This window comes from Oncorhynchus kisutch, linkage group LG12 (assembly GCF_002021735.2).
Source record: "Oncorhynchus kisutch isolate 150728-3 linkage group LG12, Okis_V2, whole genome shotgun sequence".
Classification (NCBI taxonomy): domain Eukaryota; kingdom Metazoa; phylum Chordata; class Actinopteri; order Salmoniformes; family Salmonidae; genus Oncorhynchus; species Oncorhynchus kisutch.
The window spans coordinates 44,750,592-44,822,680 of record NC_034185.2 but is presented as its reverse complement, the minus strand read 5'-3'; the positions used below and the strand labels follow the sequence as shown (position 1 = coordinate 44,822,680).

Sequence of the window (72,089 nt, the reverse complement as noted above, 5' to 3'; positions counted from 1 at the left end):
TAATTCCATTCCCCACCCCCAAGAACCCCCAATGCACCGACAACCAAGAGAATGAACTAAAATAAGACATGGCAATCTGCACAAAGGCAAAATGCCATTTTTAAACAATGGATGAGCTTTTCTTAGTGATCTACTTGAAATCCATTTAGGGTTCAAGTACAACTTTTGAATAAGTGAAGCTTTTAGAGAAAGGTTTAGTTATTTTATATTTAATAATCTCAACCCACCAAATTCATTTTCATTTTATAGATAGGCTCATTTTATTTTGTCTGGTTTAGCGTCCCAGATAAAGCGAAATATTTTTTGCTCATATGATTTGAAAAACTAATCATCAGAAGTAGGCAGCGTCATAAGTAACTGAGTAAACTAAGATATGACTAAGGAGTTAATCAGGGCAATTTTTCCATAAAAACACATCCAAGATCCTCCATGGTTGCAGGATCTTGTCTATTTTTACAAGTTTTCTATTGAAATTCATTGTGGAGAGCTTATTTGTATATTTTGTGATATGAATACCGAGTACGTCTACTTCACCATCAGCCCATTTTATAAGTAAACTGCAGGGTAAACTAGAAGTTGTATTATTTAAAGCTCCAATACGTAATATTGTACATTTATCATAATTATGTTTTAGTTCAGAGAGTACAGAAAAGTTATCTAGATCTTCAATGAGACATTGCAGGGATCTAGCTTGCGTACATAATATAAAACTTGAGTCATTGGCATACATGCATTTCTAATCCTCTAATGTTGTTGGATCTGATTTTAATAGCAAGCATATCGATGGCCATAACGAATAGATATGGTGACAGTGGACACCCTGTTTAAGTCCTCTTGACAATTCAAAACTCTGAGAAGTAGCTGTTTTTTTACTATTTTACTCCTTGTACCCATTTCATAAGAGAATCCCCGAAATTAAAAGAATTCAGGCATTTATAAATAAAATCCAGTCTTACTTTATCAAATGCCTTTTCAAAATCCATTATAAATACCAGGTCTGGCTTCTTAGATGTTTGATGATGTTCTACTATTTCTAGTAGTTGTCGTATATTATCTCCAATGTATCGTCCATATAAAAAACCTGTCTGATCAGGATGAACAATACCTGGTAAAACCCTTTTAATTCTGAGTGCTATGCATTTCACTAGTATTTTTGCATCACAACATTGAAGTGTAAGGGGCCTCCAGTTTTTAGATAGACCGGGTCTCTATATTTGCCATCTGGGTCTTCTTTTAATAATTGAGAAATCAGACCTTCCTGTCAGATCATAACCAGTATCAGGGGCTTTTTCCATTGCAGGCAAAAAGGAAGAGAAAGAAATTATAGCATGAATTTTAAAAGCCCCAGACCCCTTACTGTGTCTCTGTTGGGGGTGAATCAGAAAGGATGGTGCTGCGTTTGAACAGATCAAAGTAGACCTACATTCACTGAGCATTTCCATATAGACTAAGTCATTTTCAAGGAGGGCAATTAGATACAGTGTCTCGGTTGATATAGAATAATGAACCCAGTAAATTTGCTCAAATGAGCAGGCTAAGCTTGATGTCATGAAATAAGTGAATTGTGTAAACATGTGTAAGGATGTGTATTTCTTTCAGAATTCTTTTCAAGGAAACCAGACACTTTGATAGAAAATCTGCCCCAAAATTTGAATTTGTCAACGCCACTGTTTTTGCTAAAAAATAATAATAATGAAATAAATAACATTAATCTGAATTTGTCTGACATTACCGTGCCTCAAAAGTAGTCTAATGTTGAACTGAGTCCATATTCCACCTTCATTTTTTTCTCCACAAGCATAAAAGCATAAAAAAACATAATGGAAAAGATTGGCAGCATGTAAATTATTATAATACCTGTGAACTATCCATTTAGCATACAGTATATTCATATTTTACAGTATGCAAATGATACTATGTTTGTTGAGGTCTGGCTCCATACCCCATGGCTCTTTTCTTCTTGTCTCTTCTCTCTCTGACACAGTCTCTTTCTTTCTGATGTAGTTTGGTGCGTAGGGCTATAATATGACAGTCACCCTCAGATCACATCATGAAAGGACCTGCAGCAGGAAGAGGCAACCATTAGTGTCATACACCCACATTGACACAATAACTGAATATGGTCACAAGCTTAAATGAGGGTTCCCTTTTCATAGGCATTCTCTTTGAGAGGGTGAGACAAGATGGCAGCTTGTCACCTATCTGAATTCAGACGGTTTACCTTTCAAGGGGGCATTTCGTTTACTATGCATACTATCTACCTGACAATTTTTACTACCACTTGTGTGTTTCCCCACCAATATTCACATTGGTGTTTTTATAGGTGTCTGTGATATTTTGTGTCACTGAATCCAAGGAGGCCAGGTATCAAAACATCAATGCAGTGTAATTAATGTGTAAGAAGTGTTTCAGCACACCAAATCTTATTTTCTACACTTGCTAAGACCACCAATGATCATTTAGTCATTCGTTTGTCAAAGACTTTAATAAGAGTGCGACTGAATGATGATGTGGCACCATATGCTAAGGGTTGACATCCTCATGGTGAGATAAAAACACCAACTGAAACACTAGATCATTTCAGGACTCTGTTGTATACAGTGTGTGTTGTGTCACTAATTGTAGCTACTGTCAATGCATTAGCCCTGTAGACTAAGGCATTAGAATCTAAGACAAGACTGAACATCTCATTGTTTGCAGGGTTGGGAAATAACAGTCCATTACATGTAATGGATTACAATAAAACTGTAATTGTTATTTGTTATATTACTAGCAAAAATATTGTAATCAGACTACAGATACTTTTGAAAAACTAGGATTGCGGAAAAAGATTTGACAACTTTCTGTTTTCTCAATGACATTTAAATCAGCAAAGGTGTGTTTAATGAATCATGGGAAAAGAACAGGAATAGGCTTTTGTATACTACAGTCCAAGCTGTCGTCCAATGGTGCGACTTCTGTCGGCATCCAAAGACTATCCAACTTGAAAAAAACGCTTGGACGTAATGACGACAGCAGTGGTGCAGGCTTGCAGCCTATGGGCGATATGGATAGCCTATTATTATTATTATTATTATTATTATAGCCTAACTTATTATTGATATACAGGCTACAAAGCGCATTGATGTGAATCCAACAGTTTTCTCATTTAGCTATTTGTGCCTGGATTGTGGTTGTTGTGGATGACTTTACAAATGTAGGCCTATACAGTATCTGTATTTTAACTCAATAATGGATGAATTTAAGAAGTTTAAGCTGACTATCAATCATTGTTTTTGTGACCAGTGGTGTATTCATTACGGAAACCGTTTACCGTTTAGCCTAACCAGACGGAAGCAAACAGCGAAAAATTTGAGTTTCTGTTGGACAAATTCAGGTAGGCTAAGTCCCTCCCAGTTTCGTTCCATTTGCTTCCGTTTAACAACTTTCTGCAACACAATCGGTATAATGAATATGCCTATGCCCCAGTGAACAGCCATCCAAAAACTTTTTGTACAGGTAACTGTCCCCCGTGGGAATCAAACCAACAACCCTGGCGTTGCAATTGCCATGCTTTATTGACTAAGCCACACGGGACCTGACTTGATTCCAACGTCCACAGATATTGATTTTTGGTTCAGATTTGGACCGGACCGGCCTTGATTTGGCCCAAACATAGATGTCTAATTTTGGTTCAGAATCTGAACCTATAATATACATCTATGCTTCACAAGTTTGAACAGCACAGTACAGCACACACAGTACAGCACATTAAAGTACATTACTGTTACGCCCTGATCTGTTTCAGCTGTCCTTGTGCCTGTCTCCACCCCCCTCCAGGTGTCGCCCATCTTCCCCATTATCCCATGGGTAGTTATACCTGTGTTCTCTGTTTGTCTGTTGCCAGTTCCTCTTGTTTGTTCAAGTCAACCAGCATTTTGTCTCAGCTCCTTCTTTTCCCCAGGCTCTCTTTTTCTTGCCCTTCTGGTTTGACCCTTGCCAGTCCTGACTCTGAGCCCGCCTGCCTGACCACTCTGCCTGACCCTAAGCCTGCCTACCGTCCTGAAACTTTGCCCCTACACTGGATTACCGGCCTCTGCCTGACCTGACCCTGAGCCTGCCTGCCATTCTGTACCTTTGCCCCACTACTCTAGATTATCGACCCCTGTACAGTCAGTAAAGACAAGTACAGTATAGTACAGTACAATACAGTAGAGCACAGTAGAGTACAGTAAAGTAAAGTCAATAAAAGTAAAGTATAGTTCAGTACAGCACAGCACAGTAGAGTATAGTATAATGTACTGTATTACACCTTAATTTACTCTAATGTACTCTACTTTAGTGAACTAAACTGTACTGTACTCTACTCTACTGTGCTTTACTGTGCTCTATTGTACTGAACTGTCGTACAGTACCGTTCAAACTTGTGAAACACAGCCTAGATGTCTACGATTGGTTCAGATTTGGTCTGGTCCGGACCGAACAAAAATTGGATCACACTTTATTTGAATAGTCTGGATAGTCATACTATCAACAAACTATCTGTTGATAAGCAACTGCTTGCTAAGGTTATGGTTAGGGTTAGGTTTGGAATAAGGGCGAGGGTAAGGGTTACGTTTAGGGGTAGGGTTAGTAGATAGTTAGTTGAAATGTTACATTTGGACTATCCAAATAAAGTATTACCCAAATGTGTACTTGTTTGGAGGCCGGAGCTCATTAGAATAATACCCAGAATATGTTGCAAGTGTTTGTTTTTACAATTATATTTTGGTCATTCATCAGATGCTCTTATCTAGAGTGACTTACAGTCAGGGATAACATAAGTGCATATGACAGATGGGAGCAATAATAAATATTATATGTTGCAATCTTCAATAATACAAATTGGTATTGTGATATAATTCTTACTTCATTGAGAATGTATGTGCAGTTCAAATTTGGCCATAGAATCAATGACCAAAAAATATCTTTTTTTAACATCTGTAAATTACATTGTTTCAACTTTCATTCAGACTGGAAAATGAACCTGATTTCAATGTCCGGAGAATCAGTATTTTGAACATCTGGAAAATACGTATTTTAAATGTCCGGAAAATGGTCTTTTCACCTTTCATTCAGAACCTAAAATGAGCCTAACTTCAACATCTAGAAAATACTCATTTGAGACGCCATTTTACATACTAAGACACACATATGAAAGCACACACACATTCACAATCTGTCACACAAATCTGTCACACACACTTTACACACGTTCAGTCATGCATGCGTGTCACTTTTTGTGTTTATGTTTCGCCGAGCAGCCCAAATCCCAAGTGACATGACATAAACATAGAGATTTACTCACAGGGAACTCTCTAATCCACCGGCTGCTAGAATAGGTCTCTATGGGCGTCACGCCCATGTGGAAAACGGTCAATGAAACATATAAGGATTATTATATGGGAATTGTGAATCATACATCATACACATCATACACAATCATTTGCTGTGTTTTCTTATAGAAAGTAGGCCATAATCATAATATGATTGACTTTAAAACAAGTGTATACATTTTTTAGATATGGATGGTGCCCATTGTGCGTGCTCCCCTGCAGGATCTCACCCAGGAAGTGAAGGTCACTGTGATCGGCCATGACAGGAGTTCCCTTTAGAGTGTTGACGTCATTTACGGTCACAACTTGCAGACTTGTTTTCGAGTTGCTGTGCATTTTGTTGCCAACCTATTTTGCTACCTGACAACTTTACTGTTTTTACTTTTTAATTACTGTTTATATATATATATATATTTTTTTTTTCCTCAACTTTTTCACTCCGGACGCTTTATCTGGACACGATTCGTCAGGACCTCCAACAGCCGAAGCTAAGTAGTAACATTAACAGGATGCCTTCTAATTGCAGTCGCTGTACTCGCCTTACGGCGAGGATAGCTGTGCTACAAGCCCAGCTTCAGATGCAATCGTTAGGCAAGGGTAATTTCAGTGTAGGAAAGGATGAAACAGCGTCTGTGCCACCAGTAATTACAGATAGTAGTATAAATCCCCTGGCACAGTCCCCGGAACGCTCAACCGGTGTCGCTCATTCAGCCGACAGAAACTTTCAACCGGTTTTCCCCATTAAGCAGCGAGTCAGAGTCAGAGGCCGAGTCTTCTCTGGTCTCTACTCCTCTCGTTACGGGGTCTGAGACGCCGAAGCTTCCCACCATTAGCTCTGACAAATTGAAAACTCTAGTCATTGGCGACTCCATTACCCGCAGTATTAGACTTAAAACGAATCATCCAGCGATCATACACTGTTTACCAGGGGGCAGGGCTACCGACGTTAAGGCTACCGACGTTAAGGCTAATCGCCAGCTAAAACTGGCGAGTGTAGAGAGTATAGAGATATTGTTATCCACGTCGGCACCAACGATGTTAGGATGAAACAGTCAGAGATCACCAAGCGCAACATAGCTTCTGCGTGTAAATCAGCTAGAAAGATGTGTCGGCATCGAGTAATTGTCTCTGGCCCCCTCCCAGTTAGGGGGAGTGATGAGCTCTACAGCAGAGTCTCACAACTCAATCGCTGGCTGAAAACTGTTTTCTGCTCCTCCCAAAAGATAGAATTTGTAGATAATTGGCCCTCTTTCTGGGACTCACCCACAAACAGGACCAAGCCTGACCTGCTGAGGAGTGACGGATTCCATCCTAGCTGGAGGGGTGCTCTCATCTTATCTACCAACATAGACAGGGCTCTAACTCCTCTAGCTCCACAATGAAATAGGGTGCAGGCCAGGCAGCAGGCTGTTAGCCAGCCTGCCAGCATAGTGGAGTCTGCCACTAGCACAGTCAGTGTAGTCAGCTCAGCTATCACCATTGAGACTGTGTCTGTGCCTCAACCTAGGTTGGGCAAAACTAAACAGGGCGGTGTTCGCCTTAGCAATCTCACTAGGATAAAGACCACCTCCATTCCTGTCATTATTGAAAGAGATCATGATACCTCACATCTCAAAATAGGGCTACTTAATGTTAGATCCCTTACTTCAAAGGCAATTATAGTCAATGAACTAATCACTGACCATAATCTTGATGTGATTGGCCTGACTGAAACATGGCTTAAGCCTGATGAATTTAATGTGTTAAATGAGGCCTCACCTCCTGGCTACACTAGTGAACATATAGGCGGAGGTGTTGCTAACATTTACGATAGCAAATTTCAATTTACAAAAAAAAATGACGTTTTCGTCTTTTGACCTTCTAGTCATGAAATCTATGCAGCCTACTCAATCACTTTTTATAGCTACTGTTTACAGGCCTCCTGGGCCATATACAGCGTTCCTCACTGAGTTCCCTGAATTCCTATCGGACCTTGTAGTCATAGCAGATAATATTCTAATCTTTGGTGACTTTAATATTCACATGGAAAAGTCCACAGACCCACTCCAAAAGGCTTTCGGAGCCATCATCGACTCAGTGGGTTTTGTCCAACATGTCTCTGGACCCACTCACTGTCACAGTCATACGCTGGACCTAGTTTTGTCCCATGGAATAAATGTTGTGGATCTTAATGTTTTTCCTCATAATCCTGGACTATCGGACCACTATTTTATTACGTTTGCAATTGCAACAAATAATCTGCTCAGACCCCAACCAAGGAACATCAAAAGTCGTGCTATAAATTCACAGACAACACAAAGATTCCTTGATGTCCTTCCAGATTCCCTCTGTCTACCCAAGGACGCCAGAGGACAAAAATCAGTTAACCACCTAACTGAGGAACTCAATTTAGCCTTGCGCAATACCCTAGATGCAGTTGCACCCCTAAAAACTAAAAACATTTCTCATAAGAAACTAGCTCCCTGGTACACAGAAAATACCCGAGCTCTGAAGCAAGCTTCCAGAAAATTGGAACGGAAATGGCGCCACACCAAACTGGAAGTCTTCCGACTAGCTTGGAAAGACAGTACCGTGCAGTACCGTAGAGCCCTTACTGCTGCTCGATCATCCTATTTTTCTAACTTAATTGAGGAAAATAAGAACAATCCGAAATTCCTTTTTGATACTGTCGCAAAGCTAACTAAAAAGCAGCATTCCCCAAGAGAGGATGACCTTCACTTTAGCAGTGATAAATTCATGAACTTCTTTGAGGAAAAGATTATGATTATTAGAAAGCAAATTACAGACTCCTCTTTAAATCTGCGTATTCCTTCAAAGCTCAGTTGTCCTGAGTCTGCACAACTCTCCCAGGACCTAGGATCAAGAGAGACGCTCAAGTGTTTTAGTACTATATCTCTTGACACAATGATGAAAATAATCATGGCCTCTAAACCTTCAAGCTGCATACTGGACCCTATTCCAACTAAACTACTGAAAGAGCTGCTTCCTGTGCTTGGCCCTCCTATGTTGAACATAATAAACGGCTCTCTATCCACCGGATGTGTACCAAACTCACTAAAAGTGGTAGTAATAAAGCCTCTCTTGAAAAATCCAAACCTTGACCCAGAAAATATAAAAAACTATCGGCCTATATCGAATCTTCCATTCCTCTCAAAATTTTTAGAAAAGGCTGTTGCGCAGCAACTTACTGCCTTCCTGAAGACAAACAATGTATACGAAATGCTTCAGTCTGGTTTTAGACCCCATCATAGCACTGAGACGGCACTTGTGAAGGTGGTAAATAACATTTTAATGGCATCGGACCGAGGCTCTGCATCTGTCCTTGTGCTCCTAGACCTTAGTGCTGCTTTTGATACCATCGATCACCACATTCTTTTGGAGAGATTGGAAACCCAAATTGGTCTACACGGACAAGTTCTGGCCTGGTTTAGATCTTATCTGTCAGAAAGATATCAGTTTGTCTCTGTGAATGGTTTGTCCTCTGACAAATCAACTGTAAATTTCGGTGTTCCTCGAGGTTCCGTTTTGGGACCACTAATTGTTTTCACTATATATTTTACCTCTTGGGGATGTTATTCGAAAACATAATGTTAACTTTCATTGCTATGCGGATGACACACAGCTGTACATTTCAATGAAACATGGTGAAGCCCCAAAATTGCCCTTGCTAGAAGCATGTGTTTCAGACATAAGGAAGTGGATGGCTGCAAACTTTCTACTTTTAAACTCAGACAAAACAGAGATGCTTGTTCTAGGTCCCAAGAAACAAAGAGATCTTCTGTTGAATCTGACAATTAATCTTAATGGTTGTACAGTCGTCTCAAATAAAACTGTGAAGGACCACGGCGTTACTCTGGACCCTGATCTCTCTTTTGAAGAACATATCAAGACCATTTCAAGGACAGCTTTTTTTCCATCTACGTAACATTGCAAAAATCAGAAACTTTCTGTCCAAAAATGATACAGAAAAATTAATCCATGCTTTTGTCACTTCTAGGTTAGACTACTGCAATGCTCTACATTCCGGCTACCCGGATAAAGCACTAAATAAACTTCAGTTGGTGCTAAATACGGCTGCTAGAATCCTGACTAGAACCACATTTTTTTATCATATTACTCCAGTGCTAGCCTCTCTACACTGGCTTCCTGTCAAAGCAAGGGCTGATTTCAAGGTTTTACTGCTAACCTACAAAGCATTACATGGGCTTGCTCCTACCTATCTCTCTGATTTGGTCCTGCCGTACATACCTACACGTACGCTACGGTCACAAGACGCAGGCCTCCTAATTGTCCCTAGAATTTCTAAGCAAACAACTGGAGGCAGGGCTTTCTCCTATAGAGCTCCATTTTTATGGAACGGTCTGCCTACCCATGTCAGAGACGCAAACTCGGTCTCAACCTTTAAGTCTTTACTGAAGACTCATCTCTTCAGTTGGTCATATGATTGAGTGTAGTCTGGCCCAGGAGTGGGAAGGTGAACGGAAAGGCTCTGGAGCAACGAACCGCCCTTGCTGTCTCTGCCTGGCCGGTTCCCCTCTTTCCACTGGGATTCTCTGCCTCTAACCCTATTACAGGGGCTGAGTCACTGGCTTACTGGGGCTCTCTCATGCCGTCCTTGGAAGGGGTGCGTCACCTGAGTGGGTTGATTCACTGATGTGGTCATCCTGTCTGGGTTGGCGCCCCCCCTTGGGTTGTGTCATGGCGGAGATCTTTGTGGGCTATACTCAGCCTTGTCTCAGGATGGTAAGTTGGTGGTTGAAGATATCCCTCTAGTGGTGTGGGGGCTGTGCTTTGGCAAAGTGGGTGGGGTTATATCCTTCCTGTTTGGCCCTGTCCGGGGGTGTCCTCGGATGGGGCCACAGTGTCTCCTGACCCCTCCTGTCTCAGCCTCCAGTATTTATGCTGCAGTAGTTTATGTGTCGGGGGGCTAGGGTCAGTTTGTTATATCTGGAGTACCTCTCCTGTCCTATTCGGTGTCCTGTGTGAATCTAAGTGTGCGTTCTCTAATTCTCTCTTTCTCTCTCGGAGGACCTGAGCCCTAGGACCATGCCCCAGGACTACCTGACATGATGACTCCTTGCTGTCCCCAGTCCACCTGGCCGTGCTGCTGCTCCAGTTTCAACTGTTCTGCCTTATTATTATTCGACCATGCTGGTCATTTATGAACATTTGAACATCTTGGCCATGTTCTGTTATAATCTCCACCCGGCACAGCCAGAAGAGGACTGGCCACCCCACATATGCTCTCTCTAATTCTCTCTTTCTTTCTCTCTCTCAGAGGACCTGAGCCCTAGGACCATGCCCCAGGACTACCTGACATGATGACTCCTTGCTGTCCCCAGTCCACCTGACCGTGCTGCTGCTCCAGTTTCAACTGACCTAAGCCCTAGGACCATGCCCCAGGACTACCTGACATGATGACTCCTTGCTGTCCCCAGTCCACCTGACCGTGCTGCTGCTCCAGTTTCAACTGTTCTGCCTTATTATTATACGACCATGCTGGTCATTTATGAACATTTGAACATCTTGGCCATGTTCTGTTATAATCTCCACCCGGCACAGCCAGAAGAGGACTGGCCACCCCATATAGCCTGGTTCCTCTCTAGGTTTCTTCCTAGGTTTTGGCCTTTCTAGGGAGTTTTTCCTAGCCACCGTGCTTCTACACCTGCATTGCTTGCTGTTTGGGGTTTTAGGTTTCTGTACAGCACTTTGAGATATCAGCTGACGTACGAAGGGCTATATAAATACATTTGATTTGATTTGATTTGGCATGTGAGAAAGGTCACCTGTGTTGTACCAGAGAGGATTAAAATCTTTGAATTATTGTTGAAAGGGTACCTGTTTTTTTGTGGAGCTGAACAGTGAACACTGGTTTGAACTAACTTTCATGCTGTGGCATTTTTAACATCAATGTTAATTTATGGTTTAGCATTGATCCATGACAATTACATTTTTAAAGGGGTAGCACCAAAATAAAAGTTTCACAAAGTGGTCTACTGTTGAGATCAATCCACATCCCATGCCATTTGTTACATAGATACAGCTTTATGATAGGGAAAGACAGGGAGCACCTAATTGTGGAATGTAATGAAGACAGAGACTGATTGATATGTACATTACATTGCAAAAAGTATGTGGACACCCCTTCAAATTAGTGGATTTGGCTATTTCAGCCAGACCCGTTGCTGACAAGTGTATAAAATCGAGAACACAGCCTTGCACTCTCCATAAACAAACATTGGCAGTAGAATGGCCCACACTAAAGATTTCAGTGAGTTTTAACGTGGCACCGCCAAAGGATGCCACCTTTCCAACAAGTCAGTTCGTTAAATTTCTGCCCTGCTAGAAATTTGTGTGCATATATAGAAATGGTTTGTCGAGATCTGTGTGGAAGAACTTGACTGGCCTGCACAGAGCCCTGACCTCACCCCCATTGAATACCTTTGGGATTAATTGGAATGAGGACTGCGAGCCAGGCCTAATCGCCCAACGTCAATGCCCGAACTCACTAATGCTCTTGTGGCTGAATGGAAGCAAGTCCCCGCAGCAATGTTCCAACATCTAGTGGAAAGCCTTTCCAGAAGAGTGGAGGCTGTTATAGCAGTAAAGGGGGGACCAACTCCATATTAATGCCCATGATGTTGGAATGAGATGTTCGACGAGCAGGTGTCCCCATAGGTTTGACCATTTAGTGAATGTCTAAACGTAACTGGTAAATTTAGTTTTTGTACTAGATGCTGCATTTATGTTTTGTTATTGTCTATTATGTTCTGTCTTTATGTCTAAAAATTGTAGCAAGGCAACTGTAAACATGCCTCACGAATGATTTGGCCGATCACCGTAATTTTTTTTATATATTTTTTTTTATTTGATTAATGATTTTATTTTATTTTATTGAATATCCAAAATATACAATATACTTGCAGTGAAGCCGCTCAACAACTACACCATACCAGTCATCCAACAGACTCTCATTCAGTGTGACACACAGAAGCATCCAGGGTCAATGCCCTGCTCACTGGCACGTTGACAGATCTCCCACCAGGACAAAAAACGTAAACCCGAACCCTCCAAGATCCCCTCACAGTTCCCCAATAGCTGTCACTCAACCATTCGAGACCCCTCCCACAGTCCCCTCCACAAGAAAAAATACAATTAATTCCATTCCCCACCCCCAAGAACCCCCAATGCACCGACAACCAAGAGAATGAACTAAAATAAGACATGGCAATCTGCACAAAGGCAAAATGCCATTTTTAAACAATGGATGAGCTTTTCTTAGTGATCTACTTGAAATCCATTTAGGGTTCAAGTACAACTTTTGAATAAGTGAAGCTTTTAGAGAAAGGTTTAGTTATTTTATATTTAATAATCTCAACCCACCAAATTCATTTTCATTTTATAGATAGGCTCATTTTATTTTGTCTGGTTTAGCGTCCCAGATAAAGCGAAATATTTTTTGCTCATATGATTTGAAAAACTAATCATCAGAAGTAGGCAGCGTCATAAGTAACTGAGTAAACTAAGATATGACTAAGGAGTTAATCAGGGCAATTTTTCCATAAAAACACATCCAAGATCCTCCATGGTTGCAGGATCTTGTCTATTTTTACAAGTTTTCTATTGAAATTCATTGTGGAGAGCTTATTTGTATATTTTGTGATATGAATACCGAGTACGTCTACTTCACCATCAGCCCATTTTATAAGTAAACTGCAGGGTAAACTAGAAGTTGTATTATTTAAAGCTCCAATACGTAATATTGTACATTTATCATAATTATGTTTTAGTTCAGAGAGTACAGAAAAGTTATCTAGATCTTCAATGAGACATTGCAGGGATCTAGCTTGCGTACATAATATAAAACTTGAGTCATTGGCATACATGCATTTCTAATCCTCTAATGTTGTTGGATCTGATTTTAATAGCAAGCATATCGATGGCCATAACGAATAGATATGGTGACAGTGGACACCCTGTTTAAGTCCTCTTGACAATTCAAAACTCTGAGAAGTAGCTGTTTTTTTACTATTTTACTCCTTGTACCCATTTCATAAGAGAATCCCCGAAATTAAAAGAATTCAGGCATTTATAAATAAAATCCAGTCTTACTTTATCAAATGCCTTTTCAAAATCCATTATAAATACCAGGTCTGGCTTCTTAGATGTTTGATGATGTTCTACTATTTCTAGTAGTTGTCGTATATTATCTCCAATGTATCGTCCATATAAAAAACCTGTCTGATCAGGATGAACAATACCTGGTAAAACCCTTTTAATTCTGAGTGCTATGCATTTCACTAGTATTTTTGCATCACAACATTGAAGTGTAAGGGGCCTCCAGTTTTTAGATAGACCGGGTCTCTATATTTGCCATCTGGGTCTTCTTTTAATAATTGAGAAATCAGACCTTCCTGCTGAGTACCTGACAGACTACCATTTCTGTAGGAGTAGTTAAAACAACCTAACAATGGAGCTTTTAGTATATCAAAAAAGGCTTGATATACGTCTACCAGTGTGCCATTAAGTCCTGGGGTTTTTCCAGAATGAAAGGATTTAATAGCCTCAAAACGTTATTCCTCTATAATTTGGCCTTTGCACTTATTTTTTGGTACATTTGTTAATTTTCCATGTTTTATATTATTTGGAAAGAATTCCTTACCGTATCCTTCATTCAGTGGGAGAGGATGAGACGGAAAAGAGAACATCTGCCTTAAATATTTAGCTTCCTCTTTTAAAATATCATTCGAAGTATCATAGATGACTCCGTCTTCAGTAACAAGTTTCTGCAAATTATTTTTGTTAGTGTTCCTGTTATTGGAGATTCAGGAAGAATGTTGTGCATTTTCCATCCAGTTTGCTTTATTTTTGTAATAAATTACATTAGATCGTTCTTGAACAAGTTCTCAAGTTCTTTTTGTTTTTCCTCTGATTTATTTTGTATCTCTGTAGTATCGTTTTTATTGCTATGGATTTCCCTCGTTAGTCTTGTCTCTTTAGCCAGAAACAGATTTTTTTAAATGATTGATGAATATTGACTTCTGAAGGTACATTTAAAGGTATCCCAAAATATAAGGGGATTTGCTGAACCTATATTACACTGGAAAAATTCAGTTATAAATTATTTAGTCTCATGTAAAAAATAAGTTGTCCTCCAGTAAACGTTGATTCAATTTCCAACATCCCCGTCCACGTGGAAATTCAGAGTTATTTGAATGCCAATTAGATGACGATCTGATCGCATTCTGTTTTCTATTAAAACTTTTTAAATCTTTGATGCAAGAGAAAGAGAGAAAGAGATAAGAAAGTAGTCAAGACGACTAGCTTGATTAAGTCTCCTCCATGTATATCTCACTAAGTCAGGTTTTTTTTAGTCTCCAAATATCCACTATTTCTAATGTGTCCATAATATTTGTGATTTCCTTAAGGGCACGGTGATGATAGTTTGTAGAGTGATTACCTTTATGGTCCATTGAGGTATTTAACACTGTGTTATAGTCTCCTACCATAATGATTTGATCATTTGTTGCCTGTAAATTCAATAAATTGGTATAAATGTTTTCGAAGAAGTATGGATCATCCTGATTTGGACCATATAGATTAATGAGCCAAATCTGTTTTCCGTCCACTTTCATATTCAAAAAGATCCACCTTCCTTGCGAATCATTCCTGACTATTTGCACATTCAGATCAAAATTTAATATCATCACATCTTATGAGTTCCTTTGTCCATGACAGAAAATTATTTCACCACCCCATTCCTTTTTGCATGCAACTTCATCTAAGGACATCGAGTGAGTTTCCTGTAAACAGTATATGTTATATTCCTTTTAGCCATGTAAAGTCTGATCTTCTTTTTTTATAATCTGCTAAACCGTTACAATTATAACTGGCGATACTTATTTCACCCCTTACCATAACTAGATACTATTCTCCATCTAAATGTACCATAATTTGTGCTTGTAAAGTTACTGCCATCAGAGTTATTATGATGGTCAAAATTAGAGCTTTCAAATGTCTGATATTTAGAATTGAAGAAAGTTCCAGCAATATTTGTTTTATTCCCTTGCCTGTATTCTGATATCTTCCCCTTGCTTGTTGTAAACATACAGTATATAAACTTGTAGACAAATACATAAAAAAGATAGACAAACAAGAAACATATTAAATTATAAAATAGTTCTCGACAATAGAGTGAGAGAAGAGAAGAGAAAAGAGAGAAAGAGAGAGTGAGAGAAGAGAGAAAGATCAGGAGTGTGTGTGTATGTATAAGTCCGTATGTGTAAGCGTTCATATCCACTTCATAGTGTTCAGATATTTTTACCGTTTCCATACTTAATTTTTTTCGGAACCTCAAGTCTCTGTAGAATTTAGTACAGGCATGTTGTTATGGAGCTGTCTCGGAATAGTCGTCCATCTATAAAGAGTTCACAATGAGAAAGGCACGCTTACCCTTCTCCCTCTTTTGCCTCTGTACCGGATATAGTCTCTTACGACATGCATTTACTTCCCTTGGAAATTGGTCATTGAGACTGAATTTGGTCCCTTTAAGCTCCATTACCCTGCTTTTGATCTGCTCCTTTCATTGGTAGTGTTCACATTTTGCGATGATTGGTCGGGGACCCTTGGTCTTGTCGCTCCAAGTCTGTGTACTCAGTGGAAAGCCACTTTGTTTACAGTCTCTATAGGAAGTTTCAAGGCGGATTGCATGAATTCTCTGATCGCGCCCTCTGGATAATTGGATGCATCCTCAGGAATCGCAGTAAAAAATAGATTTTCACGCATGCAATTACTTTGTATGTCTAGTAGTGACTCCTTCATCACCCTGTTTTCCTTGAGTAGACAATCCATGTTGGTATTGTGGATTTTTACTTTGGCTGGGAGTGCCTTGTTCTCTCCTTGGAGTGTGAGAATTTGACTCTGGCTGAATTCCAAACTCCCCCTCAGCCCTGCTATCTCCTCACACAGCTTTTCCAGTGTTGCATGGATTCCAGCCAGAGCACTAGCCTCTACTTTAACGGTAAGTAAATCGTCCGTGTCTGTAGATGAATCTGCTTTTCTTTTTTTGGCCGGTTTTGCGAGGTAGTTGGATCTTTCCATGATGGAGTATGTCATTCCTCCATGGTGCAAAGCTGTTGGTACTCATCGATTTCCCTCAGGATCTCTTTGGTATCCAGGTTGGCTCTTTACTGCAACCAGTTGATTTATGAAAAGATAACAATGAGTCTTTCCCACGACGACGACAGGTGTCTGTAGTACAGCCAGCTAGCACTCGCGGAATCCACGTTGAAAAAAGGATCCCAAACTTTAGTTTTGATTAAAATCGATTTAATAAAAAATATTTAATATAAACAAACCATGTGTAGACAGTACAATGTTCTGTTGCGCGCTCTGATGACGTATGTTGCGTGATGACATCACCTCGTGTTTCTTTGCTCAAGCCTTACTTGTGATTGTGTCTTAATTCAGAGTCAGGTTTTTGAGTCTAAGAACAATCACTGTTATTTCGTAAATGATGGATCTCTATGGCAAGACTTATCATTCACTCAAGTTTCATCAAAATCGGTCCAGTGGTGTCTGAGATATTGCGTGTGTTGGCTAGATTCAAATCCCTGAGCATGTGTGCCAAATTTCAGTGAAACAGATCAAGAGATATAAACATGTGCCTGTTATAGCGCCACCATGAGGTTGCTATGTTCTTGCATATGTTAAGTCTTGAAAGTATTTGCAACATGTGTACCAAATATTGTTACAATATATCCTCGACTGATTTATATGCATTTATGTTCCAGACCACGCCCACGTGAATGTTTATTGGTCAATAGCAGCCATGTAGTTTCGGTCCTATTCTGAAAAATATTGTGTTGAGACTACTTTGTCCATAGATGCCACATATCAAGTTCCATGCAGATTTGTCTTTCGGTACCTGAAGACTAGCGTTTTAAGACCACCGTAAAATTCCAAGTGGCAGAAAATCCATCATGACGGACCTTATGGGTTCCTGAGGCAAATGTGTTTATTTTGAGGAGCTGGACCTGTATACTTAATGCCATGACTTTAGGTTAAACGGGAAAATGGGCATGACTTTTCAAAGTTTGTATTTTCAATGGCTTGTTATATTTTGTAAATGTCATTACGTGTGACTAACGGACGGAGACAGATCCACAGACACCTCCCCGATTTCATCATGAGGGACAATAATAATAATGATGACAGAGGCAATACATAGGTTTTTGTCTGTTTCATCACAGGATATCTTGGAATTACGCAATCTCACTTTGAGTGCTAATCACTAATTCATATCACAGTGCATCCTCACAGAGTGTCTTAAATGCCACTGCCATGGTAATGAAGGCAATAACCTACCTAATATGACCAGACATCAGAGAGTAGCGGGCACCCCACCAAGTAGGCTACACAGCTGCATCCATTCTGAGAGGCCTTGACAGGATCCAAATGGAACTCACCTGCAGTTCGGCATTAGAGTTGGGTAAGTGCTCCGTCTGATAGGCATCCAGCTTTGCCGCCACCGTTGTGTTATGGCGTCATCTCTCTTTCGGACTAGGTTAAGAAACAACGTGCTATTTATAGCCCACTCACCATTGAAACAGTCTGACTCTTAGTCCAACTTTTCCTTCATTGTCTCATTTCAAAAGAACTCACAGGAGAGAATTGGAAAGAATGAATAATTTCATGAACTATTCTTGGTATTCTTGGTATTTACAACCGCGTCCCCACTTCATTTGTGAGGAGATAGTCCCTCGGCGACACAGAGTGAAAATAAAGACGTCACTCCGCAGGTGTGAGCCGGGGGATAAAGAGGGATTGGGACGGACTGGGAGGGAGGTAATCCTAAACGCGTGGGTTGATCTACAGATAAACGTGCCATGTCAACGGCCACGGGTGTCTGTCAAACTGGGGGCCCATCACTAAGAAAGTTGGTCTGTAACTGACTGGGATCGAATCTGGGCCTCTGAGCGCTGCAAGACTGCGTTAGCCTGCTGAGCTAAAGCCTTGGCATTAGCCGGTGGAGCTAATGCAACTCTTCAGATAATGTTACTGCCTTACATGTCACCTCTCCCGCCAGTGCCTCAGATTTAAGACCGGAGGAAACATGGAGAAAACTTGAGGATCACAGGGTGTTTAAGTCACTTTGCAGGTTAAAAACACATTTAGTGGGCCTCATAGGTAGTATAGATTGAGCTAAACTGGATGTTTTTCTAGTTATGTATCACTGACAGTTGGTTTGAGTGCTGGGGTAGCCTTATTCAGTTAAGTTCAATCAGTAAGGCTGATCTGAATGCATCTCCTCACATTAAACTTTGATTCAGTATCCTCTATCATGGGCACAGCTGGAATTTCTATCTGTGGGCTATACAAATGTTCTCAAGAGCACAGTGTCATGTCACTACTATCAATTAGCCATGTGCAGAATGTCAGTCACCTATTATCCTCTAGCTAATGAGCACAGCAGAATAATGTAACGTCACCATGCTTGCTAAATAATCTACGGACATACCTGTGCAATAATCCCCTTGCTCTCTTCTCACCAATAGGGGCATATATCTTGTGATGTATTTCAATGATTGCCTACCCCTTGTCACTTGCTGGCTTGCAGGGGTTGAAGTGTATTAGGTCCAAATGACTGGTCCAGACAATCGGGACCTAATGGCACAGGAGGCTGAGCACTTGCCCTGAAACCCCAGAGTTGCTGGTTCAAGCACTGCTCCAGCTATTCCCTCCTCAATTGCTACAACAACATTTAACCCAAGCAGAATTCATACACTCTTTATTTGAACTGCTTACAGATTAGCTCATATACCTTATGAATGACATGGAGTCAAAGTCACAAGAAATGGAAAAGCAGCTGACATTCAGCATTAAAACCCCATTGCCATCTGTTCTCAATAATGCACTCACTTCACAGTAGGATAAGAGAGAGTGAGTGAAGACCCCTAACTGGATTTTCCAGGTTGAAGGACTTGAGGTCAACCTTACAGACAATGTATTAACCTTGTGTTAGTTATCCCGCTGTATGCATTAGGAGAAATCTGCAGGCATTCATCTCCAACGAGAACCTCAAAGGATATATAGAAGGCCACAGTGCAAAGAAGCAATGGGCTTTTTTTTCTCATCCTCAATAATTGTACAAGTATACTGCTATTGTTTGTTACTCGTAACCAGAGTTTTTTCAACGAGGACCCAGAGTTGTCACATGCGTCACATGATGAGGGGAAAAACTCAGGGCCTAAACAGATGGCACAGCCTATAGTGAGGAGGTCAGAGACCTGGCTGTGTGGTGCCAGAATAGCACCCTCTCCCTCAACGTGATCAAGACAAAGGAGATGATTGTGGACTACAGGAAGAGGACGGCCGAGCACACCTCCATTCTCATCGACAGGGCTGTAGTGGAGCAGGTTGAGAGCTTCAAGTTCCTTGGTGTCCACCTCACCAACAAACTATCATGGTCCAAGACAGTCATGAAGAGGGCACGACAAAGCCTATTCCCCCTCGGGAGACTGAAAAGATTTGGCATGGGTCCTCAGATCCTCAAAAGGTTCTACAGCTGCACCATCGGAAGCATCCGGTGGTTGCATCACTGCCTGGTATGGCATCTGTTCAGCCTCTGACCGCAAGGCACTACAGAGGGTGGTACATCACTGGGGCCAAGATTCCCACTATCCAGGACCTCTATTCCAGGGAGTGTCAGAGGAAGGCACAAAAATTGTCAACGACTCCAGCCCCCCTAGTCATAGACTGTTCTCTCTTTTACCACACGGCAAGCGGTACCGGAGTGCCAAGTCTCGGTCCAAAAGGCTTCTTAAGCTTCTACCCCCAAGCCAGCCCTGCCCCCCCCCCACACTCTTTTACGCTGCTGCTACTCTCTGGTTATTATCTATGCATAGTCCTTTTATCTCTACCTACATGTACATATTACCTCAATTACCTCGACTAACCGGCACATTGACTCTGTACCGGTAACCCCTGTATATAGCCTCGCTACTGTTATTTTACTGCTGCTCTTTAACTATGTGTTATTTATTTATTTATTTTTTTACTTATCTATTTTTTACTTAACTGTTTGGGCTGGAACATAATTAGAAATAATTTGTAGACTGCAAATTGACCGCAAGAAGCCCAAACAGATATAATGTTTGACTAAAACATAATCATTTCAAACCTTTTTACATTTGTATAGAACCACGTGTCTCTCTATTATCCACGGCAATACTTGGAAACAAATCTATTCAATTAAAATCACTTGGAGCTGATTTCCTGGTGTTTTTACATCTAACAATCCCCAAAATAAATGTATAATTTTTTTGCTCAGAAAAATTGGAGCGCCAAATAAAACCACCCACACCAGTTGGGTACCCTGCACTATAGAAAGACAAACTACAGGGGCCTCCCGAGTGGTGCAGCGGTCTAAGGCACTGCATCAGAGTGTTGTGGCGTCACTACAGCCTGGGGTTTGATCCCAGGCTTTGTCATTACCGGCCGTGACCGGGAGTTCCATAAGGCAGCACACAATTGGCCCAAAGTCATCAGGGTTAAGGGAGGGTTTGGCCGGGGGGGCTTTACTTGGCCCATCGCGCTCTAGTGACTCCTTGTGGTGTGCCGGGCACCTGCAGGCTGACCTTGTTGTCAGTTGACCTGTGTTTCCTCCATTGGTGCTCCTGGCCTCTGGGTTAAGTGGGAGGGTGTTAAGGAGCGTGGTTTGGCAGGTCATGTTTCGGAGGATGCATGACTCGACCTTCGCCTCTCCCAAGCCCGTTGAGGAGTTACAGTAATGAGAATCCCGAAATTGGGGAGAAAAAAGGGGAGAGTCCAGATACAAACCAACTCTGTTGGAAACAGGACCAGGAATGGATGTGTCATTACAATTGTGAAAATAAAGACAAATATAATCTGTGCAGAACAAACCTGCTATTAAATCAAATTGTGGTGTCAGCATTCTGTAAGGACAGACGCTGGGAGACAAGAAGCAAGTACAGGGAGTGAACATTTAATAGATAACAGACAAGAAACAAACAAGGACTGGCGCCCTCGGGCGCCAGAGAGGGACAGTGGGAGCAGGCATGACAATATCCTTACAATTCTGGTTCATTTAGATCTGTGTTCTATGCTTGCAAGTGATTCTGACTACTTATTTTTACTTAATCTGTTTGAGTTCCAAAGATGCAGTGATAACACTTCCTATGAATACTTCTTCATAAAGCATTTATGTCCTTGTGATTTATGAAATATACACTATAAAGCATAACGTTGGTGCTAATACCCTCTCGTACATTTTCTAGAACTACCTCCAGAAACATTATGAGTAGGCAGCATAATGTTTTTTATGAGGCAAAGTATAATAACATATATAATAATAAATGCCACTTAGCAGAAGCTTTTATCCAAAGCGACTTAGTCATGTTTGGTATGCAGTGTGTGTGTGCACTGTGTGTGTGTGTGTGTGTGTACTGTGTGTGATCTGTGTGTGTGTGTGCTCACTGTGCATGAGAGGGTCCACAGGGGATGGCAATATAACACTTGAGTACATATGTTCTATTTCCTAATGAGCTAATAAGGCATTATAACACTTTGCTTAATAACGCATTATGCTGCCTGCTCAGAATGCTTTACAAATGTGGATTTCTTTCTGAGCAGTTATAAGCACATATCATTATTATTAAGTCCCTCCAGGATTTTGCGAGTGCGATCGCAACATATTTAGCTAAACCAACAATTCACTGCATATGATGTGAGGGCTTAACACTTTGACCAATCACCACATGATTACCCCCCAATAAAACAGTCAAATCACCGCAATATTACCGAATCTGTACGACCACCACACTACAAAAAGAGGGCTTGCAATTTTAAACTGGGGGTCTGGGGAGGACTTTTTGTGGACATTTCAAGCCATTTCCTGTATTTCTACACAATCCTCCAATATGTCTATTTAGAATCATTAAAAGTAAGCAAAGAATGCCAACAGTCGTCAAGCTAGGTAAGAAATAATTATTAAATATATTTAAGTGATTGATAAGACTGAACTAGATCAATGATAATTCAATAGTCAACATTGTGTGGCACCTTTAACCGATAGCCTAACAAATGAACATCTCTTCAAATAAATACAGACTTTTGATTGTCTTTATTAAGACATCCTCTATGTCAGATTTCAGCCACACCGCCCAGCCAGCCAGAGCCGCCTGCACGCCCGACCCCCACCAGTCTAATACATAACTGAACTCGCCCAACAGATTTTCCTCCCCACTTTCCCAAGGGAAAGGTTTGGAAACGACATTTTAAAAATAACCAAAAAAAACACATACACCTCAAATATACATTAACTGTTAAGGTTTTCGTCGGGTGAAGGAGGACCAAAATGCAGCGTGGTAATTTTGATTCATGTTTAATGAATAAGAACACAAACAATACAAAAACATACCGCAAAAACCGAAACAGCCTAGACTGGTGCAAACTAACACAGAGACAGGAACAATCACCCACGAAACACTCAAAGAATATGGCTGTAATATAGATTACTTGTTGGATTATTACTGCATTGTCGGAACTAGAAGCACAAGCATTTCGCTACACTCGCATTAACATCTGCTAACCATGTGTATGTGACAAATAAAATTTGATTTGATTTGATTTGATGTTCATATCATAGGCCTAATAGTACTGCAGAGCTCTATTTACTTGCACACAATATAGCTGGATTGCCCTGTCCTGCCACAAGGAATCGCCCTGCAGCGCCCCAACCAACACACCACACTCTTCTTTAGGATCTTAGTGAAACATTTATTATTAGTTTTGGGTTGTGTTAGGCCAAGGCCAGAGTAACAACTCACAGAACGGCAGACCCTCAGAGCCAGGACTGAATAGCCCAGCAGTTAAGGACTGCCTAAATAGATATCTCCCCTGATGTGAGCATGTTTTCATTACAGACTCCTTTAGTCATTCTATTCCATATAAGGCATCCAGACATTATGAAAGTTGCACAGTTTGCCTTTAATCTGGTAATAAATCAAATCTAGTGACACATAACTTGACATTTCTGTCATCCATTGTGACATTGTGGGAGGACAACCAACTTTCCAATTAATGGCAATGCATTTCTTAGCCGCTATAAATGCTAGGTTACACAGTTTCTTCTGATAAGTCTCCAGTATCAACATTTCCAAGCAAACAAAAACAAGGAGAAGGTAGAATCTGTAGACATGCTGAGATAAAAAAAAGAACATACTCTTTGCCAGAATTCAGCCAGCATTCACAAGAGCATAACATATTGAAATATGTCCCCTTTTGTGTTTTACACCTCCAGCAGAGGAATTACATTTCTGTGTGCATGATATTCAGTTTCACTGGCATATAGTACATTTCATGATGGGTCTTAAACTGCAGTAATTTACGTCTGAGACTATATGAGCATGACTGGACATTCAAACGTATCTGCATCCTGTAACAATCTTAGGTGTAGTGGGTGCGGAGTCAGGTGCAGGAGGCAGAAACTTCTGAATAGCTCTTTATTCAGACACGGGCAAAATCGTATATACAACGAAACTGAGCGTCATAAAACAAGTGCCCAAAACAGGAACCAAACCGAGATCGCACTACCACACATACAAAGTGGGAATAAATCAAATCAAATCAAATCCAATTTTATTTGTCACATACACATGGTTAGCAGATGTTAATGCGAGTGTAGCGAAATGCTTGTGCTTCTAGTTCCGACAATGCAGTAATAACCAACAAGTAATCTAACTAACAATTCCAAAACTACTGTCTTATACACAGTGTAAGGGGATAAAGAATATGTACATAAGGATATATGAATGAGTGATGGTACAGAGCAGCATAGGCAAGATGCAGTAGATGATATCGAGTACAGTATATACATATGAGATGAGTATGTAAACAAAGTGGCATAGTTAAAGTGGCTAGTGATACATGTATTACATAAGGATGCAGTCGATGATATAGAGTACAGTATATACGTATGCATATGAGATGAATAATGTAGGGTAAGTAACATTATATAAGGTAGCATTGTTTAAAGTGGCTAGTGATATATTTACATCATTTCCCATCAATTCCCATGGGATTATAATCAAGCCAAACTAAAAGTCTAATAAACAAGAAACACGTGAAACAAATCAGACCAAACCAACAGAAAAGGGAAAAAGGGATCGGTGGCAGCTAGTAGGACGGTGACGACAACCGCCGAGCACCACCCGAACAGGGAGGGGAGCCACCTTCGGTAGGAGTCGTGACACATCCATTCATCATTATCAATAGCTTCTACCAGGTCTTCCTCACATTTTTGTCTGTAACTCAACTTTGGAGATTTGTCCAACTGCCTTAAAATACTTTCAATCTTTGAAGCATCTGGCTTGTCCAGCTGCACAGAGATAATAAAGTGTTCTATCTACAAAAAGTCACCTCAGCTCCATCACAGACTGGTTTTCCCTGGATGCCTGACCCCCCTCTCACCATCGGACACTCCTAAGATGAGCCTGACAAAGAATTACCTTGGTATAAGGTAAGCTGCTGTCCTGTAGTTACTGTAGGTCTACTGTACCCATCAACTCAAGATGGAACTTTTGTATCATTCACTGATATTGATAATACACTGCATAATTCACCTGAGCTCCGTAGACAGGTCTTCCCTGGCTATCTGACCCTGCTGGGACACCTGTCACTGTCTGACCCTGCTAAGACATGATGAGCATAGTGTTGTTGTACTGACTGTGCACCATGACAGTGAAGCCTGTAGAGCTGTTAATACCGTGTCAGTGTGAAAAGTAGGGAGTTAGCTGGGGAAACTGATAGATCAATAACGTTACATTGCTATACCGACTAATAAAAGCTCACATTGCACGGAAGAAACATCAGAATATTGGTCATCAATCATTTGGCCGCTGGTTTCATTGTTAGATTCAGGTCTAGTGTGATTGAGGCAAAATGAATAGCTAAGGTTTTTGGCCATACAGCGGTCTCTCTAATGGTACATGGCAAACTGGCAAAAGCTAGCCAAGTTCATTTACTTCTGTTGAAATGGGACAAGACAAAGGCTACAAAACATTTCCACACAAACAGCTGTTAGATAGTAGTAATAGCCACCTCATATCGCTATCTGACAGATAGCTAGAGGCTAAAGCTGAACTGACTGTGGTAAGACAAATTTCAGTTAAAAAAAAAGGCTACACAGGCTCAAGGTGAACCTGGGAGGGGAGTCTTCCGATTTAAAATACTGTAGTCCCAAAAACCTTTCTGCCGCAGCCACAATCATTTTGCCACCTCAATCTTCTTCACCCTTACAGGGCACTCCAGGAACTCAGGATCATGATCCCCATCACAATTACAATACTGTCGTCCTTCTACACAGCATTCTTCAGTGTACTCTGTCCATCTGCACACACTTGAAACATGGCCAAATCCTTTACAATTCTTACACTGTAGTGCTTTGGGGACGAAAGCTCTTACAGCGTATCGTACATAACTAAACTTCACATGCTAGGTATTTGCTCTTTATCAAAAAACAAATGCATCCCAACAAGAAGCTATTCATTATCATTCATACACGTATCCTCCACTCCAATTTTAGACCATTTCCTTTTTGTTCCAGTATTCGATACTACTGTTGTCCATTCAGAACATTCATCTTCACCAATTTTGCTCGATGCGCTCCTTGATTCAAACTCAGCATCCACTTACATCATTTTCTCCACCTACCCGGTCCAGCCAGCCTTTGCCTTTCACACAGCCTGTCTGCCCGCTCTGTGGTGTCCGCATGGTCCTAAATCCAGCCAGTTGAACACTCCAAACAGCCTAACCGACAACTCTGAGGCGTCCGCATGGTCCTAAAGCACACCCTTGCCGCAAAAGTGCATTTTCAGAATGTGAGTGCGACATACCCCCCCGTCCGTCCGTAGTGAAAGTTGCGCCCCTGCTTTTATGTCATAAAATGGTTCAATCAAGCCAGGCGCCATCAGCGAGTTACGTGACAAATCTTATAAAAATGAATTATTACCTTGCGCAACTATCACAGAAAATACGGCACAATACAGGAAGGACTGATTGTGCATTATATTTGCAATAATTTGAAGAACTTACATTTTCTCCTGATTTCAGCCTGCACTCTCCACCATGAAAAAAATCTACCTTGGCTACCCGGACGATTTGCATTGTGTCGTCCGTCCCCCCAACCCCTCTTTAATGCTGCTGCTACTCTCTGTTGATCATATATGTATAGTCACTTTAACTATACGTTTATAGGGCATTGAGCCAGTAACCGAAAGGTTGCTAGATCAAATCCCAGAGCTGAGAAGGTAAAAATCTGTCTTTCTGCCCCTGAACAAGGCAGTTAACCCACTGTTCCTAGGCCGCCATTGTAAATAAGAATTTGTTTTTAACTGACTGGCATAGTTAAATAAAGGTTAAAAAAAAAATGTTTACATACTACCTCAATTAGCCCGACTGACTGGTGCCCCACGCACATTGGTTACCTGGACTATCTGCATTGTGTCCCACCAACCCCTCTCTGTTTATCATATATACATGCATAGTCACTTTAACCATACCTACAAGTACATACTACCTCAATTAGCCCGGCTAACCGCGTTACTGTTATAACCTCGCTACTGTATATATAGCCTTGCCACTGCTATTTTTCACTGTCTTTTTACGGTTGTTTTTTAATTTCTTTAATTATCTATTGTTCATCTAATACCTATTGTTCACTTACAAATTGCACTGTTGGTTAGGTCCTGTAAGTAAGCATTTCACTGTCAGGTCTACACCTGTTGTATTCAGCGCACGTGACAAATAAACTTTGATTTGATGATCCACTCTCTAAGAGAAACAACAGTTATTGAACACACAAAGTGTAAACACACTGTGCCAAACGTAATTCCACATACTATCAGGTCTAATATAATCTTTCAATTACTTCAGCAACTTAAGATAATATCTGAGAACCATTAGACTGGCTTAGAGCAGTCCCCCTGTAGAGACTCCTGGGTGATTCCACCTCGACTCCAACTCTCTCAGGTAGGAGGGATTTGACCTCAAAGCTTAAGCCAAAGCAGCACAGCCATCCTTTGTGACTCCATAGGCTGACAGCCTACAAAGAGAGACAAACAAAACAGCTATTTATCTAGCCTAACTCACACATAGCACAAAGCTGTTCCTGCCACAATTAGGTTTGGGGTTCATTTTCGGGTTAGGTTCAGGGAAAGCATGGCCGGCTCCAGGCATATGTGAAATTAATCTGCACAGTTATCTAAACTTGTAGTAATCATGGCTGAATACTGACCGGGCATGCAGGGCACATGCCGAAGGGCCCTGAACTCCACGGCCCTCCCATTGATTTTGTTAGTCACTCTCACTCAGATATCATTAACATGGCATAAGTCATTGCAAAATGTGTAGAATTGCAGGAAATCAGCTTTAAAAAAGCAAAATAATCTCTCCACCCCCATGGCAAAATGAGTAGATTTGAATGAAATGTGTTATAAGATTGCTAAATGTTCTCTCTGCCCCATGGAAAAATGTGTAGAATTGCAGGAAGTAGAAAAAAAATCTCTCCACGGGGCATTTTTATGTCTTTGCGTTTTGAAGGTAGTGGAAGGTAATTTCTAGAGCCAACACAGAAGTGTGGCCAGATCTGCACAATAACCCTTCATCAGACCACACTGACCTAGGCTGCCGTAGGACGGCAGTTAAAAGAAGCACCTGATAACTCAAGATCATCCAGATAGTTCACACACACAATGGTAATAGCGTTTCCAATAACCCTTTTAATTTGATATCAGTGTTCTGGACATTTAATTTACTTTAAAGCCTATGTGAAATAGTAGATTATGTATCTTCTTTAGAACAAGTTTGATTACCAAAATAGCAAAGAGCGAGAACAAAAGCCTGCACACACACGCAGTAGCCCTCTGGGACAAGAGTTAGAGAACCATGCAGTAAACGGTTTTGAGAAAAATTATACACGCTACTCTTTTGCCCTCTAGTGGTTTATCCTAAAATCCCTCTGAGAAAATAATTTCTTCAACAGAATTCTCAAGGCTGTTTCTTTTATCGCCAGTGATAGTAGATAACAATATTTTGTAATATCATCAATTAATCCCACATACCATCAATCTCACGTATGAACCCTGGGTTGTTTTCAGTAGGGTAAACTATATCAAAATGAAAAAAAATGAAAAAACACTTAGGACTTACTTATTGGACAAATTTAGGTAGTACCTCCGGGTTCAAAAGGTTTTTTCCCTACTGAACACCACCGTGCTCATTGGGTAGCTCTAAAGATTGCCAGACAACCATTAGATATCAACAGAATACACAGTCATACACCTCTAGGTAGTAAAAGTGATCTATAGACAGAATCCGTCTGGAGTTGACTGATCTACACTCCTAGAAACAAAGCTCTAGATTTGTTCTTAAATGGGTATTTTGTACCTTTTTAGTTATAGGTACATACTTGTACTCCAGTTCATACCTCAGATAGTAACTTTCTTACATCAAATGCATTTGGAATGTCACGCCCTGACCTGAGATATCTCTGTTTTCTTTATATTTTGGTTAGGTCGGGGTGTGACTAGGGTGGGTACGCTAGTTTTGTATTGTCTAGGGTTTTTGTATTGTCTAGGAGTTTTTGTAATTCTATGTTGGCCTGATATGGTTCACAATCAGAGACAGCTGTTTATCGTTGTCTCTGATTGGGGATCATATTTAGGTAGCCATTTCCTTTGGTGTTTGTGGGATCTTGTCTATGTGTAGTTGCCTGTCAGCACTTGTTTGTATAGCTTCACAGTTCATTTTGTTAGTTTGTTCAGTGTTCATTTTTTAAATAAATAAGAATATACTCATACCACACTGCGCCTTGGTCCGATCCTTATAACGAACGTGACACGGAAAGTGTTTAGAATGCATGTTTTTCCGCATTTTGTTATGTTGCAGCCTTATTCTTAAATGGATTCAATTGTTTTTTTCCCCTCATCAATCTACATACAATACCCCATAATGACAAAGCAAAAAGAGGTTTTCAGAACAAATGAAAAAAAGAGAAATATCACATTTACATAAGTATTCAGAAACTTTACTCAGTACTTTTTTGAAGCACCTTTGGCAGGAATTACAGCCTCGAGTCTTCTTGGGTATGACACTTTAATCTGTTTGGACCCCAGGAAGAGTAGCTGCTGCCTTAGCAGCAGCTAATGGGGATCCCTAATGAATTCAAATACAAGCTTGGCACAGCTGTATTTGGGGAGTTTCTCCCATTCTTCTCTGCAGATCCTCTCAAGCTCTGTCAGGTTGGATGGGAAGTGTCGTTGCACAACTATTTTCAGGTCTCTCCAGAGATGTACAATCACATTCAAGTTCGGGCTCTGGCTGAGCCACTCAAGGACATGCAGAGACTTGATCCGAAGCCGCTCCCAGGTTGTCTTGGCTGTGTGCTTAGGGTCGTTGTTGGAAGGTGAACCTTCACCCCAGTTTGGAGGTCCTGAGCGCTCTGGAGCAGGTTTTCATCAAAGATTTCTCTGTACTTTGCTCCGCTCTTTCCCTCGATCCTGACTAGTCTCCCCATCCCTGCCGCTGAAAAACATCCCCACAGCATGATGCTGTCAGCACCATGCTTCACCGTAGGGATGGTGCCAGGTTTCCTCCAGATGCGACGCTTGGCATTCAGGCTAAAGAGTTAAATCTTGTTTTCTTCAAACCAGAGAATCTTGTTTCTCATGGTATGGGAGTCTTTAGGTGCCTTTTGGCAAACTCCAAGTGGGCTGTCATGTGCCTTTAACTGAGGAGTGGCTTCTGTCTGGCCACTCTACCATAAAGGCCTGATTGGTGGAGTGCTGCAGAGATGGTTGTCCTTCTGGAAGGTTATCCCATCTTCAAAGAGGAACTCTGGAGCACTATCAGAGTGACCATTGGGTTCTTGGTCACCTCCCTGACCAAAGCCCTTCGACCCCGATTGCGCAGTTGGGCTGGGCGACCAGCTCTAGGCAGAGTCTTGGTGTTTCCAAAGCTCTTCCATTTAAGAATGATGGAGGCCACTGTGTTCTTGGGGACCTTCAATGCTGCAGAAATGTTTTTGTACCCTTCCCCAGATCTGTGCCTATACACAATCCTGTTTCAGAGCACTATGGGCAATTCCTTCGACCTCATGGCTTGTTTTTTTGCTCTGACATGCACTGTCAACTGTGGGACCTAATATAGACAGCTGTGTTCCTTTCCAAATCATGTCCAACCAATTGAATTTACCACAGGTGGACTCCAATCAAGTTGTAGAAACATCTCAATGATGATCAATGGAAACGGGATGCACCTGAGCTCAATTCTGAGCCTCATAGCAAAGGGTCTGAATACTTATGTAAATACAGTATTTTTGTTTTTTATTTATAATACATTTGCAAACATTTCTAAAAACCTGTTTTCGCTTAGTCATTATGGGGTATTGTGTGTAGATTGATGATGACAAATATTTCATTTAATGTTTCATTCATAATCCATTTGAGAATAAGGCTGTAACGTAACAAAATGTGGAAAAGGTCAATGGATCTGAATACTTTCTGAATGCACTGTGTAGTCAATAGGTCCAAAGCTGACTTTAGATAAGGTACATGGCACAACACTTCCACTCACTGGTGGCCCAAAGAAATTAACTCAAAGCCACGCCCCCACTAAACCACGCTTCCAATATAATTTCACAGTGTGCCTTTTCGAGTGAATTTGTTCATATTCAGTCCTGCGGCCTTCACCAAGTGAGTTCCTAGGCGAATGTTATCATTAAAATGTTACTTTTTATGACAAGGCCTTATTTTGCAGGCCTGAAAAATTCTGGTAACTACAGATTTCCTGCTTATTCCCTCCCAACCGGGATTCCTCGAAAACCTGGGCATTTTGGGAAAGTTACTCGAATTTTGCAACCCTACCTGCAAGTCACATTCTGCTGGTTTGGAAAGGGATGCGTAATTCCTATCAGATTCCAGCCAAATTAGGATATCCATCATTTTATATTCTCCCACAACCTGTATTCAGAATGAATACATTACGAGGGAACTACCTAAACCATTGAAACTGGAACAACCATTTCAGTAACGGGTGCAAAAAAATCTACCTGATTACATTAGTTTAGAAAAATATGTTATTTATCTTTGTGTAGCATAAGATTACTCAATCAATCTTCGTTAATGAAAAATCACAGATATTCAAAACATTTCGAAAAAATCAATCTGCATTAGAGCATGCTGGGAAATAATTGTGTTATAACGATTATAGTACACATGTGTATTTTAGGGTACTACCACATTGACAATTTCATTAGTTCCTTTTGAGAATACATTATTGTACCCTGTGGTGGGTATTGAGGGTACACAAAATACAGTACGTTTGTATCTTTGAAAAAACAGAAAAGTAGCTTCACAGTAGAGTGGGATGATTGCATATTTTATATTCAAAATATAGGGTACAAAAATGTACCATTATACTAGGTTATCTGCACATGTACCCTAAAAGGTACTGAACGGGTACAATGTGAGTGTCACGCCCTGGCCATATATATGCTTTTATTCTCTATTTTGGTTAGGCCAGGGTGTGACTAGGGTGGGCATTCTATGTTCATTTTCTATGTTTTGTTTTTCTTTGTTGTTTGGCCAGGTGTGGTTCTCAATCAGAGGCAGCTGTCTATCATTGTCTCTGATTGAGAACCATACTTAGGTAGCCTTTTCCCACCTGAGTTTTGTGGTTATTTGCTTTCTGTTTTTGTGTCTGCACCAGACAGAACTGTTTCGGTTGCGCTAGTTGTTTTGTTAATCAGTGGTCAGTTCCATTAATAAAAGGTACCACGCTGTACTTTGGTCCTCACCTTCTTCCACCAACAGCCGTTAGTGAGATTATTATGTGTACTTCTCTTATTATGTTTATCCCAGTGAACAATTTGTACCCTAACCGTACCCTTAAATATCATTGTTTTAGAAGCTAACCCGGACGACGCTGTGTGCGCCACCCCATGACCACCGTGCAACTCCGGAGGCACATCCATAATAATTTTTCCAGACATGTAAAAGATTTCACCACTGATATGTGACAGAGCTGTGAATTCAGGAGATGCTAATAGACTACTTAAAGGGGTAGTTCTCCCAAAACGTTTACCAACATTTTCATGTTGTAAAGACTAGGGGCGATTAAGCAGTATGGAACGTTCAGATAGAAATAGTAGAACAAACATGCATCTCTAACATGTAGAATATGGCATCACATCTCTATTCATGGCATTTCTATCTTCAACGTTCGAGAGTGAATAGCAACTGAACATTGCCCAACTGGCCATATTCCACATTACGATTGGTTACTCTCCCTTTAATTAATACAACAGATGAGAGAAAGGGTGTTAAATGTCTAGCACGCTGTAGCGCAGCCCTCAGTGCGTCTGCTTTAGAACAGCCCCCTGTAGAATGCATACAAAAACCAATATGATTCACGCAGTTTCAGATTCACAGAAATGTCCATTCCTGATGGGAAAAGGCTGAGAAGGATGGAGAAAAAAGCTTCACGGCTTCAAAGTGACACAGCATCGGATGACTTTATTGATTTTGTTTAACATTTTTTTAAATGATCAGTGCTGTAGAATAACATTCTAATATTCAGTCTTGTGTAGTTTAGTGATTACAGTAATTTCCTCCATGTAGAAGTTTGAGTTTATTAACATCAAAGACAGTGACTTGGAGAAGAAGGCGGCAAAGCAGAACCAAGGCAATTAAGTGGAGCAGCTGTATAGAGCGGTGGGAATTCCAGCTAAGACATGCGTAGTCTGGTCCTCATAAAGAATCACATTAAAACAGTAAAAAACACCAAGCCTGGTCCTGGATCTGTTTGTGCCATCAGGCCATGACAACAACCATATTGTTGGCTATAGAGCACAAACAGATCTGGGATCAGGCAAGAAAACATTCCTCCTTGCTTTCAGTTCCACCATCACCTAGGTCCTAAGGAATCCATGCCAATTGCTGACACTGTAATTTAAGGTTAACATTTGAAAGTGAACATGAACTGTAGCCTACTGTGGATGAAGTCACTATTGTGTGCGTGCAACTTCTCGAGTTGGCTTGAAAAACCACCAACATCAATCAATCGATGGGAAAATATTAATCGCCACCATTTGGTTTGGGTTGGGCAACATTGGACAAATGTTTCAACATTGTTTTGGGTTGCCAGGTGCCTGCTCTGTCATGATTAGGAGTCGGGCCTAAGTTTAGAAAGGCTAAGGCTATTAGTCAGACAGACCACTGCTAGTGTTCAGTCCCACAGCGTCCTGACTGACCTGCTGGACTGTGTTGTCATGGTTACCACCCCATAACAAGGAAGTGGCAGCAGAGTGGTGGGGGGATGCAAGGGGAGACATTCCGTATTGAAGTCCCACCGTCTTTAGTGGCTCTGACGTAAGACCACCCATTGTCGACATGCCCCTATTAAATGAGCCCGGCAGCAGGAGGCATTGTGCGATAAGATGTGGGAGGCCGCTCTTGTAAAGGGCCATCCTTGTAAAAGACTGGACATTGTGTTAAGTCTGGCGGAGAGGAGATCTGTCATACACTCTAACTGTGACTGTAGATGGGAAAAGAGAGGGAGTGAGAGGAGCATTGTGCCTCGCTCTTTAGCCATAAGACATGTCGTAGGCCAGCGTCCCAAATATAACACACTACTTTTGATCAGAGCCCTATAGGGTGCCATTTGAGACACAGCCCGTCCGGGCTGACGTATGGCCTCTGGGTCTTTTGTGACATTCACTGCCTCCCTTTATTTGCATTGCAGAGAGCAGGGAGATAAAAATATCCTGGCCTACTGCAGGGATGTGGCCTGTAGGATTGATTTAGGCTTGCTCTGAGAGTTACAGACAGAAATGGTACAACAGCTGTATGGAGAGTACAGTAGATTGAACTTGTTGATTCAAGACCAGTTGAATTGAGCGCCTCAGTGTATGGTCTGTGAACAACGATGCTGTTCATTGTGACAATTTCAAGAGAGGAAAAAGTCTTGTTAAGCATTTCCTCTCACCTTCACCTTCACTACTTCCAAGCCTCCATATACAGTTTGCTACATGTAAACATATTGCAAGCTCTACGTATAATAAAAAATAGTATGTCTTTACACTATGTACACAGAGTGGACGGCTAATCGGCTAAGCCCGTGATTTGTAGTATCCATTCTAATTCGTTCAGTGCAATGGAATGTAGGGAGGATTTCTACTCTTATTTACAATTCAGGAGACACTACTGATGATGGGGCGGCTACATCAAGCTTCAAGTTAATGCACTCTAGTTGTTGTTATTTAAGTCAATGGCACAATGCTGTTTCAAAGGCAAGTGGTGTGACAAGCTGGCCTAGTTCCAGATCTGTTTGTGCTGGCTTGCCAATGACCATAGGAGTGGACAAGACAGCACAAACGGGTCAGTCTAGTGAGGAGCAATTGCAGGGCTGAAGAATCTACGGTATTACTTGAATCACGACCATTGGCGGTCAAGGAACACAATTACGCAATGTCATGTAGTACAAAAATCAGATGACAACATTCACAGTAGAAAAGTCAAGGATTACAAAGACGATTATTGTGACAAAACACAGAGACAAACAACACCATGTTGGGTGTTACTTCAGTCTGAAGAGCTACATGTTCAATGCTGTTTTTCATAGCATTAGCGTTCGTCTAGGTATAGCATATAGCAGGAAAAATATTTCCTTTGTGTGCACGTCTACTCAATGCTAGAATGGAGGCGTATTATCGAGAGCATTTAGAAACATTGCTTGTGATTGATACATAAATACAAATGTCAAAAGTACCACAAGTACATGAAAATACATTGCATGACCAAGTACATGTTGTACTGTATTCTAAGAGGTAAAGGTAAAACTTTACAGTGGAATCATACCAAAGGACTAACTGGAGTATCATAAACAGAGGATAATGGCTCAATAACTTTCTGTACTTGCTAATAGTAACAGTTAATGCACTTGATACAGTACACAATAGGATACCTGATTCAATCAAACCCTGACAACCAGGTTTCCAAAACAAGTGAAAAACAACATTCTTTATTGACAATTCAAATTTCGTTCAGTTTCCTAATATCTGACTGCACATATTATTTTGTCCAAGACAATGCAGCACATCAGCAATAATGTCTATTTAACTTAACCTCGGAAACCTGGATACCCAGTTGGATTGAATAGGGCCTATGGGCATTTCTTTTGTGTCCTTTTTTTTATACTATATACTATTTCTGCAATGTCAAGTATAACCGAGGTATAACTTCAGTGGAGCAGGAAAGGAACTCAGTGGCCAACTGCTGAGGAGTACAATGACACTGAGAGCAGGGTCTTATTCATTAGTACAAACGGAAAACCAAAACGGTTGATTCTTATTGGTTTCTCGTGAATAAGGCCCTGAATAGTTATTTTCACTGTTGTCCCGCCCATAGTATCTGAGTGGACACTGATTGGACCAGCTCTTTTTTTGCCAATCCCAAGTGAACCCAAATGGATCAGACTCACACTAAATCAGTGAAGTGAAGCAATAGAAAAACAGAGTGATATTCAGTGTGGACTCCAGGCTACTGTATAGTATAGCTGTGCAAAGGAAAGTAGAGAACCACAGAAATCAAAGATACAATCACAACAGCAGCAAGGCAGCATCTCACAAAGCTCATACCCTGAATGAAGACACTAACATAGTCCCCAAATTGTCAAAGCTAATTAGCAGCATTCAAACATGTTCAGTAGTGGTTTTTCAGTAACACTTCATTTTACAGTCACTGTTTACCAGGTAGTTACCTAGAAAGTACTTGTTAAAATGGTAATTATCTAATAATTGCATAGTAATCACACTTCAGTTTCTATGAGATTCATTGCAACACGTGTCTCTATGTACCATTTGGTAACAGTAAATTACCATTTGTGTTGTATTCTTTGAGGTGAGTACCAGAAAATATTACTACCACATAGTTTTTAAGTAAATACCATGTAAACACCATCTTAAAATGGTCTGTAAAAAAAAAAACATTCTAATTTTTCTTCTATTTTGACATGTCATTATACAGTATTACATAGAGTTTAAGACCACAAAGCAGGCAAAGAAGGCTCCTAGGAAAAAAGGGGGATTTTGCCATTTGTCAGTTCTGTCTCCCCGTGAAGAATGCTCAAAAACAAACGGGGGCTCACGAAAAAAATAATCTTATCTACAGAGAGGTTACATAGAGTGCATTATATATTTTGCAGTTCATATAATACGTTTTGACAGAGCCCTGTACATTGACTTGATATGGATGAGGTGGGATGTCATAGAGTAGCTAATGAAAGAGGACATAAAATGTCCATCTACAGTACGTGGGGGGAAAACCATAGTACATTTCTTTTTCTCTGGCTCCAATCGAGCTCCACCATATTTGAGTACTACTTCCAGGTGGGCTTGATGGTCCTACATGACGTAATGGATTGTACAGATTTCTCGGAGAAGCTGCTGCTCTTGCGTGAGCGCTCGCGGGTGGGCGGCGGTGGGGGGGTGTCGCTACACTGGGTGCTCGCCCGGCTTGACGCCTTAACGCTCTGCACCCTCTGCAGACCACCCACTTGGGCCTTCTCCTTCTCCTCCCTCCGGGGTGAATGCTGCCCCCCTTTGGCAGGAGGTGTGGTTGTGGCGGCGGCTGGAGGCCGAGCGGGTGCTTGACTCTGGGAGCTGCTGCGGGACCGGAGAGATGGGCTCCTGGAGGGGGTCGGAGGGTTGGAGAGGGCGAGAGCGAGTTCCTTCTTGGTGGTCCTAGAGGAGGAGGCCACAGTGTTGCGGGCCCAGCCAGGCAGGGTGGCTGATGGGGTTTTGGAGCTGTGGGTAGGTGTTTCGGGAGCACTAGCCTCAGAGGGTGCCTCAACCTGACCTTGGGCCTGGGCAGCCAGGGCTCTCATGGTGGCGCGGCACATCTTTGCCTCCGGCGGTGGCTTGGGCAGGTTCCTCAGCGGCTTGGCGCTGGGCTTGCGGAAGGAGGGCTTTCGTGGGTTGAGGTCACATGCCCAGCCTGAGAGGCCGGTGCTCCCCTGGGATTTGGTCTCCTCTGGGGGCAAGCTGGAGTGGCGGGGGGGCCTACCGATCTTCTCGCCCCGCCCCCTGGCTGGGGTGCTCTTGTCACGGAGAGGCTGCCTGGGTACTGCACCCTCATGGCTCCCGGCTGGTCTCTCCACCCGCCTGGCGTTGCTGCCAGTCCGGCTGAGCTTGGTGATGGGCACCACCTTCCGCATGCCCTGGTTCTCAGTGGTTGTCAACATCCTGACGCTGCGACCCACTCCGCTGTTTTTGGAAACTTTTGACACATTCTTGTTCTTGGAGTGTGTTGGTTTAGGGCTATACGTCTCTACAGCTTTCTCGCCCACCTGCCTACCCTCTGCCGTGTCCCAGCTATCTGTGTCCCCCTCTTCCGTGGTAACGAAGGAGCCGACGGATGGGGCACGTTCGTCTCTGGACTTTGACGCCAACATCTCATTTGTGGAGGCGGAGACGGACTGATCGTTTGTGGATGTGGAATCAAAGTTGGAGTTGGAGGACAGCGAGCTGGGGTCTTGAATGTTCCCCTGGACGTTGTTGCAGTCAGTGTTTTTTACGTCAGGGACCAATCCTTCCCTCATTAGAGGCGAGCTTTCGATCTCAGAGTAGTCAAGTGCTACGGAGCAGTCAGTTTCTGTGCAGTCTAAGATGTAGAAAACCGGTTTCTTATTGGATACGGAGGGGTCAAGAGGGAGGGTCGTGTCGCAGGTGGTTGAGGAGATGGTGCTGCTGTCTTCTTCTTCCTCCTTCTGAAGCGGGCCCACCACAAACTGAGAGGACGCCATATCACCTTCCCACGCCGCGGGTTCTGGCCCTCTTTCCAAACTCTTTGGACAAGGAGGAGGAGTATCCAAAATGAGTGTCTTTGGAGATTCCCTCTCTGTTTCCAAGTCCGTCACCACCACGTTTTCGTGGTCGACAAAGTGCATGTGATTTGTGTTATTGTTCGGACTTGGGGGGTCAAACGGTTGAATTCCCGGAACTAGCGTGTGCCTCTCCACGCTGACGTGCATGTGTGCCGTGATGCTTGCTCCGGGGTTGGGAGTCTTCTGAAAGACGTTACGGTTGTGACATGAGCGAGGCAGATAGCTCCCCTCGGACACAGTCGTGTAGTTGTTATTATTGTTATACGGTTCCTCATTGACATTAAAGCATGTGGAAGAGTACATGGCCAAGGGGCTGATGGGCTCTGTCTCGGCCCGGTGTGACGTGGCCAGCACCTGCCGCCCATTCCCCAGCTCGCGGTTATCGTCCTGGGACACAAGCCAGGGGGCGGTTCTCCGTTGAAGGGTGCGGCCGGAGCGCGGCAGGCTGTTGAACTTGGTGGCATAGTCTGCTGGCAGCGCCGCGCCACTGCCGAACAGCTCCAGATAGCCGTGAAGCTCGCGGTCGGCCATGGAGGCCACAGTGTGGCGGTGGCGACGGGCGCTGGCTGAACGACCCAGGGGGCTGTGGGGGCTGGCGGGACGCTGCTGGAGGAAGTCAAGTAGGCCCTCCTTGGTGAGCATGTCCACGTCGTTCTCGCTGCTGCTGCGGCCAAAACCTCCGTTACCAGCGACAGCACCCTGCTGCTGGTCAGCATTCCAGGCAAAGCGCTTCTCTTCCAGCTCTCTGAGACGCCGCTGCCTGGCCATCTCCTTCAGCTCCCGCTCCAGGTTATCCTGACAGAGACAGCGAAAGGACGGTCTAATTAATAACATTTTGTGTACAGTGCCTTCAGGAAAGTATTCAGACCCCTTGACTTCTTCCACATTTTGTTATATGTTTACATACACCTACATCAGTATGTTAAAGAGTTTATAATTTTTTGTTACTTCAGGAAATGCAATGCAGGATAACGTGAGTTACTTATCTGAAACTACATAGTAGAGTCTTAAAAGATTTGAATAGAAATGTTTAAAGAAAAAACACCTCACCTTGACAGCCTTTTTGAACTTGAGACAGAAGTCCTGGAAGATGCGGAAGCACTCGTCCAGCATGAAGGTGTCCTTGTCTTCACAGAAGAAGTCAATAAGCGCATTTCCCTCCTTCCGCAGGTCCAGCCTGCGCCTCTTCAGATCTTGTAGGGTCCTTGTGGAGCTCTGTTGGGAATGACAGACAATGGATGACAGACACATAGATTAGATATATAAAGAACAAAACAAATTTGAACATATTATTACCATAAAAATATACCAAAAACAGGGGGCTTGGTGATACTGTATATCAGGGATGTAGGATAGTATGAATGGTAAGCACTTATCAACATGCAAAATACATATGGACTCATATTGGCCCATATTTGTTATGCTTATGGGGTGTTCTTCCAATTGAGATCATGGTGGTAAGTTATCTGATATACATTTATTTGTCTACTATATGTACAGACACACCTCACATGACATTGAAGTCATGTTACAATGTTACAGTCACCCTAGGATCCGTTTTGGCTAACTGGCTAAGGATGCCTTCACTGTGTGCCGCCCTCATGCGCCGTAATCAGCACAGAGTAGAATTCCCTAATTAGATTCTGACTGAATGTGCTCCCACCTGCAGGAAGGGGTCCAGCTGCTCCAGGAGCTCTGGGTCACTCTGGACCTTCTCCTCCAAGGATCTGGTCCTGACGTAGAGAGACGAGAACTCCAACTCGATGTTTTCCACTGATATTCTGAGGGGATATGCAAATCATCCAAAGCCTGTTAAAATGTGTGGCTCAGTTGGTAGAGCGTGGCGCTCACAACGTCAGGGTTGTGTGTTTGGGACCACCCAAAAAATGGGCTCCTGAGTGGCACAGCGGTCTAAGGCACTGCATCTCAGTGCTAAAGGCATCACTACAGACACCCTGGTTCAAATCTAGGCTGTATCACAACCGCGTGTGATCTGGAGTCCCATAGGGCGGTGCACAATTGGCCCAGCATCGTCCGTGTTTGGCCGGTGTAGGCCATCATTGTAAATAATAACTTGTTCTTAACTGACTTGCCTGGTTAGAAAGAAGAAAAAAATGTATGTGCTTTAGATAAAAGCATACTTTAAAAGGTGTATATTATATATATATACAGTGGGGCAAAAAAGTATTTAGTCAGCCACCAATTGTGCAAGATCTCCCACTTAAAAAGATGAGAGAGGTCTGTAATTTTCATCATAGATACACTTCAACTATGACAGACAAAATGAGCAAAAAAATCCAGAAAATCACATTGTAGGATTTTTGAAGGAATTTATTTGCAAATTATGGTGGAAAATAAGTATTTGGTCAATAACAAAAGTTTATCTCAATATTTTGTTATATACCCTTTGTTGGCAATGACAAAGGTCAAACGTTTTCTGTAAGTCTTCACAAGGTTTTCACACACTGTTGCTGGTATTTTGGCCCATTCCTCCATGCAGATCTCCTCTAGAGCAGTGATGTTTTGGGGCTGTTGCTGGGCAACACGGACTTTCAACTCCCTCCAAAGATGTTCTATGGGGTTGAGATCTGGAGACTGGCTAGGCCACTCCAGGACCTTGAAATGCTTCTTACGAAGCCACTCCTTTGTTGCCCGGGCGGTGTGTTTGGGATCATTGTCATGCTGAAAGACCCAGCTACGTTTCATCTTCAATGAGGTTTTCACTCAAAATCTCACGATACATGGCCCCATTCATTCTTTCCTTTACACGGATCAGTCGTCCTGGTCCCTTTGCAGAAAAACAGCCCCAATGCATGATGTTTCCACCCCTATGCTTCACAGTAGGTATTCTTTGGATGCAAATCAGAGTTCTTTGTCCTCCAAACACGACAAGTTGAGTTTTTACCAAAAAGTTTTATTTTGGTTTCATCTGACCATATGACATTCTCCCAATCTTCTTCTGGATCATCTCTCTAAAAAATGTCAGACGGGCCTGGACATGTACTGGCTTAAGCAGGGGGACACGTCTGGCACTACAGGATTTGAGTCCCTGGCAGCGTAGTGTGTTACTGATGGTAGGCTTTGTTACTTTGGTCCCAGCTCTCTGAAGATCTGAAGCCCCAGATCGAGGGAGATTATCAGTGGTCTTGTATGTCTTCCATTTCCTAATAATTGCTCCCACAGTTGATTTCTTCAAACCAAGCTGCTTACCTATTGCAGATTCAGTCTTCCCAGCCTGGTGCAGGTCTACAATTTTGTTTCTGGTGTCCTTTGACAGCTCTTTGGTCTTGGCCATAGTGGAGTTTGGAGTGTGACTGTTTGAGGTTGTGGACATGTGTCTTTTATACTGATAACAAGTTCAAACAGGTGCCATTAATACAGGTAACGAGTGGAGGACAGAGGAACCTCTTAAAGAAGAAGTTACAGGTCTGTGAGAGCCAGAAATCTTGCTTGTTTGTAGGTGACCAAATACTTATTTTCCACCATAATTTGCAAATAAATTCATTAAAAATCCTACAATGTGATTTTCTGGATTTTTTTTCTTCTCATTTTGTCTGTCATAGTTGAAGTGTACCTATGATGAAAATTACAGGCCTCTCTCATCTTTTTAAGTGGGAGAACTTGCACAATTGGTGGCTGACTAAATACTTTTTTGCCCCACTGTATATATTATAATAAATGTGAATAGTTTAAGATTCTGAAACGTTGTCTACTGCTGTAGCAGATGGCTATGTCAGCATCGTAAAATTTGACTTTGTATTCCTGAGACTTGAAGTACTGCTGACCCTGAACCCAGAAATGCCTTGGCTTGTATTGGTAAGTGGTATTGGTGGTGCTTTAGAAATTGCTATGTTGTGGTTCACTGTGGCAGAAATGGACCATGTTACACTGTAATGCACTTGTCTATATCTACAGTGCATTCGATAATGGTGAAGGCACGACAGTTAGAGAGGCTGGAAGTAAGGATGATGTGTTAGCATATCCACAGCGGAGCATGAACTATTGGCACACCAGGAGAGAGGGAGAGCTGAACTGTAGCATGCAGAGGTGACCTTGTAAAAGAGCTTGACAGCCACAGGGAAGATAATGCATGTTAAACAGTGCAGTATACTGCCAGAGCCACTGGGAGCTTAAATTAATTAGAAATTCAACTCAAGGCGTTAGTAGGGATCTGTGATTTCATTCAGCGCTGCTGTTATTCTAGCCAATAATCAACCTCTTCATTTGATTGCATTGAAACTATGAGCATGTATTGTACCATATATTTTCTCTATTGCGTTAAAGCTGCAGTCTGCGATACATAAAACAACAAAGTGGTCACCTCGCCATTTGGTAAACAGCTGAGGTATGCGGCTGGAGAAATGTAACCAGTCTTATTAAAGCCACAGTCTGCAGTTCAGAAAACAACAAACAGGACACCCCAGCACTTGTTTAGGTAAACGGCTAAGGGATTGGGGTGGGGCTGCAGAAATGTTACTAGACTGCAGCATTAAGCACAAATCATCATCCAGTAGTAGTCATATAAAGGCAACATATACAGATATGTCTATTGGAGGGAAATAATCATGCTAATGCTAAGAGCAGTGGCTGAAGCAAGAACCTAAAAGCTACAGTCGTGGCCAAAAGTTTTGAGAACGACACAAAAATTAATTTTCCCAAAGTCTGCTGCCTCAGTTTGTATGATGGCAATTTGCATATACTCCAGAATGTTATGAGGAGTGATCAGATGAATTGCAAAGTCCCTCTTTGCAAAGTCCCTCTTTGCAATGAACTGAATCCCCCAAAAACACTGCATTTCAGCCCTGCCACAAAAGGACCAGCTGACGTCATGTCAGTGATTCTCTCGTTAACACAGGTGTGAGTGTTGACGAGGACAAGGCTGGAGAATACTCTGTCATGCTGATTGAGTTTGGATAACAGATTGGAAGCTTCAAAAGGAGGGTGGTGCTTGGAATCATTGTTCTTCCTCATTCAACCATGGTTAACTGCAAGGGAACACGTGCCGTCATCATTGCTTTGCACAAAAAGGGATTCACAGGCAAGGATATTGCTGCCAGTAAGATTGCACCTAAATCAACCATTTATCGGATCATCAAGAACTTCAAGGAGAGCGGTTCAATTGTTGTGAAGAAGGCTTCAGGGCGCCCAAGAAAGTCCAGCAAGCGCCAGGACCGTCTCCTAATGTTGATTCAGATGTGGGATCAGGGCACCACCAGTACAGGGCTTGCTCAGGAATGGCAGCAGGCAGGTGTGAGTGCATCTGCACGCACAGTGAGGGGAACACTTTAGGAGGATGGCCTGGTGTCAAGAAGGGTAGCAAAGAAGCCACTTCTCTCCAGGAAAAACATCAGGGACAGACTGATATTCTGCAAAAGGTACAGGGATTGGACTGCTGAGGACTGGGGTAAAGTCATTTTCTCTGATGAATCCCCTTACCGATTGTTTGGGGCATCTGGAAAAAAGCTTGTCCGGAGAAGACAAGGTGAGAGCATACCATCAGTCCTGTGTCATGCAAACAGTAAAGCATCCTGAGAACATTCATGTGTGGGTGGGTGGGCTCACTCACAATCTTTCCTAAGAACACAGCCATGAATAAAGAATGGTACCAACACATCCTCCGAGAGCAACTTCTCCCAACCATACAGGAACAGTTTGGTGATGAACAATGCCTTTTCCATCATGATGGAGCACCTTGCCATAAGGCAAAAGTGATAACTTAGTGGCTCGGGGAACAAAACATCGATACAGTGCCTTGCGAAAGTATTCGGCCCCCTTGAACTTTGCGACCTTTTGCCACATTTCAGGCTTCAAACATAAAGATATAAAACTGTATTTTTTTGTGAAGAATCAACAACAAGTGGGACACAATCATGAAGTGGAACGACATTTATTGGATATTTCAAACTTTTTAACAAATCAAAAACTGAAAAATTGGGTGTGCAAAATTATTCAGCCCCTTTACTTTCAGTGCAGCAAACTCTCTCCAGAAGTTCAGTGAGGATCTCTGAATGATCCAATGTTGACCTAAATGACTAATGATGATAAATACAATCCACCTGTGTGTAATCAAGTCTCCGTATAAATGCACCTGCACTGTGATAGCCTCAGAGGTCCGTTAAAAGCGCAGAGAGCATCATGAAGAACAAGGAACACACCAGGCAGGTCCGAGATACTGTTGTGAAGAAGTTTAATGCCGGATTTGGATACAAAAAGATTTCCCAAGCTTTAAACATCCAAAGGAGCACTGTGCAAGCGATAATATTGAAATGGAAGGAGTATCAGACCACTGCAAATCTACCAAGACCTGGCCGTCCCTCTAAACTTTCAGCTCATACAAGGAGAAGACTGATCAGAGATGCAGCCAAAAGGCCCATGATCACTCTGGATGAACTGCAGAGATCTACAGCTGAGGTGGGAGACTCTGTCCATAGGACAACAATCAGTCGTATATTGCACAAATCTGGCCTTTATGGAAGAGTGGCAAGAAGAAAGCCATTTCTTAAAGATATCCATAAAAAGTGTCGTTTAAAGTTTGCCACAAGCCACCTGGGAGACACACCAAACATGTGGAAGAAGGTGCTCTGGTCAGATGAAACCAAAATTGATCTTTTTGGCAACAATGCAAAACGTTATGTTTGGCGTAAAAGCAACACAGCTCATCACCCTGAACACACCATCCCCACTGTCAAACATGGTGGTGGCAGCATCATGGTTTGGGCCTGCTTTTCTTCAGCAGGGACAGGGAAGATGGTTAAAATTGATGGGAAGATGGATGGAGCCAAATACAGGACCATTCTGGAAGAAAACCTGATGGAGTCTGCAAAAGAACTGAGATTGGGACGGAGATTTGTCTTCCAACAAGACAATGATCCAAAACATAAAGCAAAATCTACAATGGAATGGTTCAAAAATAAACATATCCAGGTGTTAGAATGGCCAAGTCAAAGTCCAGACCTGAATCCAATCGAGAATCTGTGGAAAGAACTGAAAACTGCTGTTCACAAATGCTCTCCATCCAAACTCACTGAGCTCGAGCTGTTTTGCAAGGAGGAATGGGAAAAAATGTCAGTCTCTCGATGTGCAAAACTGATAGAGACATACCCCAAGCGACTTACAGCTGTAATCGCAGCAAAAGGTGGCGCTACAAAGTATTAACTTAAGGGGGCTGAATCATTTTGCATGCCCAATTCTTCAGTTTTTGATTTGTTAAAAAAGTTTGAAATATCCAATAAATGTCGTTACACTTCATGATTGTGTCCCACTTGTTGTTGATTCTTCACCAAAAAATACAGTTTTATATCTTTATGTTTGAAGCCTGAAATGTGGAAAAAGGTCGCAAAGTTCAAGGGGGCCGAATACTTTCGCAAGGCACTGTATTTTGGGTCCATGGCCAGGAAACTCCCCAGACCTTAATCCCATTGAGAACTTGTGGTCAATCCTCAAGAGGCGGGTGGACAAACAAAACCCACAAATTCTGACAAACTCCAAGCATTCTGGGTCAGGATGTGGCCCAGAAGTTTATTGACAGCATGCCAGGGCGGATTGCAGAGATCTTGAAAAAGAAGGGTCAACACTGCAAATATTGACTCTCTGCATCAACTTCATGTAATTGTCAATAAAATCCTTTGACACTTATGAAATGCCTGTAATTATACTTCAGTATTCCATAGTAACATCTTACAAAAATATCTAAAGACACTGAAGCAGCAAACTTTGTGAACATGTATATTTGTGTCATTCTCAAAACTTTTGGCCACTACTGTACACATACCATTCCAGGAACTGAGTTAGTGATCTTGATTGTGAAAAGAGACACATAAGTCCTTATACGGTATAGGGCATCCATTGATAATGGGTATGAAATTGACTGGGATTCTTCTAGGTGAACTAGTTGTAAGACTCTTATTAAAGGATAGTAATGCAAATGCTGCGTTCTTGACATATCAGAGTGTTCGGAAATAAAACGTGCAAACTCTGAGCATTACGTTGTATCTATTCACGTGCTTTGAAGTCGTTGAAAATGCCCATTGACTAACAGCTAACTAGGTACGTCAACCATGAACTGCAGTTATTATGCTCACAAACAAATTACATTGTTCAAAAACAGTATAAATAGATTGATTTTGATAAATAATGTACTGTTGTTGCATTTAACCGCTGAGAATGCTGTTCTCCAAGTAATTTCCTCAATAGGTGATGTCGTAGTTCAGCATGTCGAAGAAGTTGCGGCACATAGTTGACACCCGAGTGTCCTACTTTACAGAAATTATGAGTTGGAGGGCTGTTCAAATGGCTTTTTCCCAGTTTGCAAGTTTCCGACATCATGAAGACCGCAAGGAATTTTTACCTGGAAGCGCTCTGGATGTCCTGCAGTTTCTCAGGGAACTTCAGCAGCTTCTCGTCCTTCTTCTGTGCCTCCTGAGAAGATAGGAAGGAATTATTATGACATGTTATGTACACCCATATCCCCCTTGTAATTTCCAATCTGTTTAATAAATCTTGAAAATACATAAGGACTCATTAAAAAAGAAAAACACACAAACATCTGCCACCTTCTTGCAATATTCAAAATTTCTCTCATTTGGCCTCTGTTTACTCCAACATCAATGTCATGGAATATTTACTAGTGACATCTTCTCTGCTGTTGAAAGGGCATCTGTGGAAAGCCTCTCCTTATTCTGTGTCAAAAAATACATATTTTACACATCTCAAATTCTAACAAACGAATTCAAACAAACTACTGAATTCTGACCCACTGGGCACACCACGTCATTTAAACGTGGAAATGTTGGTAATATTTGGATGAGATGTTGATCAATAAGATTTCAACCTTTATTCACCCACTCAAAAAGACAGCCTGCAGTTTGTTGAATTCCTAATGTGTCACTACCTTCTAAAAGCACAACCAAATTCCAATGAAAAAACAATGTTGGATGTTTGGTTTAGTTGTCATCTAAACATGTTATCACTGCAATTTCCATCATAACAAACAAACAACAAAATTCAACAAAATTCAAATGGGAATGCAATGTCAGACATTTTGTATCCATACACGGAGTATACCAAACATACTATACTATATACAACAACTTAATGTGTTCTCACTGTTTCATCTAATACCAATATATAGCTGTGAACAGCAATGAACGGTGTTCACAGGATGACAGAAAGGACACAATATCAGTTGGATAGCAAAGCAAGCACTCTATCATGTAACTATATTCCTTTATGTGCAATCAGTGAAAGCATTACTATGTTTTTCTCTCAATACCACAAGGATGACTAAAGTGAAGTAAAAACGAGTTGCTGCATTCAAATATGGCCATACTGTACCTATAGGTGTACTATAGCAAATAAGATAATGCTACAAACACTTTTGAAACTATAATTTTTCAAAAGTATTTGTAGCATTAGCATATGTGCTAACATGCATCTATAGGTACAGAACGACCATATTTGAATGCAGCAACAATCAATCTCAAAAACCATTAAAGACTGATGTAATGAGTCTAAATACAAAATCTGAAGTGAATCTGACGTATGGTTCACAAGAATAAGATGAATGCAGATGATTTTGAGCATTAGCGTTACACATGCAAAGAATGAGTTGTTAATAGTTTCCTTGTTTTTTGAAATATAAATACCAAATTCAGTATGGTTCATTTTAGGGACGGCCATGATAGCGATGATAAGTTTCAAGTTGACAGGCCACTGTGGTATCAATTTACATTGGTTTAAATGGACAAGGAAAATCTGAGTTTCGGTTTGTCAATAACTTCGCCATCTTTTGGCCAATCCCTTAGCTTTTCAACTATGTACCATAGGCCTACATTCCACATTTTGTGTGTACTTTCAGCATATTTTAACATATTAGTGTATGTGCTATAGTGTGGCCATCTTTGAATGCATCAACGTAGGGACTATTGTGACCAAAGATCAAATTTGGAGTGAATCTGACTTTTATTCCATGACAAGATTCTTTATGAATATTTTAAGCATTAGCGTAACTTGGTCAAGGATATCAATGGCAACCTTAACATGGTTCATCATGGTAATGTCTCTGATGAACCTAAATGGTTTCAAGTTGTTAGGCCATTGTGGAGTGGCTTTACAAAGGATTTAAATGGACATGTAAAATCTGATTTATCAACAGCTCAGCCATTCTTTTTGAAGTTACTCAGCCTCTAGTTTCTGTGTGCTTCGCTCTGAACTCTGAACTCCAGGTAGGATTGTATTTGAGATGACAATAAAAGTACATAGTGCAAGTTATCAATACTGTTCAATATTCTGCACAGATTATTATAGCAACTGTGAAGATTTCCACAGACCTGCGACCTTTGCATGCTATTTTGAACATGCACGCTTTCTATGATTACATAAGATGACATTTATAGTTACAGTAACCTCAAGACATGGCTCTGGATGTGTTACTCGTTTTAAAGTTGAATAAACACTGTTACATTAGTTTGTAAAATAGCCTAACTTTAGGCTATTAACTGTATTACAAAAGTTATATTTGTAATACAAATATCAACATTTAAAGGGAATTAATCTAATGCTTGGATAGTTTAATCTGAGCCACTGGCTTAATCCTATTGAATTATATTTTTGGTTTAGTTGGAGACGTGAATACAACATATAATTTGTTAACTTGTGGACAAGTTAATAGGCAAAAGTGCATCGCAAAAGTGATATTGAATTGTGTTTACACAAACAAAAATCAACATTTGAAGGAATTGTATCTTTTGTACCACTGACTTAGTCTGACTTTAATTCCAGTTTGTCTACAAATTAATATGTTGAAATAACCATCTCCATCTCAACCAAAGATCGAAGTTAAAGAATAGGACTAAATCAAATCAAACTTTAAACACACTTTAAATAAAGGTTGATTTGATTTAGTCCTATAATTTTACTTAGAGATGGAGATGTGCGTCCAACATATTAATTATTAATTTTAATATTACATTTAAAATCAACCAAAGCTTGAAATCCTAGGGCCATATGCATTGTCTATTTTTAGTTGAACCCTGGGTTGACTTGAGACAATATCTGTTGATGACTTTGCAAATTCTATAATAATAATAAAAGGCCTAATAAAGGCCTAAATAGTATCATTCGATAACAATAGTGAATCTATTTAGTTATTAAGAGATCTCTCAAATATCATTCTCACTATAACAAATTGGTAGTAGTCAGTAACAAATATTAAAGCTAAGCAGAGCTGGGCTTAGTTAAAATTCTGGAAGTACATAGTGCAAGTTATCAATGTTTGGTTATTTTTCAATGCAGCAAATGGATGGCTGTAGATAGATCAACTCTCCAGTAGGAGCTGCTGCCCAGCTTATAGCTTTTTTCTGATAGTGGATATAACATTGAAGATCTGAAGTTGTTTCAAATGTACAAATTCAACAAGGTATGTTTATGTTGAAAATTGGTTACCATGATGACAGACACTCCCCACTGGTTGAAATTTTACCCTCAAAACAACAGTTGATGACTTTTTGCAAATCCAAATCCAATGTATTTTCCCCCTAGATTCCATGTCTCAATACATTGACAAATAACGTTAAAACAACATTGATTCAACCAGTTTGTTCCCAGTGGGGAGTGTCTGTACTCTGTTCGAATGCCAAAAGGGTCCACAGGTCAGCACACTGACTCATACACCCAAATGGTGACATTTCATTTTAAAGTGAGCATGACCAGAAGAAACCTGAAGATATTCCTGCACACAGCTTGCTTACAAAGTGATTCTCCACTAATCTGTCTCTCTGTGTGTCTCCTCCAGTGTGTATGTGTGTCTTCTCCTGTGTGTGCTGTGCATGTCTTGTTTTTCTCCTCCAGTTTGTCTTTCTCCTCCAATGTGTGCATGTTGTGCATGTCTGTTTGTCTCCTCCAGTGTGTCTGCCTCCTCTAGTGTGCCTTTCTCCTCTAGTGTATCTGGCTCCTCCAGTGTGTCTGTCTCCTCCAGTGTGTCTGTCTCCTCTAGTGTGTCTGTCTCTTCTAGTGTGTCTGTCTCCTCTAGTCTGTCTATCTCCTCCAGTGTGTCTGTCTCCTCCAGCGTGTCTGTCTCCTCCAGTGTGTCTGTCTCCTCTAGTGTGTCTGTCTCCTCTAGTGTGTCTGTCTCCTCTAGTGTGTCTGTCTCCTCCAGTGTGTCTGTCTCCTCCAGTGTGTGTGTCTCCTTCAGTGTCTCCTCCCATTTCTCTCTGTCAGACTCACCAAAGCCACAAAATGCAGCAGGTTCATGCCCGGTTTGTTGGCCTTGGTGTCAGCCAGCGAGAGGAGCGATGACAGCTTGAAGCCCACGGCGTTGCCCGCGTAACCGCCCTGCGGGACGGGGAGGAGGATAAACGAGCAGTGTCATAGTGGTGCCATAAAAGCCATTATCCCACCTTAGCCATGGTCATATCAGACAGATAAGGAGAGAGACGAGATACGGGGGGGGAGGAACTAGACAGATGTCACAGATTGATGGAGAGAGAGACCAAGTGAGTGAGTGAGTGCATGAGAGAGCGAGAGGGTGAGTGAGTGATTGAGGAGAGAGAAAGAGAGGAAGAGAGAGTGAGGATAGATAAATAGAAAGAGGAAAGTGAGAGATAATGGCATCGTTGGCTTACAGCGTTCATGATGTTTCCAGCCTGCAGAACCAGGTGGAGGATGGCGTGTAGTTCCTCACAGGTCATCAGCTCTACAGAGAGAGAGGAGTGAGGGGTCAATACAAACCCATAGCACGCAGAGCATTCAGCAGTAACCTCCATCAGATCTGGGCTTAAAAAAAATAGATTCAAATACTTTATCTGTGCCTAGTTGAGCTTCCCTGGCTTAATAAACTAATATAAAAGTCCCAAAACTGCAAACCCCGCCCATCTGGCACTCCAGGCGGATTCAAGCAAACGCTCAAAGTATTTGAAAATACTTTTCAAGTATTTCAACCCAGGTCTGCCCCCCATCAAACGCCATCACTGGTTGGAATTAACTTCCACCATACACTTACACTATAACTCAAGCTAGCTTTCAACTGAGATATACAGCTGTATAGAGATGATGTCATAGTTTTAGCATGACTGTAGGCCTATTGATATTTCAAATACTGTACAATACAGCTAGCTACTCATTAGGAGTAATGTCGGCCCCCACCAAGTGTCTGGTTTCACTAGTAATCACAATCAGGAAGTAGCTTGTCTGTGACTTGCACTTTGTTTAAATAGAAAATGGACAACAGCGTAACAAAATGCATCATATATGTACATGCACATCCTAGATCAAATGCAATTCATGATGAGATGGAGTAAACACAAAAAACACACACAAAATAACGACAGCTCAAACCAACTTATCCAATGTTGCAGCAACGTGCAGAGCTGTGGATAACACTCCTGGCACATGCCACATAAGGCCCTGTACTGGAGGTCAGGCTTCAATGCCTTCTTTCTGTGTCTCACTGTCTTCCATCCATCTACACCTTCATAATAAAGCACGCCAAAAAACCTTGTAGCTATAACCTTTTTTATGTAACATAACGCCGCCCAGAGGCCTAATGTTGATGAAACTATTCTTAATTTTGGCCAAGTGCCCTGCCAAACTGACATCTCAATTCAGCACTGCCACAAAGAGGTTGCGGTGCATGGGCTTCCTGAGAGGGAAGCCAATAAAGTGTGGCTGAGGGGTGAGAAGCTGTGACTCAGCTAAAATTACATTGAGCCGCATTCAGCTTAGAGCAGGGGGGTTGGTGTGTCAAATACAGTGGGGAGAACAAGTATTTGATACACTGCTGATTTTGCAGGTTTTCCTACTTCCAAAGCATGTAGAGGTCTGTAATTTTTATCATAGGTACACTTCAACTGTGAGAGATGGAATCTGAAACAAAAATCCAGAAAATCACATTGTATGATTTTTAAGTAATTCATTTGCATTTTATTGCATGACATAAGCATTTGATCACCTGCCAACCAGTAAGAATTCCGGCTCTCACAGACCTTTTCTTTTTCTTTAAGGATCCCTCCTGTTCTCCACTCATTACCTGTATTAACTGCACCTGTTTGAACTCGTTACCTGTATAAAAGACACCTGTCCACACACTCAATCAAATAGACTCCAACCTCTCCACAATGGCCAAGACCAGAGAGCTGTGTAAGGACATCAGGGATAAGATTGTAGGCCTGCACAAGGCTGGGATGGGCTACAGGACAATAGGCAAGCAGCTTGGTGAGAAGGCAACAACTGTTGGTGCAATTATTAGAAAATGGAAGAAGTTCAAGATGACAGTCAATCACCCTCAGTCTGGGGCTCCATGCAAGATCTCACCTCGTGGGGCATCAATGATCATGAGGAAGGTGAGGGATCAGCCCAGAACTACATGGCAGGACCTGGTCAATGACCTGAAGAGAGCTGGGACCACAGTCTCAAAGAAAACCATTAGTAACACACTACGACGTCATGGATTAAAATCCTGCAGCGCACGCAAGGTCCCCCTGCTCAAGCCAGCGCATGTCCAGGGCCCGTCTGAAGTTTGCCAATGACCATCTGGATGATCCAGAGGAGGAATGGGAGAAGGTCATGTGGTCTGATGAGACAAAAATAGAGCTTTTTGGTCTAAACCACTCGCCGTGTTTGGAGGAAGAAGAAGGATGAGTACAACCCCAAGAACACCATCCCAACCGTGAAGCATGGAGGTAGAAACATCATTCTTTGGGGATGCTTTTCTGCAAAGGGGACAGGATAACTGCACCGTATTGAGGGGAGGATGGATGGGGCCATGTATCGCGAGATCTTGGCCAACAACCTCCTTGCCTCAGTAAGAGCATTGAAGATGGGTCGTGGCCTGGTCTTTCAGCATGACAAGGACCCGAAACACACAGCCAGGGCAACTAAGGAGTGGCTCCGTAAGAAGCATCTCAAGGTCCTGGAGTGGCCTAGCCAGTCTCCAGACCTGAACCCAATAGAAAATCTTTGGAGGGAGCTGAAAGTCCATATTGTCCAGCGACAGCCCCGAAACCTGAAGGATGTATGGAGAAGTGGGCCAAAATCCCTGCTGCAGTGTGTGCAAACCTGGTCAAGAACTACAGTAATTGCAAACAAAGGTTTCTGTACCAAATATTAAGTTCTGCTTTTCTGATGTATCAAATACTTATGTCATGCAATAAAATGCAAATGAATTACTTAAAAATCATACAATGTGATTCCGTCTCTCACAGTGGAAGTGTACCTATGATAATACTTACAGACCTCTACATGCTTTGTAAGTATGAAAACCTTGTTCTCCCCACTGTATGTCCCACCATTTATTGGATGAGACCAAATTCGCTGAGAGGTGAAACTCCATGTAAGGACGTTTTACGAATCATTCAAAAACCCTGCGCTATGCCCTAAAAGGCCTCACAATGCAGATTTTACAGCAGTCTACACTCTCAAGACATGTTTAGCTTACTAAATGTATCAGAGAAAATCATTTGCTAAAGTGGTGCTGCTCTTTAGGCACTACCAAGCTCATTTGAATGTATTAGCTACAGTAGCTGCATACCAACAAATCATGCATAGGCCCAATGTACTACAATACATGTCAACGTGTTGCATATTTCAGAGCCCAAATGACAAAAACAAGTCGACTGTGGATCATATGATTGGTTTCAGACGCTGTGCTTAATATAAGTATAATAACACTGACACACCGCGGCCATCCGCTGGTGTCAACTGTTTGTCATCAAGGCCTGTTTTGTCCTTTGCAATCATTAACCATTAAACAAATCGTGAACCAAATGAGGTCTACTGTCCCTACTCCCGAAAAAATCTCTAGGTGCACCCATCCACGTCTCTATTTATCTGTAAATACAGTATGTATCTCAGTATCTTTCTATCTATGTATTTAAATGTCTCTTCATTGCATGAACCTCAATTTCTGTCATTAACCTGAAAACCTCCTCTGCATGAACCCTGCATCCAGGGATTGGAAACAAAATTAGTTCTGAACAGAAATATACATTTTTTGGTTCCGTTCCACTTTTCTAAACAGGAAAATAAAGTTTTGAAACGGTTCGAACCCCAAAAAAGTACAGGTTTGTATCGTTCCTCTCTGTTCCTTTTTAAACCTCTAAAATATATATACATTTAGCTCAACATTAATTTACTTCACCAATCAGTGCAAAATAGAGTAACTTGCTGTGGAGCAGGTAAGCAATTTAATAAGCAAAGGAAAGTAGTTAAGAGCCAATTGTATTTTGCCGTAACAGCATAGTAATCATAATGAAAGACAAACACACACACTGTGCTGCCAGTCACAGTGTAGGGCACAAGATGCAACTGACATGTCGAGGGTGAGGAGAGAGCGAGAGCGCGGGTGGCAGAAGCATGCTTTGAAGCACTAAGCATCTTGTTATGATATGCATTATCAGAATTAGGCCAACAGAATTATACCTACGGAGGAGCGGCTTCTATGGAGGAACTTTTAATATCTTTAGCTAGAATTAAAAACATGTATTGCCTTTTTGTAGCTAATCAATCCAACGTAAAACATGAACAATATAGTATCCTTAACTAGCATTGAAAAAGTAAATCCATTCTTCTCTAATTAAACATCTCTCCCTAATTTCTGAATTATGCTTGTAATGTTGTCAGTAGGCTACAGTAACCTATTCTTCAGAGGGGAGGGGCAGGTAGCCAACATACACACACACACACTGTCAAAGATTTCCAGCTGGCAGGCAGACGCTGGAATAAGTTTCTGAGTGACAGAATGAGGGCTTTGCATAGGCGCTTTGTTATGATTTTTGTCGGACAGGAAGAAAATGCCCAGAACGTAAAATAACGTTATTAACCGGTTCCCATGCTTTTAAAAGAATGCTTTAGTTCCGGAACAATATAGATCACTTTTGTTTTCGGTTCGGGTTCTGTTCGTCAAATGATTCAGTTATTTTCCTGTTTTCTGTTCTGTTCTCTGAACCCGTTCCAACCCTTACCTGCATCTACTATATATATATTGGTCCGAATACAGCGCCAGCTCAGATGACATGCACGCACCCGCGCACACACTGGGTCCTTGTTACACCTCAGTGCTGCGACTCAGATATCTGGGTCTCCAGTCGATGGTGTGTGGCAGCACCAGCGGGCGGCGGTGGCCGCTAGCGGGGCAGTTTTGTCTCAACATCATTACCTTTGGTGGCCACGCGGATTACATCGATCTCACGGCTCATCACAGCGCAGGATGGAAAGAACTCGTCACGCAGGACCATGGCCTCGATGCGCAACTCAAACCTGGCAGGGGCGACAGAGAACAGGGGGTGTCAAATTCACTGGCACAGGGAACAGAATAGTACAATTTACTATACAACTCCAGGCCCTCAGTTTCGGGGGCCAAAGCACTGCTGGTTTTCATTCTCTCCTAATCAGGTACTGCCTTGATCAGCCTGTTGCATGATGACGAGGAAACCCATGGCCCGGTCCTAAATGACTTTGTGTGACGAATCACACCTGGTCCTAAATATCAACAAGACCAAAGAGATTTGCTTAGACTTCAGGAAGCGTACAACATTTACCTCAGCAACATTTATCAGAGGTCAGAACATAGAGATTGTAGAAAAATACAAATGTATGGGTGTATACTTTCTCAATTTTAATGTTGACTGTTCTATACTGACTCTGTTTTACAAATCTTTCATTGAGAGTATTTTAACTTTTTGTATTATTTGTTGGTTGGGCAATGCCACTGTCAGCCAGAGAACTATGCTGACAAGGATTATCACCACAGTAAGCAAGGTACTTGGAGTCAAACAGACAGGCCTGGATGAGATCTTTAACATCAGGGCCCTCCGCAAGGCTCACAAAATAATTTTAGTCCCAAGCCACCCCCTGTACTCGGACTTTGAACTACTCCCCTCTGGGTGCAGGTATACGGCACCCCCCGGGATGAAAAACAGAACTAGACAATAATTTGCACTAGCTGTGATATCACTCCTAAATAGCTTGGGCTAATGTTCCTATCGACCCAGTAAGTCCAGCAGGCTAGTCTCTTTTTATTGGTATGTAACTGTTATGGAAGTTGTATTGTCAATTTGTTTTATATTTAAACACCACTTTAAACGTGTACATGACACTGCAACAACATTTCCCCATGGGGTCAATAAAGTCAGTAAAGTAAAGTATGACTTACAACTTGGCCTTGATCAATTAACTACCAGGGAGAAAAACAGTAGTAGCATAGCCCTCGAAGGGCAGTGGAATTGACCTGAGGTACAGCATCAGATACTACACACCCGTTTATTTAATTGAAATAAGTACTCGGTAAATTTCTCAAACCTGCACAGTTTATGCTTTAGTATATAACCATGCATTTTCCTTTGGAGCAAATTAAATTGCAGAATGAACAGTTGTGGGTACTGGAAAAACACTAGCAAGGTAAACTCATGAAGATATGCTTAAAATGGCTGATAAGTGAATCAAGATTTGATTGATTCATGCAGTAACAGGGACAGACTGGCTCCAGAAATCGTCTCAGGCATTTCAAACACACCGGCCCATGTTTTTCCTCGAGGCCTGAAAACCAACCCATTTATTTTGTTGAGGCCCTCATTATTAGGCAAATAATGATCCTTCTGCACAAAGAAAAAAATGATTTAGACCGGTCGTCATTAGGCTAAATGAGTACAGCTTACCGAGGCACCTGGATCAACAGGTACATGAAGGAGTCTGCCAGGGTCAGTTTGCTGGAGTCCCCTTTGAACTCCCTCAGTTTCTTTACCTGTGGATGTGACAATAAACATATGAACACGTTCCTATGTGGCTCAGTTGGTAGAGCATTGTACTTGCAAAGTTGGGATCATGGTTTTGATTCCCACTGGGGCCACCCATATGAAAATGTATACACACATGACTGACTTTAAGTCGCTTTTGATGAAAGCGTCTGCTAAATGCCATTAATATTATATTGTGCTGCAATATGTGCAATCCATAAGAACCCAACCTCAACAACACAAATGTACCTTAAACATTTAATTATTGTGCTCCATCCATTTCAGAATGACTTACTGGTATTTATATCATAGATATGGGGGAAACCTATTCTAGCTGGGATGTGCTAGTATCCTATTCAAAAACTGTGGTGCATTGCTTGGCTGGTACATTGTGTTCTCTCTCTCTCTCTCTCTCTCTCTCTCTCTCTCTCACACACACACACACACACACACACACACACACACACACACACACACACACACACACACACACACACACCTCTTCAGACTCGGGCAGGAGTTTGAGCAGGTCTTTGAGGAGATCAGCTCTGTACAGCTTGCCGTCTCCCTGGCGAATGTCCTCCACGATGGACAGATTGGACCTGGATAAGATGAACACAGTGAAAACCCTTAGAATGCATTATGATGCGGTTATAATGCATGGCAAGATGTTATAAGCATGTACAGTATGACCCCATTGTAATATCTTATTATCATCTGAATAAAAGCCATTTTGAGTCAGTTGATCATTTGCTGCAGAGAGACTTAACATACTATAAGCCTTGTTATAAGAGGCTCTTACATGCTCATAACAAGTTATAAGCATTATACCCGTACATTAAATAAACACAACATATTATACACCTTATAATAGAACATCTTAAAGGTTCATACAAAACAAGTTATAAAGCCTTATATCCATTGGCTGAAATGGTACTGAAATGAGACAGTCAGTTCAGTTAATTGGTAAACAACACAAGCTCTCACTCTATGTCTGCAGAGCAGTAAATCCAGCCAATCCTCACACAGGCACCTTGATATGTGAGCCCAATGCCCAGGCCTGATGTGGATTTATGAGCCATGGGACTGGAGAATCCATGAATTGAAAGGGATTCTGGGAGACGCGGTGGGAGCCTGTGCAACTGCAACAACATGCTGCTAATTCAGTAAGAATGCATTCTCTGGAAATTAAATTGGGTTGTGTCATATCAAATCGGGAGGAATCACTTAACATATGATATTCTCATTGGTGGTCAACTGTAAGGGGGAGAATGTACAGTTGAAGTTGGAAGTTTACATACACTTAGGTTGGAGTCATTGAAACTCGTTTTTCCACCACTCCACAAATGTCTTGTTAACAAACTATAGTTTTGGCAAGTCGGATAGGACATCTACTTTGTGCATGACACAAGTCATTTTTCCAACAATTGTTTACAGACACATATTTCACTTATATTTCACTGTAGCACAATTCCAGTGGGTCAGAAGTTTACATACACTAAGTTGACTGTGCCTTTAAACAGCTCACAAAATTCCAGAAAATTATGTAATGGCTTTAGAAGCATCTGATAGACTAATTGACATAATATGAGTCAATTGGAGGTGTACCTGGGGATGTATTTCAAGGACTACCTTCAAACTCAGTGCCTCTTTGCTTGACATCATAGGAAAATCAAAAGAAATCAGCCAAGACCTCAGATTTTTCTTTTTGTAGACTACAAGTCTGGTTCATCCTTGGGAGCAATTTCCAAATGCCTGGAGGTACTACGTTCATCTGTACAAACAATAGTACGCAAGTATAAACACCATGGGACCACGCAGCCGTCATACCGCTCAGGAAGGAGACACGTTCTGTCTCCTAGAGATGAACGTACTTTGGTGCGAAAAGTGCAGGAAAATGGCTTAAGGACAACAAAGTCAAGGTATTGGAGTGGCCATCACAAAGCCCTGATCTCAACCCTATAGAAAACTTGTGGGCAGAACTGAAAACGTGTGTGCGAGCAAGGAGGCCTACAAACCTGACTCAGTTACACCAGCTCTGTCAGGAGGAATGGGCCAAAACTTATTTGTGGGAAGCTTGTGGGAGGCTACCCGAAACGTTTGACCCAAGTTAAACAATTTAAAGGCAATGCTACCAAATACTGATTGAGTGTATGTAAACTTCTGACCCACTGGGACTGAGATGAAAGAAATAAAAACTGAAAGAAATAATTCTCTCTACTATTATTCTGACATTTCACATTTTTAAAATAAAGTGGTGATCCTAACTGACCTAAAACAGGGAATTTTTACGAGGATTAAATGTCAGGAATTGTGAAAAACTGAGTTTATTAAATGTATTTGGCTTAGGTGTATGTAAACTTCCTACTTCAACTGTATGTTTCAAATGTCTAATTAGCCTTGTTAGCATTATCCACCTGCCTCTTTTCTGCATTCAAGATTCCAATCGACATGAATAACAAATAACATACTGTAAGTAGTTTGAGTTACTGTTAGCAACAAATTTGTCTGTGAGTGACAATATACTGTACTGCAGTAGCGACTGTGTTACATAAACGAAAGTGTCCAAGTCCAGTGTGGACGAGGCAGTGTTGATAGGTGCTCTTGTGATAAGAGTCAAATGCTATGAAAATACCAGGGAGAGCCATGCAAAACGTCCTATGAGATCAGCCCTCTGGCCCTGTACACACTCAAGTTGTAGAACTGATGTAAAACGCATTTCAAATCAAATCATATCGAATTGTATTTGTCACATGCGACGAATACAACAGGTACAGTGAAATGCTTACATACAAGTCCTTAACCAACAATGTAAAAATAAATAAATAAGAGTAAAAAATCATTAAACAGCAGCAGTAAATTAACAATAGTGAGGCTATATACAGAGGGACAGAGAGTATCAGCAGCATAAAAGAAGGGTCTGGGTAGCCCTTTGATTAACTGTTTAGGAGTCTTATTCCTTGGGGGTAGAAGCTGTTAATAAGCCTTTTGGACCTAGACTTGGCGCTCTGGTACTGCTTGCCATGCGGTGGTCTATGACTCGGGTGGCTGGGGTCATTGACAATGTTTAGGGGCTTCCTCTGACACCGCCTGGTATAGAGTGTCCTGGATGGCGGGAATCTTGGCCCCAGTGATGTACTGGGCCATATGCACTACCCTCTGTTGTGCATTGCGGTAGGAGGCCGAGCAGTTGCCATACCAGGCAGTGATGCAACCAGTCTGGATGCTCTCAATGGTGCAGCTGTAGAACCTTTTGAGGATCTGAGGACCTATGCCAAATCTTTTCAGTCTCCTGAGAGGGAATAGGCTTTGTCGTGCCCTCTTCACGACTGTCTTGGTGTGTTTGGACTATGACAGTTTGTTGGTGATGTGGACACCAAGGAACTTGAAGTTCTCAACCTGCTCCACTGCAGCTCTGTCAATGAGAATGTGGGCATGCTCAGTCCTCCTTTTCCTATAGTCCACAATCATCTTCTTTGTCTTGATCACGTTGAGGGAGAGGTTGTTGTCCTGGTACCACATGGCCAGGTCTCTGACCTCCTCCCTATAGGCTGTCTCATCGTTGTTGGTGATCAGGCCTACTACTGTTCAGCAAACTTGATGATGGTGTTGGAGTCGTGCCTGGCCATGCAGTGAACAGGTGAACAGGGAGTACAGGAGGGTACTGAGCATGCACCCCTGATGGGCCCCTGTATCGAGGATCAGCGTGGTGGATGTGTTGTTACCTACCCTTACCACCTGGGGGCGGCCTGTCTGGAAGTCCAGGATCCAGTTGCAGAGGGAGGTGTTTAGTCCCAGGGTCCTTAGCTTAGTGATTAAATTGGAGTGGGCCCCATGATTTTTGGGATAATGGTGTTGATGTGAGCCATGACCAGCCTTTCAAAGCACTTCATGGCTAAGGTAGTCATTTAGGCAGGTTACCTTACGGACAGGGACTATGGTGGTCTGTTTGAAACATGTTAGTATTACAGACTCAGTCGGGGACAAGTTGAAAATGTCAGTGAAGACACTTGCCAGTTCGTTGGCGCATGCTCGAGGTACACGTCCTGGTAATCCGTCTGGCCCTGCGGCCTTGTGAATATTGACCTGTTTGAAGGTCTAACTCACATCGCTACGGAGAGCGTGATCACACAGTCGTCCAGAACAGCTGATGCTCTCATGCATGCTTCAGTGTTACTTGCCTCGAAGTGAGCATAGAAGTAATTTAGCTCATCTGGTAGGCTTGTGTCACTGGGCAGCTCGCGGTTGTGCTTCCCTTTGTAGTCTGTAATGGTTTGCAAGCGTGCCACATGCGACGAGCATCGGAACCGGTGTAGTACGATTCAATCTTAGACCTGTATTGATGCTTTGCCTGTTTGATGTTTCGTCAGAGGGCATAGCAGGATTTCTTATAAGCTTCTGGGTGAGATTGCCGCTCATTGAAAGCGGCAGCTCTAACCTTTAGCTCAGTGCGGATGTTGCCTGTAATCCATGACTTCTGGTTGGTGTAAGTACATATGGTCATTGTGGGGACGGTGTCATTGATGCACTTATTGATGAAAAACTGGGCACAACCATTGTGATACATGGGAGAGTTTTTCTGGACAAAAATAATTACACAAGCATTGTAACAATTAGTATCACAAAAATATCAGTTGAATCACACCCATTGTGTCAAATGTGTTGTACATCAGTTGTACAAGCTCAGTGTATACAGCACATGCTCTGTGCTGGCATGCAAATCCCGAGCTACAACTCTCTCCCAGTCTACCACACCACAGTGAGTTAGCATTAGCCACTCCAGACTGCTTATGTAATACATAGGATTTATTGCTAGCCAAAGCTATCGCCACCAATTAAACATGAATGAAACAATGTGGACCTTTTCTCCTGGATTATCAACCCAGATAATCTGAGGGTCCGTTTGGTGATATTACTAAAACCTTCTCTGTGACTGTATTTTGTGTGTGACTGTATTTTGTGTGTGCGTGTGTGTGTGAATGTGTATTGTATGTGGTGCCGGTTCCTGAGTAGATATCTTCAGGATCAATACTGCTATATTCCTCAGTAAATGTAGGAAATGGTCCAAAGAAATGATCATTTTTTTAAACATAAAACAACTTTGCGGGGACCTTTGAAGGACACACGCACAGACAGTGATGTGGTAAGGGCAGACTATACTTCTTCTGCAGGCCATGTCCCCATGCCATACTTATTAACTGTGTGTGTGAGCTGAGGAGAGCACTGCCAGCAGTCACACACACACTGAATAATACAGTATGTGCCCAGTCAGGCTGGGTAAAGAAATACTTTGATTAAAAAACCAACTCCAGGGGTTTTTCATTAAAACTACTGCTGTATAAAACATGAAGATTTTAGGGTGAGGGACTTCAATATCCCTAGACAGAAACTTTAAAATATCTCAAATGAGTCTAAGCCTTATTTATAATTTACATATGTACGCAACGCAAGAACGCAATGAAATATGAAAAATGCCGATCCTGCGTAATTGCGTTAAGTTACAAAATGGCATTGCTGCACACGTTTGCATATTTTTGCTTTGCAAGAACGCAGGACCTCCAATTTGTGTAGCTAATTCTGTATTTTCGTTGTGTACACGTAAGATATACATTAGATCTAAGACACTCAAATAGGACAGAAAGCATGGAGCTTGGGGGCTTTCAGACAAGGGACTCTGATCCTTATGTGAGTTTTCAAAAGTCTTAGACGAGAAACTTCATTACGATACCACTATGTCCTTTGTGGTCAGCCCGGTGATGACGAAGTTTAATACAGAATTGGAAACCTTTATCATCTAGCTTTTCTTGGCATTTAGGGAAATTGTAGCCTGCAGACACGGTTTCTGCATCCAACTGTGCAGCAGTGCCGCCTTGCCAAATAAGACAATGACAAGCATAAAAAGATTGGCAAACAAGTTAGAATTTACCCAAAGGATTTCAGTAGCATTTTGATTTAAACACTATACTGTCATGGCAAGTTGTAGACAATAACGTGTCTTCCTATATAGAGTAGTAGGCATCAGAGTGCACTTCAGTCTGGGCGCATGGTAGGTCACCTTGGGAGTTGGGACCATTTAGCATTTGAGCTACGTTGTTTCACGATGGAAAAGTCAGCCAGATAAAATAAGGCCTAAAGCTGTGTCTGATTACTCTAGGGACCAGTGGGAGGAGAGCTGGACTGTTCACTAAGCACCTGGCTGCTATGGAGACAGGTACAGAGAAACAGACAAATGGCGCATGTGGGAGCGTGTGGGCACATGCACATGCACGCACACACCTGCACAGAGATATACTCAAAAACACACACACACAAACACCTGGACAAAAACGCAATGCACATACAAACACAGGACACGAGTTTGGTAAACACAAATAAAGGTTATTCATAGGTCACGCTTTGAACAGCAAACGCAACAGGCACAGATAGTTCAAACTAGTTGTAATATAATTGGCCTCGCCCTTCTATGGAAATACCCTAACCCAGTGGTTCTCAAACCGGGTCCTGGAGACCCAAAGCGGTGAAAATTTAGTTTTTTTGCCCAAGCAAAATCAAATCACCATCAAGCTTTGATGATTTAAATCAGGTGTGTAGTGCGAAGAAAAAAAAGAAAAATGTGCATCCCTTTGTGTCCTCAGGACCAGGAATGAGAACCACTGCCCTAAACCCAATGACAACTATACAGGGGCAGCGGCAGCAGTTAGCCTAGCAGTTAGAGCGTTGGGCTGGTAATCATAAAGTCGGTGGTTTCAATCCCCAAGCCGACTAGGTGAAAGATGTGCCTTGAGCAAGGCACATAACCCTAATTACTCAGGTAAGTCACTCTGGATAAGAACGTCTGTTAAATGACTAAAATGTAAATACAGAATTACAGACATCCATGCACACACACGTGACCCAAGTGGTCAACCTAGCATGCCGGACTAAGGACGCCACCAGTTACACAACGGCGTTGTGTTTCGCACAAGGCGTCTCGTTTCTCTCTCTTTCAGGCCGATCGGTGGAATTTCATGCACGCTTTATGTAAACTAATCTAACAGAACCGGAGGAAGACTTACTTCCTGAATTGCTTGAGGAAAATGCCCACGTTCATGCCACGCTTGGAGTCCAGAATGCTGATCTGAGAACAGTAGAAAGAGAGGAACATGATTCAGTACAGGAGGATATATGTGGGAATGATGGTGACGCTAGATTCGGGTTGCAAAGCTACCGATAATTTACCAAAATTACCGGGATCTTCAATAATTTTGGGAAATAACAGGTAATCTATGGCAATCTACAATGACTATACAAAACATTAAGAACACATTCTCTTTCCATGACCAGGTGAATCCAGGTGAAAGTTATGATCCCTTATTGATGTTACTTGTTAGTGTTTTCTGTTTTTGAACAATTACAAACATACCCATTACATGATGCAACCACCACTATGCTTGAAAATAATGAAGAGCAGTACTCAGTAAAGTGCTAGATTTTCTCCAAACATAACACTTTTTATTCAGGACAAAAAGTTTTTTATGCATGTTTTAGAACATTTTGTATGACGTAGAGGTTTCCTTCTTCGCTCTGTCAATTAGGTTAGTTTTTAAATCAATCCACGATTGTTCCCCGTCAATACATGTCAGACATGCTTTTAAGTTATGTACCCAGTAGGTTCCTCAGGTCCTCTGGCACTGACCTTTTAACTATCCCAAAGCCTAGGACCAAGAAGCATGGAGAGGCAGCCTTTAGTCATTATGCCCCTAGCCACTGGAATAGCCTGCCATAGAAACTGAAGGGGGGCTGAAACTGTAGACATATTTAAAACAAAGATCTTAAAACACATATTTTTAGCTTTGCTTTTCCTTATGGTGCTTTTTAGTTGTTCTTTTGTTTTGTATCATATGTGCAGTAAATATTTCCTATTTTATTTTCATCGTTTTTTCTTCGTTTTTTTCTTCCTGTAAAGCACATTGCGTTGCATTCCACGTCTGAAATGTGTTGTATAAATATGGCTTGATTTGTTTTGATTTAGTATTGTAAAGTAACTACAATGTTGTTGATCCATCCTCAGTTTTCTTCTATCACAGCAGCTCCACTGAAATACATATTGAAATGGTCACTGGAAAAGGGGACGTTGGCAAATGTATGGAAGCATGCTAAACTGTGTCCTATCCCGAAAGACAGCAAAGAACCCATTACCCCTGCCAATAGTCAACCAATTAGTCTACTCCCTTCACTCAGTAAGATATTGGGGGTTATTGTGAGTAGACAAATACAGGAGTACATGGAAAATAATGATCTGATTACAGCCAATCAGCATGCTTATCACAAAAACCATTCCACTACCACTGCATTGGTTGACAGTGGCTCAGTGCTATGGATAATGGCAGGTTTTTGGGTGTACTATTTTTAGATTTAAGTGAGCATTTGATTTAGCGGATGATGAAATCATTTTGACAATAGGGGGCGCTATTTTAATTTTTGGATGAAAAACGTTCCCGTATTAAACAAGATATTTTGTCACGAAAAGATGCTCGACTATGCATATAATTGACAGCTTTGGAAAGAAAACACTCTGATCTTTCCAAAACTGCAAAGATATTGTCTGTGAGTGCCACAGAACTGATGTTACAGGCGAAACCCAGATAAAAATCCAATCAGGAAGTGCCGCATTTTTTTTAACCGCCTCATGCCAATGACTCCTTATATGGCTGTGAATGAGCTACGAATGAGCTTACGTTTTCCACGCATTCCCCAAGTTGTCTAAAGCATTGTGACGTCTTTTTAGGCATTTCCATTGGAGAATGGCTGTAAGGGACCATATATAGCGAGTGGTCACATGGTGTCTCCCGGAGAAAATCTTGCGTAAAATACTGAGGTAGCCATTTTTCCAATCGCTTCTTATGAGAAACCAATTGCCTCAACGGATATATTTTCGAATACATATGTTAAAAACTTAAACACCAAGAAAACCAACGTTATGTTTGTCTGTTCCACCAGGAAAAGGCCAACACAGCATGGGATACAATTAAGTATGGGGGGAGTACAAATTGAGGAAGTGGCAGAAACCAAACTACTAGGAGTGCATGTAAAAAAAAAAAAAATTTAACTGCATGCATGATCAGAAGGATAGCTAAATATTTCCTAGGAAAGATTCTTAAATAACCCAAGCATTAATTGGGAATCAGGTGAACTAGTGTTCTGTGGTCTGGGAAAATGCATCATCAAGTTAAATTAGGAGGCTGAAGATTGCACAGAAGAAAGCAGCAAGGATATATTTTATTTCATAATATACACCATTTAAATCGGCCAAACTCTATTCACAACAGTATTCAGTTGGTAAGAGACAGACATTCATTAAATACTAGGATTAGATTGTCCACCATCTATGTGTTATCCAGACAGAAAAAACTGTTAGAGTATTCATCTGGCCAATATGTCAGTGTATTATGTCTGTATGTATGTGAAAATGTGATCGTATTATAAATTGTATTTTAATGTTTAAGGACTCTTGGAAGATTTGTCCAAATGAGGACTAAAAGAGATCCTGATAAAATAAAATCAAACCATTGGCCTTGTGGTGAAATCCCTGAGAAGTTTGTGTCACACCCTGACCTTAGAGATCCTTTTTATGTCTCTATTTTGGTTTGGTCAGGAAGTGAGTTGGGGTGGGTATTCTATATTCTATTATTTGTATTTCTATGTTTTGGCCAGGTAGGGTTCTCAATCAGGGACAGCTGTCTATCGTTGTCTCTGATTGAGAACCATACTTAAGTAGCCCTTTTTTTCAGCTTTTCATTTTTAATTCATTTGTAAACATTTGTAAAAAAGTTATTCCACTTGGATATTATGGGGTATTGTGTGTAGGCCAGTGACAACATCAATTTAAAATGCTGATCATAACAGACCGAAATGTTAAGAACAAATTCTTATTTTCAATGACAGCCTAGGAACAGTGGGTTAACTGCCTGTTCAGGGGCAGAACAACAGATTTGTACCTTGTCAGCTCAGGGATTTGAACTTGCAACTTTCTGTTTACTAGGCCAACACTCTAACCACTAGGCTACCCTGCCGCCCCAATCAAGTGGTTCTCAGGAGTAGTGGGCAGCATGTTGCTATATTTGGAGTCCCTTGAGGAATAGGGGTTGTGAAATAACAGCCTATATTCCCTCCAGGTTGCTCAGACTGTCAAACTGTGACATTAGCTAAGCCTCACGCGGGCATAGCTTTACAGTTCGTTCAAAGCCTTTTTCAGGGGTATACAATTATTTACACTACACTCGCCATTGACACGTTTCTTGTTTCGAGACACGCATGCTGTAAAATTGGCTTTTGTATCCGTTAGTATTATTTCCATCCCTCGAGACAAAGCTGATTGTGCTGTGCTGTTAAGTAGTTGTGTACGCTTGTGTTCTGTGATAAGTACAGTGAGTTCAGGTACAGTATACCTTCTGTCTATACTGCTCTTGTTGCTGTCAATTTATGTTTTGTTATATTGTTTTTACTACAGAGCAAACTGCCATACCAACCAGTCAATCTTAGTCATGTTAGCGCAAACCCAAAACTCATTGTTAAGCACATTATACTGCTAGCGTCTTTTTCTAGTGAAGTGGACCTACCAGCACTCTTATGTCCTGTAATTCCACCAGTAAAACATAAACAGGTCAGGGCGTATCCCCATCCACCATTCACAATCTACCCAGTCATACTCACCTCGTCCTTGTTCTCCTTAAAGGACCGGGACCGGGTGATGCGGGCTGAGGAGCATCCACCAGTGGCGGGCACACCCTCCCGGCCCTGCGCCTCCTCCTGCTGGCCGAACAGCTCCTCCACGGAGCGCACGTCGATCTGGTACTGCTGCTGGCAGCGCACCGCCATGGTCCAGATGTTGGGCTGGCCCCGCACCTTCTCCTCCGGGATGGGCTTCCAGAAAAAGCTCCGCACCCTCCGCTTCTTCCGCACACCATGGCTGGAGAGGGAGGTTGATGGTGGGGGAGGGGGAGGGGGAGGAGGGGCGTTTGGGGGCAGGGGTGGTGGTGACGGTGGGGCGTAGTGGTGGGGTAGTGTGGTAGGGTGCAGGGGGGGTTCGTTGGGGAAGGGAAGATTAGAAGGTGGGGGGGTGTGGCCCGACATTGGGGAGAGGTCGGAGGTGGTGCCGGTGGTGCTGGTGGTGGTGGCGGCGCTGCTGCTGCACTCACTGCTGCAGCTCTCTGTCTCATTAGCCAGCGACGGGCTGCTCATAACATGCATCACACTAGCGCACCATTGGGGTGGGGCCTAATTCTGAGAGGCCACTGCGTCAGATTCTCTCTGCCCTCAATTTCACTCTCGAGAGTTTGAAGTAGTCCAATCAACTAACAACCTTTCACGCAACTTAAACTCAAGTTATTCAGGTATGTCGAAGAAATCATAAACTGTCTGTGGTTTTAAAAACTAATAAAATCACGGGTCATGGGTTAAATGTCAAAATAGCTCGAGCACAATAGACGTTCTGTCTAGTCACGGCGAGGTTAACATGCTCTCTGATTCCGTCTGTCTCCATCTTGCTGCCGGTATACCATCACTTCATACTGGGCCTTGTTAGGGTTCTGGAGCGTTCTGTGGAGGTCGTCGTTGGGGGAACCACCATGGACCTATAGGGATGTACAAAAACAACACAAGAGAGGATTATTTGGGGGCAGTCATGCATGTTGTCCCCAGGATAATCTAAATTAGGGGAAATTGAGGGGTGCGACACATCAAAAGAGAGAAGGGGGAACCACCCCGGTCGAGGGGAAACCACACTAGGGATATGACAGACTCCATTACTCTTTTGAAGTCCTTGAAGTCAACCTGCTGGGTGTAAAATGTCCGGTGACACTAGTCTACACATACTTACGCCCAGGGTTACTGGAAGGTATCCAAAGCACAACATGGATTTGCCAGGGGCGTATTTAGTTTTCCACAGGTTAGCGAACATGCCATTTCTTTACACTTTCCCTTTGTGGATTTGAATATAGTTTTAGAGTATTAAACCATTGAATTGTATTAATTTTCATTTGTACTGAAGTTCCCAGTCCACTTCTCTATGGAAGTTTTCTCCTGTAGGAGTTAAATATCATAGATTGGATGATAGGTTGTTCTACTGACCTCCCCTTATGACTGGGAGTGGACTGACCAATCTACTACATGAGTGACATCATCTTAGACCTTTGCATAAAAGGAGTAATACTCCATCGACGTTCGCACAACAACCCACATTTCAATATGCAAAGCACCTGATATCACAAAGACAGCTGTTGCCACAGGAGCGGCACAAAACATAAAGGTCAACTTTGAGAGAAAAGTACCTCAAACCAAAACTAACCACCCTAAATGAGTGGCGCAGCGCTGTCTCAGTGCAAGAGGTGTTACTCCAGTCTCTGGTTTGAATCCAGGCTGCATCACATACGGCCATGATTAGGAGTATTATAGGGCGGTGCACAATTGGCCCAGCTTTGCTGGGGTAGGCCGTCATTGTAAGTAAGAATTTAATAAATAAATAAATAAAGGACCTTAGTTTCACCTGAATATGATAAATTATTCTTGTAAGGTAGCATTTGAACCAGTCCGGGCACAATGATCAAAGAGCCAACTGACAATTACTGCCGAGGTGCTGACCTGTTGCACCTTCGACAAGCACTGTGATTATTATTATTTGACCCTGCTGGTCATCTATGAACATTTGAACATCTTGTCTATGTTCTGTTATAATCTCCACCCGGCACAGCCAGAAGAGGACTGGCCACCCCTCAGAGCCTGGTTCCTCTCTAGGTTTCTTCCTAGGTTCTGGCCTTCATAGGGAGTTTTTCCTAGCCACCTTGCTTCTACACCTGCATTGCTTGCTGTTTGGGGTTTTAGGCTGGGTTTCTGTACAGCACTTTGTGACATCAGCTGATGTGAAAAGGGCTTTATAAATAAATGTGATTGATTTTTCATGCAAAGCCTGATTGCTTAAATGTTGTTTTCTGTTACATGCCAAAATCATCTTAAAGTTACTTTATTGAGCTACACGGTCAATTTCAATTCAGGATGATTTGTACATGCATACAAGGTAAAGGTAAAGTAAACTAAAAGCATGGATTGCTATCTTTTCTGCTTACAGGGTAAGGAAACCAATATATAATTTTGTAATTTGAGTGAGCCATCTCTTTAAGTTCTGCTTTAACAATACCTTCTGTTGTACAGTACTTTCAGGTTTTGTCGAATAATAAGAATGAAAGGAGTAGCCTCCGGAAAACGGATAGGAAGACAGAAGACTCGATCACATTTCTCTCATCCTAAATCCCTTTGTCTGTTTGATAAAAGACCACGACCATAAAGCAAGGCAAATAGGGTCTTCCTCCCTTTTCAAATCAACCCCCATAGTTCTGTGATGGTGACTAACTCTCTTTCAGAACAACACATCACTCACAACCTAAGCTGACATGGCCTTGGTCATGTGATAGCCATTCATTTCCAAACAAGGAAAGGGATAGCTGACCTGACAAAACAAGGAACTGGATATGAGGCATAATAATGGTACAGTGGAAACATCAGTCAGGAAACATCAGTGCTCCAGTATGCCCCTAAGCACGGACTTAAAATCAGCCTTTCCTACTCCAACCCTATCATTAACCATTTGAGCCAAAACAAAATCAAACTGACCCTGGGTCAGGGATTTAAGACTTTTATGCTAACAATTTAGTCTATTTTAACCAAAGGCCTGCTGTTTTCTGGATCTTTCCGTGTCATGTCAATGGCACTACATCAGTTAGCACCCTGTCCACCGGATCCCAGGGATCTTTTACTAATTCATATGGCTGACGTCACGGCCGGCCTCATGTTGCCTGCTCGTAGTGCAACTTCAGCTGTCCTGTCCTCGCCCGTCGCTCATGCCTTATTTATGGGACCTGTGAGGAGCACTTGACCCCATGGTGAATCATCTTCTAAAAGGATGCTGCTAGATATGTGGTGATTAGGTAGACTAGGCTAGGCTATGCTAGGAGATGCTATTGGGAAAACAGGCCGTGGGAGGGAGGGGGTTAAAGCTGCTATAGCCGCCTTCTCTGGCTCACTCGCCTATCTGGTTTAGAGGTCGACCGATTAATCGGAATGGCCGATTAATTAGGGCCGATTTCAAGTTTTGATAACAATCGGAAATCAGTGTTTTTGGGCGCCGATTTGCCGAATAAATCTTTTTTTTTTGAACACCTTTATTTAATATTTATTTAACTAGGCAAGTCAGTTAAGAACACATTCTTATTTTCAATGACGGCCTAGGAGCAGTGGGTTAACTGCCTCGTTCACAGGCAGAAAGAAAGATTTTCACCTTGTCAGCTCGGGGGACCCAATCTTGCAACCTTACAGTTAACTAGTCCAACGCAATAATGACCTACCTCTCTCTCGTTGCACTCCACAAGGAGACTGCCTGTTACGCAAATGCAGTAAGCCAAGGTAAGTTGCTAGCTAGCATTAAACGTATCTTATAAAAAACAATCAATCATAATCACTAGTTAACTACACATGGTCAATGATATTACTAGATATTATCTAGCGTGTCCTGTGTTGCATATAATCTGACTGAGCATACAAGCATACAAGTATCTAAGTATCTGACTGAGCGGTGGTAGGCAGAAGCAGGCGCATAAACATTCATTCAAACAGCACTTTTGTGCGTTTTGCCAGCAGCTCTTTGTTGTGCGTCAAGCATTGCGCTGTTTATGACTTCAAACCTATCAACTCCCGAGATGAGGCTGGTGTAACCGAAGTGAAATGGCTGGCTAGTTAGCGCGCGCTAATAGCGTTTCAAACGTCACTCACTCTGAACCTGCTTCGATGTGGTGGCTGTTGTCGTTGTGTTGCTGGTTCGAGCCCACGGAGGAGCGAGGAGAGGGACGGAAGCTATACTGTTATACTGGCAATACTAAAGTGTCTATAAGAACATCCAATAGTCAAAGGTTAATGAAATACAAATGGTATAGAGGGAAATAGTCCTATAATAACTAGCTTTTAACTAGCTTTCTTACATAGCACATACCACACTTTTACGTTCTTCTCCAACACTTTGTTT

General features: G+C 42.0%; 1 protein-coding gene across 1 annotated transcript; it reads right to left on the bottom strand.

The window, feature by feature from the left end:
• Positions 1 to 32,920: 32,920 nt before the first annotated feature.
• Positions 32,921 to 68,269, bottom strand: fhdc1 (FH2 domain containing 1). The gene is made up of 11 exons (XM_020496100.2): positions 67,733 to 68,269; positions 64,096 to 64,157; positions 57,540 to 57,642; positions 56,963 to 57,048; positions 55,465 to 55,565; positions 50,936 to 51,006; positions 50,538 to 50,645; positions 46,663 to 46,733; positions 39,979 to 40,096; positions 39,366 to 39,530; positions 32,921 to 39,110 (listed from the first exon to the last, which is right to left on the bottom strand). Exons 1-11 carry the CDS (start codon positions 68,267 to 68,269, stop codon positions 36,810 to 36,812), a joined length of 3,723 nt encoding a protein of 1,240 aa, XP_020351689.1. The 3' UTR covers positions 32,921 to 36,809.
• Positions 68,270 to 72,089: the final 3,820 nt, after the last annotated feature.

Coding starts and splice junctions, on each gene's coding strand:
- fhdc1 (XM_020496100.2), bottom strand. CDS start 68,269: ATGCATGTTATGAGCAGCCCGTCGCTGGCTAATGAGACAGAGAGCTGC. Junction 51,007..55,464: donor AATCCGCGTGGCCACCAAAG/GTAATGATGTTG, acceptor CTCTCTCTGTAG/AGCTGATGACCTGTGAGGAA. Junction 39,111..39,365: donor AGTTCAAAAAGGCTGTCAAG/GTGAGGTGTTTT, acceptor TGTCTCTGTCAG/GATAACCTGGAGCGGGAGCT.